Source organism: Clupea harengus, chromosome 1 (genome assembly GCF_900700415.2).
Source record: "Clupea harengus chromosome 1, Ch_v2.0.2, whole genome shotgun sequence".
NCBI classification, from domain to species: Eukaryota; Metazoa; Chordata; class Actinopteri; order Clupeiformes; family Clupeidae; genus Clupea; species Clupea harengus.
In genome coordinates this window covers 1,076,466-1,147,255 of record NC_045152.1, presented here as the reverse complement: position 1 = coordinate 1,147,255, position 70,790 = coordinate 1,076,466, and the positions used below count along the sequence as shown (strand labels likewise).

The following is a 70,790-nucleotide window of genomic DNA, read 5'->3' as shown; positions in this document are numbered from 1 at the left end:
CTTCTAACATCAACAAGTGGTCCCCGTGCTTCAGACATCACAGATATTGCCTCTTAAATGTAATTGTCTCATTGCATATTTACGGTGACGTAAAAAGTAACCATCACCAACAACAGAGGCTTATATAGGCTGGTTGAAGCCGTTTTAACCAAATTGAAAAATCTCCAATCAGGTGTGGAAAAGTATCATGATAAAAGAGCATTAACAGGCTTGATTGTTAAGTTATCGGTCCTTAACATACTTGTTTTATCATTTTAGATCATCATTGGCGTTTACTCAAAAGCTTTTAATGTATAATGTTCTAGCAAAAAACTCTGACCTCTTCAAATGTCCTCAGCTTATTCCTTTGGTGTGTAGCAAACAAGTCCAAAGAAAATGGTGTTTTTCAATCGAGTTATGGCACTTGACAAATCTATCCAATAAAGTGGTATCTCTTGAGTAGTACACTTAATCCCTTTGTAAGGCTGTGCTTGTATAGTGTTGACCATCAGGACAATATTACATGAGTGTGTGTGTGTGTGTTGCTCTCACACAAGAAATATGTGTGTGTGTGTGTGTGTGTGTGTGTGTGTGTGTGTGTGTGTGTGTGTGTGTGTGTGTGAGAGAGAGTATGTGTATTGGTGCATGTATGAGCAGCAGAGAGAGAGCGAGAGTGAAAGGAGGCAGGTGTAAATGTTCCAGGAGGTCAAACACAGACACGTCAGCACCCTGTTTGCACAGAGCAGTGTCTCGTACATCAGTAGACACCTGATCACTTGGGTCGGTCGTTCACACACACTCTCTCAGCTCAGCTCACTCTCTCTGACACACACACACACACACACACACACACACACACACACACACGCACACACACACACACACACGCACACACGCGCGCGCGCGCGTTACATGTACACTTAATTAATGCAATGACACAGAACACTTACGCTTCCCCACAGCTCGGTTGCAGATAAAATATCAATTATCAGCAACAGCTGTGCTGTCTGTGTGTGGGATCACACGCTGTTGATTTTATCTGGGTTGTCAATAGCCACAGAGGCTAGCCAAACACAGACCTTCTCCATCTCACTTAATTGTTTCCTGGTCTGACCCACGATGGCGGCCACACCATGTGGTCTGGTCTTTTCCATGAATTCTTCTTATCAGTTAATTGTGTTTTTTTTTGTTTGTTTCCCCAAACCACTTTGTCATGTGTACACTTCCCTTTGCCTTTGATCGCTATGCCATTTTAGCTGAGTTTTTTTCTCCCTGGACAATTTTACGTCTGCTGAAATTACACGCCCTGACCGCTTGCATTATCAGTGTTAACTGTGACGATAGCTTGTGGTCAGATTGAAAGCAAAACTAGGCCCAACAATTAAGTATGCTATTATGATATCAAGAAACCCCCTTGGGGTCCACTTTTCAATGTACTGTGAATCATATCCGATAGTATATAGCCCTCATTATTCTCCTAATTACACCCAGTGAAATTCACATATATACCTTGACCCTCTTCTTTTCCTACCCTCAGGACAAATGCTATAGCTCTAGGGTGGACAGAGGTCATCGCCCAAGGCTTCTAAGCAAGGCACCATGGAGTTTCCCTCCGCGTACCCTTTCGCAGCTGCCTACGCTCATGACAACAGGTCTGTCCTCGACCTTTACCCAGACCTGCCCATGTTCCAGGCCCTGTTCAATGACACCCTCAACGGCTCCTGCCTCTTCAACGACACCGGCTGCAACGGCACGACCCCGGCGAACCCCCAGGGGCCCATATCGGGGGTGCTCATTCCGCTAATCTACATCGTGGTGTGCATCATTGGCCTAGGGGGCAACACGCTGGTCATCCACATCGTGCTGCACTACTCCAAAACGGAGTCGGTCACCAACATCTACATCCTGAACCTGGCCATCGCCGACGAGCTCTTCATGCTGGGCCTGCCCTTCCTGGCCGTGCAGGGCGCAATGCACTCCTGGCCCTTCGGCTCGCTCATGTGCCGCCTGGTGATGACGGTGGACGCCATCAACCAGTTCACCAGCATCTTCTGCCTGACGGTGATGAGCGTCGACCGCTACCTGGCCGTGGTGCACCCCATCCGCTCGTCCAAGTGGCGCCGGCCGCAGGTGGCCAAGGTGGTCAACGCCACCGTGTGGCTGCTCTCCTTCACGGTGGTGCTGCCTGTGGTGGTGTTTGCCGGCGTGCACCACGGCCACTGCAACATCATCTGGCCGCAACCGGAGAGCGTGTGGCGGGCGGCCTTCATCATCTTCACCTCCATCGTGGGCTTCTTCCTCCCGCTGCTGGTCATCTGCCTGTGCTACCTGCTCATCGTCTTCAAGATCCGCAGCTCGGGCAAGAAGGTGCACGCCACGTCCACCAAGCGCCGCAAGTCCGAGCGCAAGGTGACGCGCATGGTGGTGATCGTGGTGGCCGTCTTCGTGCTCTGCTGGCTGCCCTTCTACGCGCTCAACATCCTCAACCTGATGGTGCAGCTGCCCGACGAGCCCAAGGGCCTCTACTACTTCGTGGTGGTGCTGCTGTACACCAACAGCTGCGCCAACCCCATCATCTACGGCTTCATGTCCGACAACTTCAAGAGGGGCTTCCGGAAGGCCCTGTGCCGATCATCGCGCCGCGTGGACAACCACGACACCACAGACCAGCACCGCCGCCAGCTGCAGGGGGAGCAGCAGCACCAGCAGCAGCAGCAGCAGCAGGAGCAGCAGGAGGAGCAGGAGGAGCTGCAGCGGCGGCGCCACATGCTCAAGCCACGGGAGAGCCTGCGGAGGGGTGTGAGGGGCCACCAGGAGGAGGAGGAGGAGGACGATGACGAAGATCAGGAGGAGGTGACGGAGATGACGGAGATCTGTAAGATCACCCAGAACGGAAACGGCAATGTCAGCCGACAGCAGGCCGAGACCTCTTGTGCCCTGCTCTCCGACAAGGTAGCAGCCACAGAGTTGTCGCACGAGTTTGTGTCTCCGGACGGGAGGGGGATGGCGGCAGGAGACGGCGGCCCGGGGAAAGCCCCAGGCTTTGGGCCTCCGGTGGCCATGCCGTCCTTACTTCATGGAGCTAAAAACGGAAGTGTCAAACCACTCCCAGAGGAGCCAGTAGAGAAGAACACGCTTCTGGAGATCAGCTACTTGTAGTGTGAAAACAGGCTACCGCCTTTCTTTCACTTGAAATAGATTTACAGTATTATTGATTTAACTCCTCCTCAGCAGACTTGCAGTCTTGAACTTCTGCCATTTTTTTTCTGTGATAGCAGAACAAAACAAAAAAAAAAAAACACATTCGGTTTAAAGGAGCTCAGTGTTCATGTCAAGATGTTTGTTGTGAAGCAGACTGATCTCTCTCTTGGAAGTAATTTCTCACTGCCTGACCTTTGAATATATAGCATACATCCAACTGTGACCATTTGTGACTTCACAAGATGAATGAACGGTCAACTACACACATGCGCACAGCACCAACGCACTGAGAGGACAAAACTCAACAGTATGTGCATAGCATATGCATGTGCCTTTACCTTGAGTCGTCATGGAGACCTTCAGCTGCTTCCCACTAGCCGACACTCCCGTAATTGAGCATTTCAGTGATCTCAGGTATGTCGATTTTTTGACGCCAGGGGAGTTCGTTATTTTCGATATCCCTGTGTAAATCCAAACTAAGTGCTCACAATCACTCTTACTACCCCTCATCACCATTTTCTCAACAAAAGATGAGTAGCCAACAAAACATGCAAATGGACAGTGCGAACCATTTTCTTAACAAGTTACCGACCAAAAAAAATCAAATACGTTTTAAAAGGTGGATCTACCGAATAGCGCAGAGCAGGTCTAAAAATCCCTCACAAAGAGACTCACAAATACATTTCTCATTCCCCCGCCCCCAGCCGTATCCAAAGTGGCGAGGGAGAGCTCTGCAATCACCCGCATTGCCTTCAATCAGCACAAATGAGGTGCAGCTGCACTTTGTTGATGTGCCGAGTGTTTAGCGGCCCCGGTGAGGCCACAGCCACTTAACGGCTGATATTGGGCCCTCGTTCAGTTTGTTATGCCTGTCGCGAACAGTGTGCGGCATACGGGCGGGCGGGCGGGCCGCGCAAAAGTGAAAGCACCTGTGCCAACGCTATCAAACCGCAGCAGCAGCAGCATCCGGCGGTGGATGTCTTACGGACGACTCCCGCACTCGTGAGTAACATCCATCAGTACTTCATTAGCCACGTTTAAAATGGTGTCACTTCTTACCGACAACAGATGCAGGCCTGGGTGACAGTGGACTGAACTGGCAAGCTATATTCTATGCTACATTTCTGGGATGATGACAGAAATGAACAGACAGTTAATTATCCTGTGAAGTTTTTACAAGCTTTAAAGGTGTTTTTTTTTTTTTGGTGTGGCAGAGCCTTTGGCATCTATACTTTGAAAATGTGAAAAGAGATTTTAAGCTTATTTTGTGATCTAATGTTGATGACTTATACCATGGATGGAAAAAAAAACAGCTCTTGTCAGCGGAACTATGACAAATGTAACAAAATGTTTCATAATTTAATTTACAATATATGTCTCAGTCAGTCACTGAATTTCCAGTAGAGGCAGAATAATGAAGTTCAGATAGACCGTTTTGAGTGCTTTTATGTAGCTTTTTCATGCACCTACCCACCTATCTCCTGTACGTAGACATAGTCTTACATGTAGAGAGGCTCCCATAAATATCCCCTGATGCAGAGACAGTCTTTCAGGAGTAAAGACGGTGGGGACAGCACATGGCAAAGAGCTTATGACAAAAACAGAAACCCTGCTGGTTGGATATAAAAGCCTCAGTAGAGAATATGTATCTCAGAAGTGCCTCACTGGTCAGCAATTACACACACACATACACACACACACACATACACACACACACACACACACCCTCACTCCCAGACTTGTGCCTGTCAGTGTCAGTGAGTTAAGAGCTAAATATGTGAGAATAAAGTTGTTTTTTTTATGAGCCCCATAAGTAAGACACTCGGTACAAAAAGCAAGGACATGAATCCACCTCCAGGATTCATGTCCTTCTATCCTTTTCCACCCACGCTGTCTCTCTTATTTCTCTTTCTCCTCTCTCTCGCTTCTCCTCTCCCTGTTGTTTTTTTATCAGTATACACTCATGCACATGTACACACACGTTGGGATTAAAGAGGTAGTGTAGACTTAAATGTGCTTTTGTTCGGCTGTAAACTAAATTATATTATTGTACTGTGATGAAACACATCAATGCTGTTATGTGTTAATATTGACAAAATGACCATTTTTATAAAAATCAGCATTTCATGAAAATGGCTCAATACTTCATCTACTGTTCAAAATCATCCAAGGCGAATGCTGACGTAGATTTGAGTGTTTGGTACATCATGATATACATTTGAATGGAGTACACTCTCAGAAGCCAGCCCCCCCCCCCCACCCCCTTGCCCGCCTCTTTAGCATTTTTCAAAATAATGCAGTTAAGCTCAATGCTAGGGGTGAAGTCATACTTCTTTAAAAGATGATTTAAAAAATGGAGTAGAGTATTCTTCATTTTGCTGACGCGCCCCTCTCCAGAGACTTCCGATGTCATAAACAATGAGACGCCATGTTGTGAGAAGTGTTTCTGCGTCTGTGAAGTGTTGCGTTGCTGTTGTTATCCTGTTGCTCTGAGAAGCAAAACGTTAACTGTGATGTATTCGCTATTTGTTCTTTTGCTTTCTGACCATTCCTCCCCGTGTTAGGGTTGTTGTATTTGCCAGGGGCTAACCATTGCAGAAGATATGCCATCACACATGACGGACCCGGGGGGGGGGGGGGGGGGTTGTTGGGTAGGGTGCTCTCTGATGGCCGTATCATTAAACAGTTTTTCCATATCATCTTGAAATCTCTATGAATCATTTGCCACTTGACTCCCGTGGCGGCACCACCCACGCACGGTAGCGTAGGGACACACAAAGGGGCCAGAGCTGTGCCATGCCGCCATCGCCGGAGGCTTCGGGAACACTGAGATATTATTCTCCCTCCCTGGCAGAGGCTTCTGTGGAACTCCCGAGCAAACAAAGACATTCGCTGCAGGGATTGAAACGCACCCTCAGCCCACACCCCCCCCCCTCGCGTGCATCACAGAACACAGGGTAGTTATTTCATTTTTAGGCTCGCTTGTTTTCTTCCCTTCCAGTTTTCTCCCACCTCAGACAGTTGTGTTTAATGTGATGACCGCACCACCAGAACTGCTCAGCACCATAACAATGGACTTGTTTTCTGTCGACTGAACACGCTTCTCAAAGTCAAAGTTTTAAAGTTTATCGCCTAAGAATCTTTTCTGTTTTGTAAGTGAACATGCTATTTTCTCATGTTCAAGACAGAGCAATGAAGAATATCCAGTTGAATTCATGCATTGCTGTTTCATTTTTTTTTTTTCATACATCTTAGCTTTTGTTGTTGGAGAGTGGTATAGCTTGTGTTTAATCTGGTGGCCGTTTTAAGCTTGCACCTGTCGCAGTCTTTGTGTGTGCCTCAGCCGCAAACCAAATACTACATTTCTATTTCATGAAAAGGAATCAATAAATATTTTGTCTCTGTGAAGTAAGCTCTGTACATCTTTCTTTCTGTTATTTTCTCTGAAATGGGGTTTCATTTTAGAATCAATGACTGTTTGACTGAAAATAGTGTAATTTTTGTAATGTAGAACATTATTTGTGAAGCCTTGCTGTGACTCTTTTTCTTCACTTCTTAATTAAAGAAACGGATATGAAACACAAATAAGTCTATTGTGTTCAGCGTAGATCTACACAGGTCAAGACTGGTAAAGACCTTGTGTTTCTGACCGTCTTCGTGGAGGGTGATCAAGTCTGTCTTTCAAGAATGTCTCACTTAAATTATTTAGGTTTCTTTTCTGCTAATTGACATGGACAGTATGAACAACAAAACCAGAGATTTCATCTTTCATTCAAGCTACAGTTCTACTGTGTGAACTACACCACTTTTTACTTCTGTTACTATATATATAACACATATAACAGAGTATATATATAACATGTATTCTTAATTATGTGCATCAGTCATGATGCAAGACAAGGTGTCTTAAAGTGGCCTGCCCATATGAAGCCTGCCTTTAGGTTGTGGCTTAAAGGGAACTTTGGGGGATTTTTCAATCTGGGCCCTATTTTTTTTATCTTTTTGGGTCCAAACTTTAACTGAGGACAATATTAGTGATCAAAATCGGTCCAGAGTTATAACGTTAAAACCGGCAAACACAAAATGGCAGGTAAACATGAGGCAAGTCAGTGGCAAACATAAGCGGTTGACTTTACTTAGCTTGCTTGAAAGGATTCCATTGTATAGCCGTTATGCAGTTGCCAGTTTTAGTGTTCTAGCTCACAATATTGGACTATTACAATACTACAATTACAACTACAATACATGTAATTGTCCTTGGTAAACGTTTGGACCCAAAAAGATCTAAACATGGGGCCCCAGTTGAAAAATGACAAAGTATCCCGTTAAGCCGCTATGTACCGGCTATTAGCACACGACAAAGGGCAGTGTGTGAGTGTGCATTCTGATCCTCTTTAAACACAGCCAGGTCATGGCCCCTTGTTTGCTTTGTTTGAGGAGCAGAGAGAGTAATTACGAAGGATAGAGGCTCCAGCACAGAGGAGTTTCAGAGCTCCTAGATGTTAGTCATTGCAATGGGACGGATCACTATTTTTGATCTCATCCTCAGCACTGACTTCCATCTGATTTGCAGGTACAGATTGTAACCGACACAGCTGGTTTGAATTGTTCAAGTACACTGTAAAATGAGGGTATCACCATGGAGATTGCCCCTGTGTTAGCCTCACCATTCCTACAGTAACAGTTTCCCACAGAGGGGCTTTCATACTTCTTTAGCCTCCTTGGAGGAGAAACAGGTCAGTCCATAAAAAAAAAACATGTCCCTGTAGCCATAGATACAAGTCTTTTATTAAGTCGTGGACCAGTTGCTATATCAACTGTAATTGCAACTTTAACTGTAATGAGATAATTGATGGTTCTTAGTTGACTGCATTAAGCGACATTTAGCTGATTTCTTAAGTTGTGACTGTGAGCATAGAAAATGTACACGTTCAGCAAGTTACAAGAGGAACACATACAGACCTGAGACGCTGAGCACAGCATGGAAAAGGTTGAACCAATAAAATAGAGAAGAATAAAACACAGCTTTTCTCTCTCTCTCTCTCTCTCTCTCTCTCTCTCTCTCTCTCTCTCTCTCTCTCTCTCTCTCTCTCTCTCTCTCTCTTTGCATTGTTTCTTTAACTAGTTTATGAGGCGTGGATGCTTTCTCTCCCACCAGCACACCGGATGGGGAAACAGAGGTATACAGACCTATGCTGTGCGAAGAGCAGGTCATGCGACTCAGAAACATAGCCTAAAGTGACAGAGACGCACGGGTGTGCAATGGCTCCGCACCTGTCAGTGATGCATTCTGTATTCTGGCAAGCAACGAGAATCCATTCCATTCCTCTCTTGACTTCAAAAGCATGCGCGTTTGCCTCTGAGGCAGATGTGCAGGTGGGCCCCTGCCATTCGTCTCCACCGGGACAAGATAATTACCATTCACACCGCCTCCATTGGCACAGTGATGGGCACAGTTGGTCGATGAATGAGGAAAGTAGTGTTAAGTACTCCAGGTCCCGGGTTTCCCATCACATCACATTAGGAATTCTTGTTCTCCAGGTTTTCCATGCCTTGTGTGACATCGGGCCTCATGCAGAAAGTGCTATACAAACAAATGTCCTCTTATTTTTGTATCGTATCCATGATTTCTTCTTATTCAGTTAGCACCTATTGATTTCTGGGGTTCACCAATGTTTTCTCTAGGGTTAGAGAAAATGGCAGTGGTCAAGGGCACTCTGCAAGATAAGAAAAAAAAAACATCTCACCCACACAATCACAGTCCACAAATTCTTTGTCCAATGCATAAACACATACATTTTAAATTTGAGGAACATAGCAAAAATTAAGTTAAGTAGGCTTGTATGCTTTAGAGTAATTGTTTTAATTTAAGTTAATGATTGGATTATTAAATGTGTGGGCTGAAGGAATACTACTGGTTCATTGAATCCACTTACGTAAGACTCTAAAAACCCTTGGACGATATTGCATGTGTTCAGCTTCTGAATGGCCTACATATTGTTCTTAGATGCTTTGGCCATGCAGGCTTTACACAGATAACGTGTTTTTACAGATCACATGTGGGCATGTGCCAGAGTATTTGCACACGGCACAACACCTGCCCTTTTATAGTATTAAGAATAGAATAGAATAGACTTTATTTGTCATTGTGCATTGGATACACAACGAAATTTGTTTGTGCAACCACTAAAAAAAAGTGCAGTTGTGCTGGGTGGAGGGTATGAGGGTTGTGTGATTGTTTAGTTCTGTGATGGCCCTGGGGATGAAGCTGTTCTGCAGTCTGGATTTACTGATTAAGGGGGCATTACCTAGGCTAACAACAAACCATCAGCATCCAATGTATGATCAATTGGGATTTATCATTCAAGACTCCAGGGTAAGAGCAGATTTGGATGATTAAGAATGTTTGGTGCATCTCTTAGTCTCTTAGTTTTTCCTCTTAACAGGGGCGGCAGTGGTACAGGAGGTAGAGCAGTCGTTTAGTAATCAGAAGGTTGCTAGTTCGATTCCCTGTCGAAGTGTCCTTGAGCAAGGCACTGAACCCCATAATTGCTCCTGATGTGCAGTGTGCCATCAGTGTAAATGTAAAATGTGTATACATTGTAAGTCGCACATATGTAAGTCGCTTTGGATAAAAGCGTCTGCTAAATGACTAAATGTAAAATGTAAATAAGAAAAAATAAGGGAAATGTAGGAGAAATGTGGCTGCATGATGCCCATGTTCTGTGTCGGCGTATGGTAAATACAAATACAAATACAAATACATACAAATATACATAAAGGTGCATACATAGTATGTGCAGGTGTACATAGAGAATACAGTGCATACAGGTGCATACATACAGTACTAGGGATCGACCAATGTGCATTTTTAGAGCTGATGCCAATATCAATATCTAATGGCTTTGGTTGGCCAATAGCTGATATTTTGAGGCAAAATGAATTTGTCCAATTTGGCTGTTTTCAAAATCACAAAAAGGAATTATGATGCGTTAATTTACAAATACCTTCTATGAGAAACAGGCGATGTACAGATCTTACACTACCAGGAAGTGATCCTCCTGTTACAAGAAAAAACTTTCCATAAAATGACAAAACACTGTTAAACTAATAAACTACATTTCTATGGATAGTACTGGGGGGGGGGGTTGATAAAGCCTTTGCTAATGCAGAGATTGACCAGTCAACAACCAAAAACAAACTACTATGAATTACTCACTGCTGTTAACCTTCACCAATCACCTATTTTTTGGGTTACAATAATGGCAGAAAATCTGTACTATGCATTGCTTTCGATAAAAGTGAATGTTAAATGAGTAAATACTGTACATGTGTTTTGCTTTCTCTTTACCCTGAGGCGTTGGTTTAAAAACATGCGCAGTAAACCTGCACAGGTCCGTTCTGAAAGGCAAATGATCGGCATCATCTATGGCATTGACTAGTGCAACAAAGATACATCTTTCTTTACATCTTTACGTTTTACAAGTAACCTTATATTTATAATATTGGCTTCATTCTTAATATATATGCAATCTGACTGAACTGTCATAGAGTTAATTTGCTAGAATACTGTGTGTAATAAGATAACTTCTTCACCAGGATATCTACATAATAACCTATCCAACCAGTCCCAGTAAAAGAGCAGTGAGTGTTACTCCATGGTGTGGCCAATATATCAGAAAAAACAATATATTGGTCGAACCCTAGTCTGTGCAAACACACATTTTGACTTTCCTTTGTCCTCATCTGGCTCTTGACTGGCAGGATTATCATGTCTGTGTAAATGGCATTGGATAAGCCTACCCTTCATTTATGAGAGAGCACAAGCCCACTTAATTTGTGTGGCCAAACCTCAGATCAAAAAAGCCTCCTAACCCACTCCACTCCCAAACCATTCAGATGTCCTCAGCTTTCAAGCGGTTGGGAACACACAATCGCTGCTGTGGAGAAAAACAAGCTTTTTATTTTGAGCCTCAAAGGTACATTTGTTTTCAATTGTTTTGTGGAGAAGACTGCCACAGATGGTGAAATGTTTGTGGAATATGTTTAGGAAAAGCCTTGTAATCCAAACAGATTACAGATAGTTTTCTATTTATTTGAAGATTTAAATCTCAAGAAACCTGTTTACTTAGCTACGGGGTCCAAACCTTTTCAAGGCAGTGGGAGGCATGCTACTCCTGGCAAAATGACAAGAATGAGACGTGAGCACACTGCCGACAAAGCCTAGACCAAACAAATCCTTCTGTTAATGTTTGTTTTTACTCTATGAAGACAGATATCCATCACAATGACAGCACTAAAGTTTGTTCATAGACCCCTATTACAGCGCGCAGTGTTTTGAGGGTTCTCCAAATGAATAGGGGCCCTCAAACACAACCCCAAAAGGGTGTTAGACTGTTTCGATGAATTCCTAAATCAATGTTAGTATATTTGAAGGTGTCCTCGGGGATGTTTTATCTCTGTTAGTGACCACACAGGGAAGATAGCTGTTCTGTTAAACAGACACACACACACAAACTGATGGAGATCATTTCCAAACACTGTTAATGACTTAAGAATATAATAATCAAGTGCCTTGTATTAATATATTCCTTATATGAATCATGTACTTATGTAAGCAGGAACATGGCTTTTCTGTGTTTCTGCGTGTGTGTAACTTAGAATATTAGGTGCCACTTAGTCTGCATATGTACAAGAGCATGTTTAGACCAGAAGTGATAAGAAGGGACAAACTGTGCTTCTTCCGACCTTGCAAAACTTCCATCCTTGCCTCGGACATCAGAAATCCACCACGTGGCTTTCCCTGCTGAACGCTCAACTTCTGTCTATATAAACCTTGTGCGATGTGTTTATCATTGCTTCACTTTCAGCCTTGTGCTGGGAGTGAGCCCGATTGCAATTGTTGTTTGTCTAATAAATATACTTATATGCAGCTCCGGAGTCCTGAGGTAACTAGGGTGAATTTTCACCTATCACAAACACACACACACACACACACACCCACACACACACACATACACATACACAGAGTACAGAGTACATATGCAGTCAGCACACAGTCCCCGGCCACAGAAAATCTCATCTGTCCCTGAGACACTGAGTCACGTTGCTAAGAAACCAAAAGCCGAGCAGAAGGACGAAGGGAGTGAGAGAAAGTATAAGTTGTGTGTGAGAGTGTGATGTCAGTGGAAGTGGAGAAATGCAGGTAAGTGGGTGGATGGCTCAGCAATGCGGAGAGAGAGAGAGAAAGAGAGAGAGAAAGAGAGAGAGAAAGCGGAGCAGAACAAAGCAGAGGCCGAACACTCATTGTCGCAATGAAAAGGCCAATAGAAAAAGCTCGTTTTTTTTCTCTGTCCTCACCAACTCTGCCAAACACTGCAAACTGCAAACTGTTCACATTACTTAATGGCAGTCAATAAATAAATGAATCTTTGGTGCAAATATATGCTGCTAACAGTTGGTGTTTGATTCAGATAGGTATTCATGCTCACTTTTTGTATGCCAAAAATTAAATTCCCACACTTCACTGTTGCTAAGCTGCCATGGCAGGGAGGTGGACTGACAGTGGACCTCTTGGATGGGGGATGGATTGGAAGGAGATACGTCTATTTAGATTCTACTGACAAAATAGTTGCTCCTACCTATATTGACAGAGTAGTTGAGAATGGCAACACCATCAGACTGACATAACCGTGTCATAAACATGTCATGATGATTAGATCATGTAAGACCATGCTAGATGGTAAGCTGTCAGGACAGAGAGTCTCCAAATTTAACAGCGTCATGTCTCGACTAATGGTAATTGTCATGAGTGCCCTCAAAATATTTGAATCTATGACAAAAAAAAAACAACTAGGGAAGCGGGTAAGAACTTAATCTTTAAAGGAATGATTCAATTTCAATTGAATTCAATCGGCCAATAGGACAGCGCGACCAAACCGGAGTTGACGGAGAGGAGGACAGAAACAGCAAACACGACAGCACCATGAGAGGAGCAAAGAGGTACTTTAGTTAAGTCTGTTTGAAGACAGACATAAACAAGCTATTACCATGAGTGACTGAATGACATAGATTAGAGTCTTCTTGGCGGAACTTACGCATTACTTATGATCACGGTTGAACATGGCGCTATTGACATGTCATATCATTCAGCTTAAAAAGCGTTGAGGAAAATACATACTAAATATGCATGAGTTTTATAACGGTGCATAGATAGGCTATATAATTGGCTCATGTTGAAAGACATTTTGTGTGAACAAAGAAATCTAGTTTTCAGTGACCGAAGGCACTTCTGTTTAGTGATGCCTCCTGTCATCAAGGGCTCATCTATCTGTAGGCTCACAAGCACATTACTGCAGAGGAACCGGTCTCTCAGGCTCAATATGTCACTGCAGAACAAGACCCAGCCTTGGAGAACAGCCATTCACAACTGTCATAAAGGTGGTCTTCAGCCACCAAGGCCTAGATCATCCAAATGTAAGCTTATTGGGATACTAACCCAGAAATGGGACTTAAACCTTAAAACCCTAAAACAAGAAGCAATATGTAATATGGAGAAGAACAACAACAAGAAGAAGAAACAGTAAGACAATGTAGTACCTCATTATGCAACTCTCTAACTATACAGTATACAATATACTGCTTTTACATCAAAATAAGAAAGAGATGCCACACCTTTCATTCTTGGAAGCTCATTTGAATTTGTATTTTAGAGATGAAGCAAGTGCAGGTCGGATTATTGCATTAGCAGGGCATTCAGCACTGGCTGTTTGTGGTCCTCGGTTAACCTTTCACCTTGATTTTTTAACTCCAAGCCATGCAAGGTGTTTCCCATTCCCATTAGGACCCCTGCTTGGTAATTGTCAGCGTAGCTCCTCCGGTTCAATGACGACTTGAGAATTATTTGTACTGGCAATTTATTGTATGTACAACTCACATTAAGTCTTGCTTTGCCGTGAGAACTAAAGAGACATAAAACATACGAATGTACACACTACACAAAGAAACATATAGCTAAACTTAATATAAACTTAAATGACATATACACATACCTCATTGGCCGCACAACCAAAGGGAGTAGGTGAAACTTGTTGTCAATTTCTTTCGTTTAACCTTAAACTTTAAGTTCTTAAACTTTCAATGAGCATGAATGATGCTGATGCTGCATGAGCATGCTTCACAGGAGTGCCGTGGCTGCCACCTGCTTGGTCAAGTGTGTGTCACCAATACGATTCCCCAGTGCAACACATACCAATTCCTACACTTGAATATCAGTACTAACGTAATGGCAGTAATAATGGGCAAATGTACATTACCTCAACAATAAGCATAGAATAAAATAATCAAGAAAACATGTTAATTAAAAATAATAAACACAAAAACTCTCTGGCAGTTACAGTCAGTCATTCACTTAAGACCAATTGCTGTCTTAAACACAGATCAAGAGTTTCATTTCTACAAAGGGAGGCACTGACCTGAAACAGTATGTATGGTACGGTACAGCATGTTATAGTATTCCAGTTACTTTCCACTTGCGGAGAGAATGTTGTCTGCAGTGTGTATTTTGTCATTGGCCTTGTCCACAGTTTAGTTTGACCTCATTGTTCATGATGACCTGTGTCAAATTAGCTCCGTGCTAAAATCAGAATCAGAATCAGAATCAGAATCAGGTTTTATTGGCCAAGTAAGTTTGCACAAACAAGGAATTTGACTTGGTAAAGTGACTCTCAGTGTGCTTACACAAAATATACAACACAATACAATACAATACAATACAAACAAACAAACAAACAGTGCAACAGTGCAATGGACTAAGGAGTTTAAAAAAGTATGTACAAGGCGGAATGGCTATATACAGTAGCTGTGAAATGTTGCACAACAGTAGTGCAAAGAAGAAGTGGAGAGTGCGAGAAGTGCAGGGATAAATATATAAATATAAATATATATGCTACAGTGGGTTAGTTGTTCAGTATTGAGACGGCGAGGGGGAAGAAACTGTTTTTGTGTCTGGAGGTTTTGGCGAACAGTGATCTGTAGCGTCTACCAGAGGGGAGGAGTTTGAATAATTTGTGTCCGGGGTGTGAGGGGTCTGCAGTGATTTTTCCTGCCCGTTTCCTGACTCTGGAGGTGTACAGGTCCTGGATGGTGGGCAGGTTGGCACCAATGATCTTTTCTGCAGACCTGACTGACCGTTGGAGTCTGTTCTTGTCCAATTTGGTGGCCGATCCAAACCAGACAGTGATTGAAGTGCACAGAACAGACTCTATGACTGCGGTGTAGAACATGCTCAGCAGATCCTGAGGCAGGTTGTACTTCCTAAGCTGGCGCAAGAAGTACATCCTCTGCTGGGCCTTCTTGATGATGGTGTTGATGTTGGGTTCCCACTTCAGATTCCGGGAGATTGTGGATCCCAGAAACCTGAAGGATTCCACAGCCAACACAGTACTGTTGTGTATGATGAGGGGGGGCAGTGCTGGGGGGCTCCTCCTGAAGTCCACTGTCATCTCCACGGTTTTAAGCGTGTTCAGCTCTAGGTTGTTGCGACCGCACCACAGGACCAGCTGTTCAACTTCCCGCCTATATGCAGACTCATCATCATCACGGATGAGGCCGATGACTGATGTGTCGTCTGCAAATTTTAGGAGTTTAACAGATGGGTCTCCTGAGGTGGGGAGAGTGGGGAGAGCACGCATCCCTGAGGTGCACCAGTGCTGACTGACCGGGTGCTGGATGTTGTTTCACCCAGCCTCACCTGCTGCTTCCTGTCAATCAGGAAGTTTGTGATCCACTGACAGGTGGAGGCAGGCACAGTGAGCTGGGTGAGTTTGGTGAGGAGGACTTCTGGAATGATGGTGTTGAACGCCGAGCTGAAGTCCACGAACAGCATCCTTGCATACGTCCCTGGGGAGTCGAGGTGTTGCAGGATGTAGTGCAGCCCCATGTTGACTGCATCATCCACTGACCTGTTTGCTCTGTAGGCAAACTGCAGAGGGTCCAGCAGGGGGCCTGTGATGCCCTTCAGATGGGTCAATACCAGTCTCTCAAAGGATTTCATGAACACAGACGTCAGGGCGACGGGCCTGTAGTCATTCAGCCCAGTGATTGAGGATTTCTTGGGAACCGGGATGATGGTGGAGCGTTTGAAGCAGGAGGGGACTTCACACAGCTCCAGAGATCTGTTGAAGATCCGTGTGAAGATGGGAGCCAGCTGATCAGCGCAGGCTTTCAGGCAGGAGGGTGACACACCGTCTGGGCCTGCTGCCTTCCTTGTCTTCTGTCTCTGAAAGAGCTGACACACATCCTCTTCACAGACCGTCAATGCCGGTGGGGAGTCAGGAGAGGTGATAACAGGGGGTGCAGATGATTGTGTGAAGTCTGAGTTGGAGCGGGTGAGGGGTGTGAATGTGGGGTGATCAAACCTGCAGTAAAACACATTCAGTTGTTGTTGTTGGCCTTGGATAGCACATACTCATCCAAATCAGAACTCAGAGATCTTATGTATGTCTGTAAATTGACATTGACGAAAACATTCAGTAGGGCTTTGAAGGGCTTTGAAGGCACACACTTCCACACACACTTATTCATTATTTCTGAATGCCTCATCACTGCCCTATCGGCACAGGAACAATTACGCCTTGATCTTAAAAATCCAATTTCCTCTGTTTGATCTGGATAATGATGTCTTTTATATGAGGCTCCTGCAGTGTCACTATTTAGAGCTGGAAAGGGACAAAGAAATCCAAAGGACCCCTGAATGGACCAACACACCACTTCAACCATTCTTCCATTTCCATGACACCCCTACACACACACACACACACACACACACACACACACACACACAACCTGTTCCATTAGCTAGGACCGAGAGAGAGACAGAGAGAGAGAGAGAGAGCAAGAGAAAGAGAAAGACAGAGGAAGCCAAACCCCTAACCTTCTGGTCAGGAAGGTTGCTGATTGTTTGCAAATTGTACCTGAGTGTTTTCTGCTGAGCCACTTCGCCTAGCCGAGGCAAAGACCCACCAGGGTCCACCTCACTCACGACACCGCCTGGCAGCCGAGTAAACCTCCCCATAGGCCAGGCCAGAGGTATTCTTCGGACCAGGCCCCAGCATGCCGCACATGGAGAGACGTCGTTCAACGTCTATCTACTTTTATAGAAGCTGTGGGAGAGCACAATATATCAAGGTTTGAAAAACATTTTTCTGCATAATGGGATGGGGTTGACCCCATAGGTGAACATGCTGAACATATTTGATGCACAGCCCCTCCAAGTCAGGCCCAGTAACTCGCCTGAACTGAACAGACACATGAGACTGAATCAGGTGTCCTACCCTCATGAGGAAGCCAGAAGAGCACAACTCACTTCCTCTAATGCTGGTGAGCTCGGAGCTGAGTGGCTGTTCACAGAAACACACACTGTTCAAGTCCTAATATCCTCACACAGAAAGCAAGAGAACTCCTGGAGATGCAACCTGTCTCATTATTTTTGGACTCTCATTACAGAAGCTGATCCCCCCCCCCCCCCCCCCGTCATTTTTCCCGTTTCCGTGTTAGCCTCCTGAAAATTCTCACCTCAGAAACTGATCATTAAGTTGAGCTTTAATGTTTTCTCTCCCACCAGGAAGTGATTTAATGAAGGTAGCATTCATTTCGTTCGGCTTTTCAATTCACACCACCGGTTTTAATGAACGCCCTCAAACATGTGTTTCAGGAAAACAAGGAGTCGTTATTACTCATCCAAAACCAATTATAGTACAGATTAAACCAAAAGAAGACACACACAACACAATACCCACTTTCTCCTCATATTCAGAAAATCTTGAAATATCAAGACACACAATAGACTGATAATCACCATAGTCACCATATAATTACTAATTAACGGGTCTATCAGGGCTTCTGTTTCCCCTGTGTGCCCTTGTAATGCGATAAATGTGTCTGATGCAGTCTCCTGCCAATTAAATGAACTTAAACAGCTTCAGAGTATTGTGAAAGCCTGTGAGTCAATGTGATGAACAGATTGCCAACATTTTGTAAATGTCTGAATACAGTTTTCGGGAACTGTGACAATCTACTGACTTCTTCCGAAATCTTTGAATGCTCAGCGAGTTTCTTCAGTTCATGCCGTTTAATACCACGTTTCAACACACCGAGACGGATTTGCCTTTACGAATCAAGATTGGAGTTCCTTTTTCAAGCATGCCGAGTAGGCTACAATTTGCTCACAAGGCCGCAAAATCAGTGTGTTGCATATGCTGCTCAACGGTCAGACCCCCATATGGTGCAGGGAAGTGTTCTGTCGTGTGTTTTAAACTACAAAACAGTAGTCAGCGAGTTAGCCCAGAGGAGTGGAGGCTGACACGAAGACCTTATGTTTAAAGGCGGGTCCCATGCCTTGTACATCATCCTGTGTCTCATCCGTGTTCCTTCCATACACCACACAAGTCAGACAGTGCCAAAGTCCACACACCAAGCTGGATAGAGAAGGCAGGTCTTATAGATGGACATGACTGACACACCAACCTGATAGCAAAAGGCCACTGGGGGGGAAAAAGCTGGCGGTCTGCTGGTGAATTACAGGCAAACAGCCCACTTAACTTTAATTCTTTAATTGACCAGGTCATTTTTTCCGGGTAATGGTGGACAGATGCGCTAACCAGCACAACAGGGCTAAACAGGCATCAAATAACAAACTGCCAGAAGATCTTAGATGTGCCCCAAATGGAGCAATTTTTTAAAAACATTTCTCTTTTCATGTGCTGTAAAAATTGCACACTATTCTACTGCACTTTACTTTTACTTTAATGATATTACTTACAGCGCACAGCATGAGAACAGTAATGCACACCCACATTAGACCCAAAGGGGAGCATTTCAGAGTATTAGGCACAGAATTAAACACAAGCACACACGCAAAGCATTATGCTGTGAACTATTACACACTAGGAAGCACGCTACACCCCCCCTGCATGCTACAAGATGTATATACGTTTAAGTATTAAAAAAGTTCATACAGCAGGCTCAAGAAAACAAAGTGAACTTAATTGAACGCAGAAACAAGTTAACACTGACTATCCATCTGTCGAGTGCATAGTTAGGGGACCGCTCACCATTATTTTTCTTATGTGCACCCAGCATCAATCAATAACCCAGATAGCAGGCATATATAGGCCCCCCGGTGGATTCTGGTCAGCACCCCACTTTATCCAAGCTTTCATGTGTGTCGAGAACACCACATGCTATTATATGAGATCCTTTTCTACAGCCCTCGAGGCCCTGTTACCATGCTAGTCTCACCATATACTCGCAGGGTTTGTCTTCCCCCGACCACCACTCCAGTAATGGAATGAGCGAAGCTGATCTCCTTAAAACGCACCTCATTTGGCAAAAAAAAAGCCAGAGGGAGGCTTAGAACCTTAGAAATAAGCAGCTATGAAGGGCCTCTGGACATTCATGTGGTAATTAGGCTATGTGCCTAACACTGCTGTGTGCCTTCAAGAAGGACAGGGGATTGATTAGAATGAATAGGCTACTACTACTACGGAGGTTCTCGAGATCAGTAATTCAAGCAAATCCATTTGTGTCCGTTAGGGGGCATGTTTTATGCCCAAAACTGATAAAAAGAGTGACCGGTTTCTGGGAACAGGGAAAAGGACCAGGTAGGGGTTTAAGATAGAAGAAATCGCACTGATCTATAATGTTCAAAACTTGACGTACGTGACATGTTAAGATATGTCTTGCCTACTTAACCGTGTCTGACAATTTGGCGGAGATTATGTGCAAAAAAAAATTGCAATGATTCATATCTCAGTTTGGCCTCACATCACTTCAACATCAACCAGCACTGGTGTGAGCATTTAATGAAATAAATTACTCTCCATCTCACCTCAAAGTAGCGGTGAATTATATGTCGGAGATTTTTTAATGATAGGCCAACGTTCTATCATTTCTTGAATGGTAATTCGTTTCTTCCACACCTGCGCTCTATTTTCCGGATTTGAACATCAATACACTTTTTTTCATAAGCACAAGCCAATATATAAGACATTACTTAGGCTAAGAGAAGCCTCGGTATGGAAATGTAGACGGCTTCATAATTAACGTGCTAGAACTCCCCAAAACACTTATTGCTACCACTGCGGTATTATCATCACTTAGCAGTGTACTTTTCACTGAGCAGATATAGAATAAAGGTGGCTTTTAGCACCTCTCCTGCAGTTCACATATTGGAAACTGTAATTCAGAAAGACACAAAATTTAAAATTACACTGCGAACAGGAATTCATAACAGCAAATGACTGGATAGAGTGCCACAATTTCTACACATTTGCTTTCCGGTATGGGTGGGAATTTTCAATGCGCCCCCTTTCCATTGACTTGGACGGCTAAGTACTGCCCCCTATTGGGTATTTATAAGAGATGCATATGCCAGCCGTGAAGCTCAACTAACGTTCGATCTCAACACTCCTTCACAGACACCCCAAATTCCATTCTCTCTGGCAGTACAAAGGCTCTTTGATTACTTAAACAACCGTCATCATAGCCTGGAGGTTAGTCAAAAGATTAAGTCAAAATTCCAAGACACCTATGATGTTTGTTTTGACCATTTTCCAAAGACTGTTCCCATGCTTTAGAACAACAGTTCAACCAGGGCCACTGAAAATACTAGGTGGTGTTGAGGACCTCTGCGGTTTTCATATTGATTTAATTCCAGATAATACCCAAATGCCACGGTGGTGATGGGATATGTGTGTTCACTACTGAGTATGCAAAGCAAAATACTGTAAACCAGTGACTTTTTTATTTCTCATCAAGCAGAGCTGATGCTGACCACGACCCCCGCTCCCGATTTCAGACACACAAACCGATGCCACTACGATCACCACATGCACTGGGCGTTTAAAGCCCCTATTCAGCGACAGCTCTCGCTCTAGATGTAGACTAATGTAGCTCCCTTTTATATCACTTTCGTAAATTCAAAACGCACTTTGGGACGACCTAATGGGCAGTGGTACACGTGTATTTGTTGACAAGCTGAAGGATATGGAACCGGCAAAGGCAGCGTAAGAACCCCAAAAGCATGTTGACTGACAGAAGGTAGAGTAATATTACAACATTTTAAACAAATATGACTGCATACTCTTATTTATTGTGATATCGGAGATGACCGCTAACATAACCAAAAGAATAACAAAAAAACAATGACACATTTTAGTTTTGCTGAAATACTGCTCAGCCCGTATTGTTTTCTATGCGTTTGAATGTGGAGTATGTGTAATCTAATACAATGTTTTTGGCGACATGATAAAGACACATATTGTGCATAATGTACATTGGACAGTATAATTACAAGCTAGCTGAGTTAGGTTTTCAAGGTTGCAAGCTTCCAAGGTTTATTTGGCGTGAAACTGACGTAGACTGAACAAACTTTTTTGGTGTGAGATGAATTTATTTGGATTCTAGCCTGAGACGGGACTGAGTGAGGTCAATAGTTTGGGCATCCGAAAAAAAAATACAAATGAGAAAGGGATGACACCGCTAAGGTTATAGGATACGTCTCATTGTTTCACAAATAGCATTGGCAAGGATGTGTATGATGAAAAACTAGCGAGTCCAGAAGTTTCCTAAAACAGCTTAACATGATGAAGCTAGCGCAAAACAAGACACAGCAAGACAGCTGCAGGCATGGGTCGAGGGGACTGACGAGTTTAAGACGCTCCTGGTGGGTGGGGGCTATGTGGCGTGTAGCGGGAGTGATATGTGAATGACTGACTTCGTTATTTGTCCTAGAAATAGAGCCCAGGTTAAAAAATACAAAAGTTTCCCTTTAACTCGGTTTGAACAACACCAGTGTCTGTACAACACCAGTCAGAAAGCATACGCTAACAAAGTCACAAAAACAAATGTAATTCGTCAGACTGTTGGCTAGTAAGTTAGTTGGTTAACCAGCTAGCTAATTGATATCTGGCTACAACGAGTGGTGTAACAAAAGCATTGTTATGGAAACATTGGTGCTGTTGAAAGACGTCCCCCTGGTTAGAACACTTTGTTGCAGCAAGCTGCTGGTTTAAAGTAGTTGCAGCTGGTCGCAAATCTTTGGTTTGAACTGGCCTTTACATGATGAAATATTGTTAACATTTTTCACTTCTGGAAAAGATCTGTCTCTCTTATTTTGGCTGCCCATTCATTTCCCAGATGAACTTCAGCGACAGATGGCCCATTCTCTCCTGGTAAATGCGGTCGAACATCTCGCTCTGAGCCACTGTGAAGGTGTTCTTCCAGTCACCGATGGTACCTGCCAAACCATAAAACAAAACAGAAGTTTGTATTGTCCCACAACAAAAAGGCTGTGGTGATTCTAGCTTGTTATAACCTTACTGTGAAAGGTTTTTTTTTACTTAAACAGATGCACTATTGGTGCACTTGAGGTCAGTGTCACGTTTCTTTTCCTGCATTTTATTCATTCCTCATTGTGACATTTCTCATTTATTAATTAATTTAGGCTATATGCATCTACTAGCAAGTATAGCAATGGGCTTCATCAGTTTAGACAATGTGCTATTGGGTTAGGCTATGTGCTGTGATTTAGTAAAGGCAAAAGACTGGGATATCTGTTTTCAGTGGCGTTTTTACATTAGGGGCACATGGGGCACTGCCCCACCAGATCCAGATGGTGTTGTGGTGCAGAAAGCTCAATACATCTGTGCTTTGTGGCAAAATATATCTTATTTTATCTAATATGCAAAGTAGCGATTCAATTGTAAATGTGTGTGTGAATAAAACTAGACTCACAAGCATTATAGTGCTGTTTTAGAGTCATTTGATTTGTGTGTCTTTCTGTGTTTGCGCTTGCTCTGTGAAATGCTGCCTGCTCTCCGCTGTCCCTCCCTGTATGACATGATGTCATACAAAATTGCCCCACCAGAAATGTCGGGCTAAAATCGCCACTGTCTGTTTTCATTGAATAGAACTCCAATTCCATTTTACCAATTTTACATTTGGAAAATTCCCTCATGGCACACGTTATCGTCTGCTCTGTGTCATTAAGCACTTTATAGTTTATCTGACTTTCTGCCTGGAATAGCCTTCAATTTTTTTTTTTACTGACTGTCTTGTTCCACTTTAATGGTTCATCCACTGGTATGATTCGTGTGTTCTGTACCTTTTTCTGTTTATCACTAACCAGGATGATAATACTATGAGTGTGACAAAGCCACCTGTGTGAAATTATTAAATCGCCTGATTCAAGTCCACGTACGGCTCATGCCAACAATGTATTTCTCTGGACATGTCTCTTTGTGTATGTATACCAGTATGCTCCAGCAACTGATATCAGCATCCACATGTAGGAAGTGGATGCATTAATGCTGTTTGCATATAAATTGTGTGAAATGACGTATCTGAACTAGTCCTATGTGCATTAGATCATTCCAATTGAAAAGCATCAATGATAGTTATCCCTCATTAACTTTTGAGTCTGGGTGTGTGCTGTAATTATAGCATGGCAAATCTGACCTTTACGCAGGAAGCCACCATTTTGCTTGTTGAGCAAGTCATCAGACAGGAATTCATAATTTGCCCTTGGGTCTTTCTTCATATTCTTGAATGTGGCCTTCTCAACAACCTTGGCAATAGCTGCTTCATCCAGGTCTTTCTCCAGGAAGTTGCTAATCTTCTGGATGGCAGACTTCAGGTCCTGAAAGAGACAGAAGTTAAGCATTACTTTTAGTGCACTGTCTGTCTGTCTGTCTGTCTGTCTGTCTGTCTGTCTGTCTGTCTGTCTGTCTGTCTGTCTGTCTGTCTGTAGACTGGAGCCATAAGGTATCCTAAGAATGTTGGACTACTTCTTTCACATGCATGCAGTCGTAAAAAATTGACATTGACATGATTGATCATTGACATTTTAATTTGTTACTCTTTCGCCAACCCCTTTCTCACACAATGTACATCCGTCTCAGGCTCAACCGCAGATGTGCAAGTCTAGTATTTCAGGTTGTGCCAGATGAGATGAGTACAGTCTACAGAATGCCCACAGAATAGAATGGAATATTTTGAAATAACCCTTACCATTTTCATTTCTTCATATGTGAGGAAAAGGATGTTGTATTGATCTCTCTGTGAGTACCACTCTCTCACATGATCAAACCAGGATGCACCTTCGACTGAAAAAAAAACACAAAAGATTTATCATACATGTACAAAGCATCATGTCCAAATTTTATCATACAAATACAAAGTGTCAAAATGTTAAGCCTCTCATTTGCCTGCCTGGATTTGCTTCGATGTGAGAATACTTACCATCACCAGCTAAATATTGCTGCAGGAACTCATCAAAACTCTTTGGGGTTTCCAATTTTTCCCAAACATGGCAGAAGTGATAATATGAAACCACATTGTCCTTTGGGTTTCGCATGATATAGACAATCTGCATAATAGACGTATAAAAAAAACATAATTTAAAAGTAAATATCTATTTTACACGTTGTAATAAAAAGGATGTTTGTCAGTAACGGAGCACATGGAACTTACTCCTGATTCAGCGGTGCTCAGATCTGAACAATAAGCATCTCAAACTCTAGCCATATATACTGTTTAAGACACTCCTAGGTTTTTAATGTAAATTCTAATGCAAACAGATCTTACGACCTTTGGTTGTTCTATATGATAATCAGGTTTCTCTGACCCACTGCCTGAGATGATTCTCACTGGACCACTTTGTGTGAGCCAGAAACCCAACCATTCCCTACCTTTGCCTTGCTGTTCTTCAGACCTGGTGGTATCAGAGCTGGTGTGAGGTGGGAAGTGAAGAGGCGTGGAGATGGTCGCAGAGCATGGTCTGGGCAGTACATCATGGCACAGTACTCTATCCATGGGATTTTCTCCATGTTGTTTGAACCAAGCCTAGTGTCCTGACAATCCGAATCGCAAATTGAAGCCAGGATCTGTTGAGTCCATACTGTGCCTGTGGCGGGTTTGAATGTGTATTAATGTGTATTAACGACTTTGAGTACTTAGAAAAGCGCTATATACGATAAATGAAATAATAAATAATGTGTGTGAGGTAAATTTGTATTTGTTCCCAACAGTAAATATTTGTCTGTGTATGTGAAACAAGTGTATGTACAACACTGTTTTTTAATTCAACTTATTTTAGATGCCTAACTAGTAGTTGAGGACTGGTTAAACTAAAGAGAGGTAAAAATAGTACATATTTGTGAGTCTATAGATTTTCTTTTCAGTGCATCATTGTTTAATCTGTGTTTCCATCATCTCAAATATATTTTAGATACTGCACTTTAATTTAATTATTTGTGAATCTCAATTAATATGTAGAGGAAGAGGGGGTAACAATATCACTGCTATTTCTAGTATCTCATTTATATTCTACAGCACAAAATAGGCTAATTAACATATTATTCTAATAGGCTACTTCATTCACTTGTGTTTACGGTAATAATGCTGTCGTATATTTCAACTCACCTGACTTGGGATAGGTTACAAGGAAGATGTCACTGTCCCGAATCTCAAAATGTTGCAGTGAATCAATGTAGTCAGCAGTTGTGATTCCAATTTCAAACACATAGTCTTTGTACCTGCAAAGACAGTCAGAAATCGGTTCCATTTCGGCTCCTTTTGTAGTAACAAATCCTATAGAATGGACCTCATGAGAAGGAACTGAACTAAAGGATGTCTAACGATTCACACACAGCCCAAAGCTTTAAATGGGGGTTTGGTTTCCCCATGGCTTTGTAGCCTACCACCTGTGCGTGGCTTCACACAGAGGCATGTGATAGGCTGAAAGATTTATCTAACGGCAGTCATAGTCTATATGTAACGATGGTCAAGCAACGGGGAGACGGAGGCGAATCTGTTGAACTTTCTTTTATTTTCCTTTAGAAAATAAATCAAAACATTGCCATCAGGCTTTGGTGTGAACGTACAGCATCCGATCAAAAGCATAGGCTTCTCTGCTGATTACTTCAGTAATAGAAAATATGTACAAAACTTTTAACTTCCCATACACAGTGGAATGGGCATAACTGTAGCCTAAGTGCACAGAGTTACAGCACTTCATTCAAACCTATTTACATTATGGAGCCACATACCTTTAGAAAATAAATCAAAACATTGCCATCAGGCTTTGGTGTGAACGTACAGCATCTGCACAAGCAAAATATAAAGCGTTACATATAGGCAACATCTACGTCAATATCCTATTGTACACTATCAGCGCTTGCTAGCCAGCAATGCGCCAGACAGAATGTCTGAACACATGGAACGATAGCTAATTAACGTTCGGTTAAACTAGCTAACATTCGCTGTCATAATAATAATAATACTTCATACTTAATACTTAATAATACTTTCAATGCATGTTTAACTAAACAGTTAAATCCCTGCATGTTATATTGAACAGTACATTTAAAGCATGGACGTGGCTAGCGGAGTTTACGGCTAGTCGGGAACATATCAGGTACAGTGCTTTGTACAGTCAACCTACCCGATCAAATGCATAGGCTTCTCTGATCGGTTAGGGAGACAGCACTGGACTACACGCATCAGATCTGCAGTACACCATATGGCCAAAGGTGGCTCCCATTCACACTTTTTAAACAAGGCAGTTTAATTTTGGCGAAAATCATATAAAACCATACACTACATTTTTAACTCTGTTACATATACATTATGGAAAATTTACTAAAAGTGAACCTGCCCATAAATTCTAGGGTGAAAGAAGACCAGGTTTTTTTTTTAATGTTATGTAAAGATGAGAGAGACTCGGGACGTAGGGCTTTTGTACTGTGGTGCAAGTCAAAGCTGTGGCAAACTGAACGAGGGGGCATAGTTGGGGATGTGACAGTAATGGATTTGAAGCAGTAGTGTAATGGGGTAACACCAGGGCATGGCAGGGTGGGTTGGCTTTGCAGTTATATATTGCTATGGTTAAATGTGTGGTGTTAATAAGATGTGTATTTTATACAGGTAGCCTATTGTGGTTTGGGCTTTAAGTGGACATATCTTAAAGTGATTTGTAAGTACTGATTTGTGTGACAGATGATTGTGGTTGATATTATTCCAGTTTGTGTGCCTCTGTGCATGTGTGTGTGTGTGTGTGTGTGTGTGTGTGTGTGTGTGTGTGTGTGTGTGTGTGTGTGTGTGTGTGTGTGTGTGTATAAGAGCGAGAGAGACATCCAGACAGAGAGAGAGAGCAGCATAATAAGATGTCACTGTGGCTGTCCATTCATTTCCCATATGAACTTCAGTGGCAGGTCCCCCATTCTCTCTCGGTAAATGGGTCGAACATCTCAGTCTGTTTCACTGTGAACGTGTTCTTCCAGTCACCGATGGTTCCTGGTTCCTTTTGCTCAGCTCAATAAGTAATTACAGTGCATGAAATGCCCTGTATTGTTATTCCTAGGCTTCTTATTACAGTGCATGAAATGCCCTGTATTATTATTCCTAGGCTTCTTATACTTCTTCTTATTACAGTGCATAAAATGCCCTGTATTGTTATTCCTAGGCTTCTTATACTTCTTATTATTCTTTTTACCGACTTCTGCGCTTATTTCAGCTCGAACCGCTTAACTTAGAAACTTCGTTCAAACTTTGGCGCTTAGGTCTTATAAAGGACACTTATGCTATGTATTTTTCACTTTTCTAAACTTTATACTGTTTAAGATATTAAAGAAAAACTAATACAAATGTTCCCATTGACTTACATTGGGCCATTATGACATCATAATAGGGTCATTAAACTGGCTTGCACCTGTGCTTCACTGACACCTGCGCCAAGGTTCCAAGGCTCCTCTTCTCTCTGTCCCTCTCCATTCAACTGTATAACTAGGAATATTAAGAGACACCTTCCATACTCTACTTTTTTCTCTCTCTATCTTTCTCTCTATCCCTCTCACTCTACTTTCTCTCACACTCCATCTCTCTGCTTCACTCCATTTTCTCTCCTTCTTTCATTATTTTCACTCTTCTTTCCTTCTTCCACTCTTCTTTCCTTCTTCCACTTCTCTCCTTTCTTCTTTCCTTCTTCCACTCTTCTTTCCTTTCTTCACTGTTCTTTACTTTTTTCTTTCCTTCTTCCACTCTTCTTTCTTTTCTTCTTTCCTTCTTCCACTCTTCTTTCCTTCTTTCACTCTTCTTTCCTTCTTTCACTTTTCTTTTTTTTCTTCTTTCCTTTCTTCACTTCTTTCTTTTCTTCCCTTCTTCTTTCCTTCTTCCACTCTTCTTTCACTTTCTTTTTTTCCTTCTTCCACTCTTCTTTCCTTTCTTCACTCTTCTTTCTTTTCTTCTTTCCTTCTTCCACTCTTTTTTCTTTTCTTCTTCTTTTCTTAACTTTTGCATTTCATGCACTGGTATTTCCTTCAGGAAATGCATTTTCTAGTTGATATCAATCTTTTGTCTTGAGCATAATAGAGAACGTTTATACCTGCACTCAATGATACTTTCAGTGTTACTGCATCTGAATCCAACAATGCTAATAATTGCTGTCTTAATAAATGAGTTACTGTTTCAGGCATTTCCTTTGCATGTGTTTGCATTACTCAGGACTATAAAACTGAGATACGTATTTCATGGGATAACAAAACAATATTAGCAAAGAAGTAACACATGGCAGATCATTGTATACTTCAGAAATCATTTGAAACCGAGAAATTGATTGCATAATGTGAAAAAAGCAACACTTCGCAATTTACTGATTTGTTCACAATAAATGGTTCAACCAATACTAGGATTGAGCATACTATTTATTTTCCTGTTACTTAATGAAGTGGAAATGGGCACAAAGGCACTTGAGTTGGTTTAATTCAAATCTCAGCTTGGTTCAACAGGTGGTGAATATGTTGTGAATGTCACTTAAGGGGATGGTGGGTGGGTGTGTGTGTGTGTGTGTGTGTGTGTGTGTGTTTCTTTGTGTGTCTCTGTGCATGTGTGTGTGTATAGGAGCGAGAGAGACATCCAGACAGAGAGCAACGTGCAGAGGTAAATGCAGTCGAAACCGATGGTTTCTGCTAAACAGGTTTCAATTTTTTTTTAAAACTAGGGCTGGTAAGAAATGGTTTGGATGCCTGGCTCTCTACCTTGCATGGACGGATTAAGAAACCACGGGCCCCTGGGCCTGGACATGTTAAAGGCCCCCCCCCCTTCGCGAAAAAAAAAAATGTGTGCACTCGCAAAACACGCACGCACACACAAACACCATTAGGCGAATATATATATTTTTTACCAACAATGTGTTGGATTTAACGGTCGAATTAGATACTTTGGCTATTGTATTGGGAAAGTAAACAGGTCAAAGTTTACTCCGTAACATCCACCTTCGGTGCACTGCCCTGCTATTGTTTCTGACATTACATGTGACAGGGCAACAGCCGAGTGATTATTTTCCAAATTGAAAACTGATTAAACCTACCTGAGCAGCAGGGGGCAAGGAGAGGCTGAATGGGCTGGCTATTCTGTCCATTGAAAGAGCAAATCATGCATCACCACTTCTATGTGTAGCCTGTGCACCAGGTAGGACTAGGTCCCTTAGTCTCTCTCTGCCCTGAGCGCCCTCTTCCTAGTGCCAATCACGTCACTAATTGGGGGGGGTGAGTGGGCATCTGGTAGGCCATCTAAATGCTTTGGAGGCAGGCGTAATATAGACACCTGGGGGTCCTTACACGGTATGTGTTCACTCTGCTGCCGGCACCGGTGTGAGGAAGCCATGCTGTGGGTGCGGTCTTGCTCGTGGTGTGCTGGGAGCAGACGCTGACCCAACCGTGTTTTACCAGTGTTTGCGGGACCATTTCCTTATACAAGCACCCGCTGGGTATTGTGGCTGCCGTGGGTACCTGCTACAAAACCCAGTTGTTCCTCACTGACTAACGTGAGCGGCAGACGTGTTTAACGGCAATGGGAATTGTTAGTTGCTGTTCTCTACACGTATGATTGTGGTGGTGATTAATTGCTTAATTAGATTTTGGTTTGTTTTTCCTCTAGCCTGTGATTGTAACGAGTATTGTAGTGAGAGTGCAGTTATGTACATCACAGGCTAGAGTGGTTTCTTTATTCCTTTGTTTTGTCCCCCCTCCCTCTCGTGTAGCCAGCCTCGGTGGTGGTGGAGCCAGGGTAACATACAGGGTCCTTTTGAGAAGACATTCTCCCTAGTTCCCCCTCTTGCACTTAATGTGTAGCTTAGACGTGTGTACAGGAAGTTGCTGTGAAGCATGAAGTCTTAAGTCCTTAAATAAAGTTTTATCAGAGTGACATTTAGTTGCAGTGTGTCTATAGACAGTGATCACGTGTGATTGGGACCCTAACCCTTCTAGTTGTGGTTCTCATTGTCTTCTCTGGCTCCTGTGCCGTTAGCTTGGCGATTCCCCACTGTATTCCCTTGTTATTTATTTTACTGTTGACCAACCAAACCAACACTTTAATACCATGTATTAATAAAAAAGACTATTTTTATACTTTTTCAAGAACCTGTGTCTGTACGGATTATTGAGACAGAGTTCCCCTTGCTCTGGCCTTAGCACAGACAAATTGAAATCAAGGGGTGGCGTAGTCAGCTGTACACTAGGGGGCGCTACATTTTGGCGTAGTCGGCAGGACGCTTTTGTTAGTCTTTGAAGTGTTGTTGGTTGGTCACAGTGAGCAGCACCGTGTGTTGTGTGTGTGTGTGTGTGGGTGTGTGTGTTTGAGTGTAGAGAACAGCAACTGGCAACATGAGTGACCTGGAGGACAACGATGGAGGTTCCGGGGCACAGCAGCTGCAGCAGCTACGGCAACGTGTGGCACAGCTACAAGCTGAAAACAATAGACTGTCAGGTGCACAAGGAGATGATGATGCTGGGGGGGGTGGTCCCTGCCAGTGCGAAGAGAACAGGCACTATATCTGCCAGAGAGAGACCAGTGCCCTAAGTTCTCTGGCTCCCGAACAGCTGGGACTCTCTCTATTGAGGAGTGGACAAGAAGCACAGAGCTGCATTAGGTCAAGGTACATGTCCGATCTGGAGAAGGCAATGTTTTTGTATGATCACAGAGGCGAAGCCCGAAACGAGGTCAAATATAGACCGTTACTGTTAGAGAAAACCCTATAGAATGACTTCAGTCTTAAAGAGGTGTATGGATGTTCTAAATCATATGTATATTGGCAGCAGCGCTTCTTTGACCGGGAGCAAAAAGAAACTGAGTCATTGTTTGAGTTTTCCCATGCATTAAATGGACCTTATGGCAAGGTTGAAACGGTCCAAACAGGATTCAATTGCTAATCCAGACATGTTGCTAAGAGATACATTTTTGTGAGCATGTGCGGGATCCGATGGTTAAGAAGGGAACTTAAAAGAATGGTACGGGCTAATGGGGGTTCTTCTCTGCTAGATGTAAGATGGGAAGCCACTAGGTGGGTGGAGAGGGACAGACAAGTCGTGACCGGACTCATAGCGCCCCGGGGCGTAGAAGTGAGGCACCTTGTATGTCTCAGTGTGAAGCCACCGCTGCTCAACCCTCCGAGACGGCAGAGTTAAAAGAAATTGTTTTGAAACAACAAGCCCAACTAGATATGCTGGTCCCAACATCTAGGGCAGCCCATTGGTAAATCTCGCGCCCCGCAGCCATATAGGGAGGGCCGCTTTAAGCGCGCCCCCGACGGTCAGCCTATCTGTATTCAATGTGAGCAACCTGGACATATAGCCCGGTACTGTCAGTCTGCCCCTCTTTCTAGGAACCGTAGACCAGCCCCTCGCCCATTTCCAGATTCCACAGAGCAGTCTGTGCCTCTTGGCCATAGTTCAAGCAGCCAGCCGGAGAACTTGAAAAACAGGTTGGCCTCAGTGACGGAAAGGTGTCAGGCCCTGGAGAAGCGTGTCCCCACAGCACAGGCCCCCCTGGTGATGTTGCCGTGATACAGGACCAGTTGAGGGATGCCTTGGACAAGAACCAGCACTGGATGCACTCGTCCTGGACTCCCCCCACATGCCATGGACCATGACATGCCATCCACCCAATAATAGAGCTTTTTAGTATATTTAGTATGACTTACATCCAAGAGTGTTTTTTTTATTTCTTGTAAATAACAAAAGGAGCCATTATATCAACCAACAGAGCTTTTGCTCAGCTAAATAAGTAATTAATGTCCATATTTAGTCTTGAGCATATTAGAGAACGTTTATACCTGCACTCAATGATACTTTCAGTGTTACTGCAAAAAAATTGGGGCGATTTTGATGCACAAAATTACGTTTCCGTCTGAAAGTTGCAATTCTGTTTCAAACGGTACATTCTGCGAATTCCGTCCGTTTTCTGTTATCGCGGAAATTTTCTCCCCGCGTACCCCCCTGAACCAGTTTGGGAACTGGGAATTGGGAACCCCAGTTTGGGAACCGATGGTCTAAATAAATGAGTTAGTGTTTCAAGCATCTCCGTTGCATGTGTTTGTATTACTCAGGACTATAAACTGAGATATTTCATGGGATAACAAAACAATATTAGCAAAGAAGTAACACATGGCAGATCTTTGTATACTTCAGAAATCATTTGAAATCGAGAAATTGATTGAATAAGGTGAAAAAAGCAACACTTCGCAATTTACTGATATGTTCACAATAAATGGTTCAACCAATACTAGGATTGAGCATACTATTTATTTTCCTGTTACTTAATGAAGTGGAAATGGGCACAAAGGCACTTGAGTTGGTTTAATTCAAATCTCAGCTTGGTTCCAACAGGTGGTGAATATGCTGTGAATGTCACTTAAGGGGATGGTGGGTTGTGTGTGTGTGTGTGTGTGCGTGTGTTTCTTTGTGTGTCTCTGTGCATGTGTGTATGTGTGTGTGTATAGGAGCGAGAGAGACATTCAGACAGAGAGAGAGAGAGCAGCTTGCAAGAGAGAGGGGGCAAATTCAATTACAGTTGTAGTCTTCGTACACCTTCATAATAAGATGTCACTGTGGCTGTCCATTCATTTCCCATATGAACTTCAGTGGCAGGTCCCCCATTCTCTCTCGGTAAATGCGGTCGAACATCTCAGTCTGTTTCACTGTGAACGTGTTTTTCCAGTCACCAATGGTTCCTGCCAAACAGGGTTACATTTAAAAAAAACTATGAATGGTAATAAATTCGTTGGGCGCTTACCAAGAAGACACTTCTGGGATCGTCAAGGATGATTTACTCCTGACCTTTACGCAGGAAGAGACTTTTATCTCTGTTAAGGAGCTCCTCAGGCAAGAACTCATAGTTAGCTTTTGGATCTGTCTTCATGTTCTTGAAGGTGGCTTTTTCCACTACTCTGTTAATGTCTGCCTCGTCAAGGTCTCGCCCCAGGAAGTGGGAAATCTGCTGCACAGCGGACCGAAGGTCCTGCGGAGGCAAATTCAGGGGGAAATATCTCATAATAAGCTCAACAATTAATAACTGTTGAGATGTGTGGGCACAAGGCTGGCATCATAATAAGTATACCATCCAGCATTACACTTGATGTGGCTTATGATGTGGCACTCTTGGGTATCAGGTCATGTGTTTGGGATCGTGTGAATTTGCTACATCGTCTACATTTACATTTAAAATCTTGTCGGCATTAACAGGCTGAAATGTATGTAAGGGCCATGTTTCATTTGGGCAGCTCAGCTATGTCTGATATGTCTGCCCCATTGTTGTGACAGGAGCAGATAGTTGTAATGACAGGAGTTATTGCCATGGTCCTGCCACTGGCACTTCGACTAGTAACTTGCAATTACAGCAGTTACATTTCTGCACTTCTTTCTTTCTTTTTTATTTCATTTTGTTATATTTCTTATGTAAAGTAGTATTTATTTATTGTTACACCAGGTTCTATTGCTCGTAGCTTGAATATTCTCTCCCTTGTACGTCGCTTTGGACAAAAGCGTCTGCTAAATGACTAAATGTAAATTGAGTACTGTGTGAAATGTCCTCTCTGCTTTGTATGTGTCCGCTTTTCATTGAGCCGGATCAACAGAGTAGTGTGTTTGTCTACCTACCATGATCATGTCTTCATATGTCAGAAACAATATATCGTACTGCTTTCGCTGAGAGTACCAGACACGCACGTGGTCGAACCAGGATGCAGCCCCAACTAGAGAAAGAATGAGATGATGCTGAGATTCGTAAGGGATTTCCTCATGTACCAATCTGTATCACATGCGTAAATCTTACTGTAATACAAACATAATCTACGATATGTTGGTAGGATTGTAGGAAACCCTGGTTGGGTTAGAGTAATCATTAAAACCATGGGGAATTAAAGCAATTAAGTCTGACATCTCTACTTTAGCAAGGTCTACACTCCATGCCTAATGGTGGTTTCTCTACCTTGCCCTACAAGGTACTGCTGCAGAAATTCATCAAAGCTGTTTGGGGTCTCCAAATACTTCCATGCATTGCAGAAATGATAATATGACACCACATTGTCCTTTGGGTTCCTCATGACATAAATGATCTGGAATACACAGAAAGACACACACCCAGACACATACACACACACACACACACACACACACACACACACACACACACACACACACACACACCCACATACACACACACACACACACACACACACACACCCAGACACATACACACACACACACACACACACACCCACACACCCACACACACACACACACACACACACACACACACACACACACACACACACACACACGGTGAGAGAGAGAGAAAGTACAACCGAAGTCAAAAATACATACTAGTTCTAAAAGTATATTTTACACCATAGTATAGAACAATAGCAAATAAGGTCTGCAACTAGTCTGCTCCTAAGGCAGAGAAAGAGGTCATTCCTAGTGATTGTCGTGTTTTGACAGTCGACTCTATTTTAGCTCTGAAGTTGATTGCAGGTGCAAGATTTTAGCAAAGGACTTGATGGAATTCCAGTCTGATGAGTAGAGTGTCGGTTTATTCTATGCAACAGATGCTGAAGCGCACAGGACTCTACAATGGAGAGAGAGAAGGAGGGATGATTAGGAAATATCATCCACAGTGTAGTGTAAGTCTCTTCTGTTCTGTGTTGCCCTTGCATTCCTTTGTCTTCCAAAGGTGGCGATGTTTTCTAGCATCACTCCTTGCGCCATTATCTCACCACCACACGTAGTCGGTGTCTCCACATGGTAGTCCCCCACAGCAAAATCCTAACTCTTCTTTACAGCATACAAGTCACCTTCAGTTGTAGGAAGGTAAAATACATAATGTAACATAATGGGTCTGTCTGGTGGTCTTGTTCAGGGTGAAAGGGGGGGGCAAATTAGGAGGGGGAGCAGTATGGGGTCTACCTAGGTGTGAAAGGTCTGAAGGTCTGCAAACCGAAAGGCCTGCTTGACTATTTGAATGTTAATGAATGTGGCACGTCAATGGCTTTGGTGCCAGATTACTTAATGTAAATATGATAAATTATTGTGGGGGAAAGATTTGCCGTAGGTTGAAACTATGTGAAAAAAACATACACAACATTCTTCACTACTATACACTTTCTGATGATGACAGCTTCACATTAATACATACGTACGTGCAACTCGACATTGTTTCCTTGGGCTCACCTTTGCCTTCTTGTCCCTCAATCCAGGGGGCATCAGGGCTGGGGTGAGGTGAGAGGCAAAGAGTCGCGGGGAGGGCCGCAGTGAGTAGTCCGGACGGCCCTCGAGGTATTCCAGCCATGGCATTCTCTCCAAGTTGTTGGGGTAGAGGGCAGAGTCCCTGAAGTCGGACTCGCAGATCAGCGCCACAATTTGTTGTGTCCACACTGTTCCTGTGAGTGTGTGAGAGAGAGAGAGAGAGACACACACAGATGGAAAGAGAGAGAGAGACACAGAGAGAGAGACCACTTTCACATTATGGGTATAGGAAAAGCCACAGCATAACAACACTCTTAAGATTTGATAAATGTAAAAATTGTGTGTGCCACCTTCTGTTGCTTACCTGACTTGGGATAGGTGACAAGGAACACATCAGTGTCCCGGATCTCAAAGTTTTGCAGCGAGTCTATGTACTCTGCTGTTGTGACTCCAACAGCAAAAATGTAGTCTTTGTATTTGCAAAGGTAGTCTGTGATCTTCTCCATGTTCAAAAAAACTGGCAGACTGTGTGGTATAGCAAACAGTGACAGAATAGCCTGCAGCCTGGAGAGAAGATAAAATTCAGACTTTGGACAGGGTCGGTCCTTTATCATGCCAAGTCATGGTGTTGCCATCTAGTGGGTGCGGGATATTGTTGCATTCAAAAGAACAAAGAAAACATTTAATGGGTTTTTTACTTCTGTGCAAGACCGGTTTGTCAACTACTTTTATTCCTTTTTCCTCTGTCCAAATCTATATATTCATGATGGCTTCCAGAACTCAGACAGCCAAACATATTATATCATGATCACAGCCAGTAACATTTGGCTAGAAAGGCCAGCTTGACGATGCCTTTAAAATATGGAATTTTAATGACTTTTACGCTGATCATTTCAGCAGATAACTCAGCTATTTACATGAATCCTTTTATACTCTGTGATCATATTGTATTGTGTTTCTATGGTATTTATCTCTGAGATTATCTCATGAACTTTGGATTCATTGGAGTGCACAGGATAATAAAGATCACCTGCTCAAGACAACAGGCGAAAATGAGCCTGACTGTGTAAGCCAGTATCGTTATACACACAAGGAAACTGGACAACATAAAAAAAAAAAGAGATGAAAGGGGGTGAACGTTACTGAACGCTGTAGGGAAGAGTTAAACTAAACCAGAGGATAAAATGATATACACAGACTTAAGAGTTTTGATGTGACAGATTAGCTTTGTGTTGTGCTACCTTTGACTCTATCGCAAAACTGTAGCCTCATCTGATTTGTTGGACACTGAAAGGAACCAAGCAAGCAAACAAAATGTCATTTTCCCAAGGTGAGAGTGGCTCTTTGCTGGTGTTTAACAGCGTGAATCATGTGAATAGCATTTTTGTTGATTGTGTTACTATTTTTCTTAATCAGTGTATTTTATTGTAGTCCATCAATCTCTCTCGCTCTCTCTTTCTCTCTCCCTGTACACAAAATTGCATTATGACAAGCAACTACAAAAAATCATTTGCGGTTTGCATTAATTATTTCTGGTTTGTTTTTTAAATATGTTCTGACCCTGGTGACAGAAGTGTTGTGCAGATAATACTGATCCAGAGGCTGACCTAGGATATTTCATGATATGGGCATCATTAAATGAATAAATGACAAATGAGCTCTATCGTGTAGACACAAATGTGTTCAGCAGTCCAGTATTAAATGTCATATCTTTCAAGACATGAACTACACGACTGAGGCCTAAGTTGAAATACATAAGTGAGGAATAACAGTCTTATGGCATGTGGAGGTTTGGCTTCAAGAGATATTTCAGTTCAGTATTCTTCACAATAAGAAGTTTTAAGTTTACCATGCAGGGGAACTGGATCCACACTGTGTCCAACTGTTGTGTCAAGAAAAAATCAGTTCTCCTTGTTCTATAATGCAGCTTAGGCGTCAGCGGCGGGTATTGCCTTTCCTGACAGTGGGTGCGAATGGCAAAGCTCAGTGGAACAGTGGGTGTTCTTTTTATACACATCATTTTCTGTCGCTAACAGTCTAAACACGGACATAGGCCATTTCTAGGCCGCAGCTGTCCTTATTAAGTCGACGTTTAGGCTAGACTTGTTTGATGGGAAATGAAATCCAGAGAAGTCAGAGAATGATATGAAATCAACATTTTTGTTTCACCATCTGTTAGTGTGTGTGTGTGTGTGTGTTTCTTTATTTTCTGCAAAAATAATGAACACATAGCCTACGCAACCGCACACCCACAATCATCAAATAGCTGCTGAACTGTAGACATAGGATGAAGGTAAAGGCACAACACAGATTTAATTTTCAACATATTCATTGTAGAAATGCATTGTAGCCTATGAAAAAACCTGCATTAAAATGACAATACATTATAGAATTAATAGTGGATTGGTAAAACGTATTGGTGGATACTAACATTCTGTATTTGATCTCACATTCGAAGAGACCGAAGTGACTCTAAGACAACATTAACCCATTAAATTAAATTTCATTCCTGCAAACTTGCTGACCACTGACCAGCAAATCGATGTTTGCAGCTCTCTCTCTCTTTCGATTAAAAGGTTGTAAGAGGAGCTCCTTGCCCTTGTAGGTTTTTAATAGTTTAAAGCAACAGAAGGAAATGTCTGCCTGTGCACTACCTACAGGAATTGTGTGATATATTTTGTAAAGGATGGCCAGATTCATGTCATTGGCTGAGAGGCTAAAATCCTGACCTAAAGGCTAGGACTAATATTATACTTAGAGCAGTGTTTTTTTCTCCTTCTGCAGGCCGCCATTAGTGCGTTGTGTGTTTTAAAAATCTTTTATTTGAAAACACCAGAACGGTGGTAAACATGTTTGATGAACACATCTTTCAAAGTGACCATACTAGCTAACACTGCTGACTCCAGAATTATTTTTTGCTAGTTGTGGGATTTGGCGCTGACCCAAGGGCACGATGAAGCTCCACTGGTGTTTGGCCTATAATCTAAGACTAAATCACTAGTGTTTGGCCTATAATCTTAGACTAAATCACTAGTGTTTGTCCTATAATCTAAGACTAAATCACTAGTGTTTGTCCTATAATCTAAGAATAAATCACTTGTTGTTCAGCACTTTAAGCACATGCATGTACCGGTACATCCTCTGGTTGTGTCTTCAGGATCAGCCATGTCTTTGTCGGACAGCCCCGAGCTGAGGCTCATCCTGATCGGGGAGAAAGAGGCCGGCAAGAGCGCGGCAGGGAATGCCATTCTGGGCAAGAAGGCCTTCGATGCGGTGGGCATGAGGACGCGGGCGAGCCTGCAGAACCAGGCGGTGGTGCGGGGTCAGCTCCTGACCCTGGTGGACACTCCTGGCTGGGAGTGGTTCTCTCTCCGCGGCACCCCGGCCTCCAGCAGCGCCGTCCGGAGGGAGATGGTGGCCGGCAGCGCCGAGCTGTGCCAGCCGGGCGCCCACGGGCTCCTGCTGGTGGTGCCGCTGGCGTATTCCTTCGGCGAGCGCGAGCGGCAGGCGGCCGAGGAGCACGTGGAGATGTTCGGGCAGCGGGCTTGGTGTCACACGTTGGTGCTGTTCACCATCTTCGACCGGCGGAGGCTCCGCGACTCCAGCCTGGAGGAGGAGGTAGAGGATAACGATGAGCTCCAGGCACTGGTGGATAAGTGTGGCGGTCGCTACCACGCCATGTACGGCAAGCCCCGGAGAGGGGAGGACCTGGTGGGCGAGCTACTGGGGAAGATCCAGGGCATGGTGGAGGGGAAACGGTGGAGCACTGCTCCCCAGTCAGGAGATCCTGCTGGAGGCCAGGAAGATGGAAGAGGAGGAGGAGCAGAGGGGAGAGGAGGAGAGGATGGAGAGAGAGAAGGAGCTGAGGAGGATGAGGGAGTCACTGAAGCAGCTAGAGGAGGAGGAAGATGCTGATGATGAAGATGACAAAAGGGCAGAGGAGATGCAAGTGGAAGAAGATAAGGAGTTTCCAACTCAAAGGAGATATAATGGTATTTAGAATTACACAAGACGTTATTGTAAGAGCTTTGGTAATACAATTCGTTAAAGTGTTCCTCCTTACCGAACAATCTCTCTGAAGAACATCATTTTTTACAGACATGATATATAAGCACCTGTATGATGATGAAATGTTGTACTGTATAATGATAGAGATACCTTAACAGTGTGTAATAGTGAAATGATTCGCTGGTAGGATACTTTTATATACCAACATGTAGTCTGTATATTACAAGCAACTGTTATAAATATAAAAACATTCTGTACTGATATTTAGGTTGTTGAGTACAGATGACAAAACAATAACAACATCATTATCAGTTATCCTCTCATTGTGTCTTACAGAAGGAGATGAAAACGGACACAAGAGTTCAGCAGTAAGCTTTGATTTCAACATGTCTGGACTCCGATCCAGCATGCGAAAAAGCTGCAAAACCCAATGACACAGACACACAGACAGATGAAGATGAAGATGAGGACGGAACAAAGGGGGTGCCCTGACAAGTGCAGTGCAATGCTGCAGTGCACACTGTAACTGCAATTTTGATTTGATTATGATTTAATACAGTTTTAAACTTTAATAATAGAATTGTTGGAATGAACAGCGCAATGCTATGTTGCTATAGTCACTTTTCTTTACTACTTAGAGACTTTTGGTTTGTGATGTTGAAGAGAGCATTTGGTGGAGATGAGAACGTTTTTAACAAGTGTATGATTTCTTCTGCCATGTTCCTGATTGTTTCCCCTTCTTCTCCCTCGCCTTATGCCATTTAAACAACATTGAATTGAATTGAATTGAATTGAATTGAATTGAATTGAATTGAAGTGAAGTGAAGTGAAGTGAAGTGAAGTGAATTGAATTGAATTGAAGTGAATTGAAGTGAAGTGTGACAGAGCTGTAAGCTGTAATTATTTTAGCATCTCCCATTAACTCATACATCTTGATATTACTCAGACAACCTACTACACCAGGTTTGTGATCCAGTCACTGTAACGTTTGTTAAACAACTTTTATAATAACATCCTCACCACATCCTGCTTATTTATTTTCAGTAAACAGGTGGACTGATATTGCAACCTCCAGTCTCTTATTTTAAATATAAAACAAAAGTCAAACCAGTTTGACAACACCAAATACTAAGTCAACACCTCTAGGTTATGTACACCAGGTCTATAACTTTCATATACTGTAACTACCAAGTCACAAAAATAAATAAAAGATTGAGGCTGGTAAGACAGTCTAAACACATGAATTGTTTGTCATATTGTCTGTTCTGGATCGACTGGACTGACACAGCTAGAGCTACCTTGGAGGTCAAATAAGTATGTATATACAGTATACTGTATTTGTATTATCTATATGTATATAAACACCTTGATATAACAATGATATCACATTTCTGGTCAGTACACTGTGGCGTACCATGTGTCACAGACCTGTTTTATAGACAGATTAATTCATGTTGACACCGTAATGCATTTTGTTCACACAAAAAAAACACAAATGAGTTAGCACTGTGTCCATGATATCTACTACATGAACAGAATTACTTTTGTCTTATTAGAAAGAGTTCCTGCAGAGGTGCATTCAGCATTTGTCCACAAAAAGAAGCACAACGTCAACATTTTAGAATATGACATAATTATTATAATCCATTTGGTTTTCTTTGCCGTAAGAATGTGTTCTCTTTAATATCTCTTTTAATAATTTAACCTTTTCCTCTTTTTTTTTTACAAACAAAATGCATTAAAGTGTTTTATACGTGTCATATATACTAATGCACTTTCAGAGTAAAACATTTATACTGTCTATGAAAAATGGTAAGAACACTTGTTGACCCATAGTACACATGCACTAACAGACACACATATGCCAATAACATATTATTCAGTTCTGTGGATTTTTTTGGGGGGGGGGTTTTTCCGGAAAGAACCTAGAGGAGATGTTGGGCCATACATACATCTTAGACACCTTTGTGTATACTTACACACAGAGCTAGTCCTGGGATATGGGAGATAGATGGTGGTGCTGTCATGGTAAAAAGTGACCGGGTGCCAAAAAGAGCCCGGGGTGATGTAATATTGGCTTTCGAACGACTCTTGAGTGACAGTTGCTATACCAACGTTAGCATTACGGACACTACGTAACCCGGGCACTTTTTGGTCAGTCTCAAGAGTCGTTCGAAAGCCATCAGCTACTTGTTAGTCACTTAATATTGTGCCTAAAACTATTAAGTATTCCGTTTTAGTGCCACCAGAGAGGGACAGAAGTGAGAAGAATGAAAGATGTCAAGGGCTCGATCTACCGATCAATCTCAAATCTACCGATCAATCTCAAAAAACGAATCCTTCCTCAAGGACCCCCCAGGAGCAGTGGGCGGCTTGTAGCGCCCGGGGACCAAGTGAAGTGAACTGTCCATCTTTGGTCAGGGATGGACATGTGTTCTGTTCTGATGGACATGTGTTCTGTTCTGAATGAATCGTTACCAAAATATCTGTTTAAATAGACATTACCATTTTACTCGTCAGTTTTTTGTGCAATTGTTTAGGATCTGTTCTAGTTGTCACTCTGTCTCCCTGAATCGACACCCATACTAATAATGACATACACTGTATTTCCAGACAGGTACTGAAAGAAACATTAGGCCAGTACATCTCTGATACCTTATCCAGTATTCACACCATTAATGACTTCTTTGAGAAGAAAGAGAAATGGTCTCTTCAGAGAGAGAGAGAGGTGGACATGATACGTGACATCAAGGACAGGGCAGACAAGATCAGTCTCACATTTGACCATGTCCAGACCTCAGAAGACAAGGCCAAAGCTTTCGGAGAGTTCCTGTGGAGCGGCCTGACTGCAGTGACTGCCGACAGCAGACGGCAGGAGCTGGAGAAGGAGCTGGGGGCTGTTCTGAAGGACACCCCTGGAAGGGCTTGAGAAGCTGCAGCGCTTCCTGGAAGCGGTGGAGAAGCTGTCCGTCACGACACTCTTCGTGTTCACAGAGAGCTATACCACCAACCCATGAGTTAGCTTTGTGGATGTCGGTTTGGTACTTCAGAATGTAGTGAATATCAGAATGCAGTGGCAGTAACTGCACTAATCAGAATGTTAAGGTAAGTAAGCTTTGATTTCAGCATCATTTATAAAAACTGAAATTGTATGATATGTGACATGATATCTTCAATCACAGTTCGCCAAAACCTCCAGACACAAAAACAGTTTCTTCCCCCTCGCCGTCTCACTACTGAACAACTAACCCACTGTAGCATATATATTTATATTTATATATTTATCCCTGCACTTCTCGCACTCTCCACTTCTTCTTTGCACTACTGTTGTGCAACATTTCACAGCTACTGTATATAGCCATTCCGCCTTGTACATACTTTCTTAAACTCCTTAGTCCATTGCACTGTTGCACTGTTTGTTTGTTTGTATTGTATTGTATTGTGTTGTATATTTTGTGTAAGCACACTGAGAGTCACTTTACCAAGTCAAATTCCTTGTTTGTGCAAACTTACTTGGCCAATAAAACCTGATTCTGATTCTGATTCAAGGTCAATTCAAAATGTTAAGGTAAGTAAGCTATGATTTCAGCATCATTCATACAAACTGAAATTGTATGATATGTGACATGATATCTTCAAGGTCAATTCAAAAGTATGAGCCACTAACACAATATGTCACACCCCACTTCCCCTTCACAGCTCAAAGTGTATTACACACTGCTGCTTGGGTTTCCCTGATCAATTCTCACATCTCAAAGTGTATTACACACTGCTGCTTGGGTTTCCCTGATCAATTCTCACATCTCAAAGTGTATTACACACTGCTGCTTGGGTTTCCCTGATCAATTCTCACATCTCAAAGTGTATTACACACTGCTGCTTGGGTTTCCCTGATCAATTCTGACATTCTTACTTCTTGCAAGAGACTTCTTATTTGAGATGTAATTTATTTTAGCACAGTTCCAATTAACTCCAATTAACACAGTTCCAAAAATACATCACTCTATATCTTTGTTCGTGTGAGTCACTGTAAACTTTGTTCCACATACCGTGGCTGCTTAATAACTCTGGACCCATCTGTCCAACATATTTTAGTTCAGTGCATAAGTTCAGCTGTGCTGCCAACTCCCTAGTCTTTTTATCTGCAGAATAGTGGTCAAACCAGTTTGGCAGAACCAAACACTTAGGTCAACACCTCGTGGTTATGTCATCCTGACACCTTAGCTCACATTCAACATCAATCCACAAAAACAAAAATGAAGGAAAGAGCGTGGTAAGAGAGAAACCAAGCTAACACCATTCAGCTCAAATCTAAGGGGATCTCATCAACACAAGTGACTCAGCTGGAGTTCCCTGAGGGCAGAGCTGAGATCTTAAAGGAGATATGGAAGGCAAACAAAGAGTCCGGTGAGACTACACTAAAAACCTTTGGTTTTGGGTCTATACTGTACAATGGTGTATGATAAACTCATATTTTTGTTCACACTTCAAGCGAAAATAACAGCTGAACTCAACAGATACAGTGTGATTGTAATGTGATATAACAATATTGCATTAAGATTATGTCAGATAGAACTTCGTCGTTCATTTAAGGTGTCACACAGTATTCATGGAAGCCATTTTCTATTATTATAGTAGATACGCGTGTAAGTATTCTAATGCTGTAAGAGATTCACCATAACCAACACCAAACATTTATGATAACTGCCAGGAAACTGAGAAGGAAAGATAAAATATACTATAAAGTTTATCCTTGTCACAAATGTAGACTACCAGACTTACATTTCAGACTAGTTTGTATGGTGATTGTATTAGTGTAACAGTTTGTGATTTCAAACAAAACCATGGGGAAAAGGTCAGCTGTGTCAAAGTCTGTAACAGTACTCCAGCTATTTTTATTTTGTTAGTTGGTCAGAAAACAAACAGGATGGTTTGGTTGCTGAGAGAGGAGCTGTTTATCAGTAGGCATGACGTGAAGTTTTATGAGTTTAATGTGATGAACCGAATGTTTGGTTACTGATTTATCTAGTGAGCACTCATATGCGGAGATCCCGGGAGGGACAGGGGGAACGTGTCCCCCCCCCATACCATAAAGTTGTCCCCCCCAACAATCATTGTAAACACAAATAAATAATTTTGAATAATATAGTAATATTAAATAAAAGCAGGACAACACAAGCAGTGCTTATTATAAACGTAAAACAATGTGTTTTTTAAGTGTTGAAAAATCATGATCCCCCTATTTCTCAAAGTGGTTTGGTTCACATGCTGTTTCCAATGGGCGGGGATACCGGCAGCTACGTGTTTCAGTCAGATTGTGAGGAAACCAACCACACCAGTAAAACGTGTACAAGTAAATGCCAGTAAGTCATTTATCACACCACTTGTTCAACAAGCACAAGCTTGTAACATGAAAAGTGACATTTCTCCTGCTTTGTCCAAAAGCTCAAACTTGAGCTTGTTAACAGTCATTAGCTAGTAGCTTAACCAGCGTGCTGATTAAAAAGAGGCTGATTTTGGACAAAGCACACACATGCTCCTCTATTTCCTCCTCTCTCCCCTGTCACTGTCACTATGCTACAGGATATGTAAAGAGGTTGACAGACATTGGACCTCATTCTCGAACTCAGTTAAGAACATGTTAAGAAGAACTAGCCTACTGAGAGAGAAAGAAAGTGTTTTTTCATAGGCAATATCCTGAAATCAAAAGCACTACACAAACAGTACAAATGGCATTGAAAAAATAAATAAGCACTAAACTCAATCGCGTGGACTAGAATGGACACATCATTCTGCAACAGTACCTCCACCTCTGCACCGGTGAGGTTAGGTTACATGTTGAAAGTCGCTCCAGTAAAGTTCGAGCAAAACCCACGCTGACCGTGTGAGAGTAGTATTTTAAAATGCACTACAGGGCAGAACAGACCGGTGTTCGCTTCCCGCTTTCACATGATGTGAGGCAAGTTGCAAAGGAGCATAAGGGAGAGAGAGAGGGAGATAGGGCCAGACAGCAATTTGTTCATGCCCCCCCCCCCCCGCCAATTACTGTCTGAAATTGTACAGTTTATTGTCCCCCCTGACAATGAAATGGGGTCTCCGCCCCTGTGAGCACTGAATGGCAGCACCATGTGGATTGTTTCTAAAATAATAAATCAGTAATAGCATTTTACACACAGAGAAGAGAGAAAAACACAGATTGAACAGCACCCACGTTCACCAACAACATAAAGATGCATGGTTTGGATTTTTCTTTTTCTTTTCAGAAAAGACTTTGAGGAGACATTGGGTCACTACATCTCAGACACCTTCGTTTACATTTACACACTGAGGCAGTTCTGTGACGCGGCCGAAAAATGGAGCCTCCAGAGAGAGACAGAGGTGGGGGCCTTGAGAGACATCAAGGACAGGGCAGATAAAATTGATGCCAAGTTTGAAGATGTAAAAAAATCAAAAGAAAAAGCCAAAGCTTTCAGAGAGTATTTGTGGAGCGGCCTGACTGCAGTGACTGCCGACAGCAGACGGCAGGAGCTGGAGAAGGAGCTGGGGGCTGTTCTGCAGGACACCCTGGAAGGGCTTGAGAAGCTGCAGCGCTTCCTGGAAGCGGTGGAGAAGCTGTCCGTCACGTCGATCTTTGTGTTCACAGATGGCTGCTACCTGCCTAGAGGGTTAAGCGCTGCGGATGTCCGTTCGGTCATCTTTGCTGCAAGGATGGCTGCCCCTCTCCTTGTCCACTTTAAGAGGGACGACGCTGCTTTCTTCCTGCCCAGCCTGAGTAACGTGGAAGTGCTGGCCTTCTACCTGGAAAAATACAAAGACATCTCAGAGCAGCTCTGTGAACAGATTGGGGAAAGGTTAACAATGACTCATAACCAAGAAAGCTTCTTAGAGCAAAGATCTATTTATGTGACTTGTGTATTTATTAATGTAACATATGACTATAGTATATAGTGTAGTATAGTATGACTAAAGTATACATATGACTTATATGTAGCTGATAATAACTTCCATCCCTCAGATTGAAGAACATATCCTGCACAAGAGAAGGCAATAGGTTGGGACCGATGATTATTTCACATACTATTTCACACGGTTTTACATGTTGTACAAATGCAATAGTGACTGAAATCTTTTTCAGGAAGATGAACGGTGAAGTTTCCCACTTTCTTGTGGACATGAGTGAGGTGTCTATCCATTCGATGCTTAATCATGTGGACCAGTTAAACCACATCAGGCAAGTGGGCCGCATTTCATGAAAGTATTTCAGTTCTCTGCTGAATGTTTTTCCCTGAATTTATGGATGGTCCTTTTTCGATATTACTAATCATGATTTACTCATGAAAACAAGCAGCCCACGATGACCAGCCTGCACAGGCCCTGTGCTCCAAGCCCCCGGAGAGCCCGCTCTGTGGGCTTTTATAAGCGTGTTTCACCTTAACTAACAATTGTGTCGCTAATCTCCGTTCCTCCAGGAGAAACCAGGACATCAGGCTGATGTTCCTCTTCCGGGAAGCTGCTCTGTTCTTCATTGGCCTGTTCAGCCAACGCCACGCCAGTATGCGCCGGTTCCTCTCTGACCTAGAGAAGAACGCAGATCAGCTGGACAGGATGAAAACGGGCTCCAGTATCTCCAGCGTAGTGGGGAGCTCAGTGGGGGTGACAGGTGGCGCCCTCTCCATAGCAGGCCTGGCTTTGGCTCCTCTGACCGCGGGTGTGTCTCTCATCCTCACCATGACTGGGGTCGGTCTCGGGGTGGCCAGCGGTGTCAACAGCCTGGCCACTGGCATTACCGGGATGGTCATCAACAGCAAAAACAGCAGACAAGCCAACAGCATCTTTCAGAGTTTCATGCGAGATGTGCAAAGCATTCTTGATTGTCTGGAGCACGTGGCCAACAACACGGGGGGACCCATTGTTGAACCAGGGAAAGTGGAGGTCTTGCTGGGGACTGGTCGGGTTGTGGCTAAGGTTTGTGGGTTGGGGAAGGGCATTGACAGCCTGGTGGATGGGGCCTCTGCCTTGAAGGTGATTGGCAGTAAGGAGGTAGCCACGGGGGCCACCAGGGTGGGGCTACAGGAGGTGAAGTCGGCCAAGAATCTCCCCAGCCTAGCGGCGGATGTGCCCGACATCGGGCAGCTGGCCAAAGGCACGCCGCTGGCCCTCTCCAGCTCAGCCCGCTCCGGGTTTATGGCTCTCAACTCGCTGTTCATCGGCTTGGACATCTTCTTCATCTGCAAAGACGGCACTAGTCTGGCCAGGGGCAGCAGGAGCAAAGTGGCCCAGCTCATCCGCTCCAGGACGGCTCTGTGGCGCTCAGAGCTGGACTCCTGGGAGAGGATCAACGACTCGCTTTGCAGGGGGATCTGGAGGTTCAGGAGGAGCCAGAGAATCCTGGAGAAGCCATTTTACCCCGAACAGGTGATCTGAAGAGAGGAAAGGAAAAGAGAGAGGGAGGGGGAAAATAAAACAAACTAAACGTTTTTTTATTGATGATCATTACATCATCATCACATCATCATTTAGCTCACATTTCCTGTTTGCATCACTTCCCTGGGAGTGCGCGGCAGCAGCTGTCACCACCAGGGGGGGAAATCCTCCTCATGGAGTTTTCTAGAAGGGGCCACACCTCTCACCGCTTCCACTGATCATGTGAGACGTAAGCAGAGACGGTTTACAGGCACTTGCCAAGTCCTGGCCCTGTCCTTTCTTTCAGTGAACGTGTAACTTGTGTGAGAACTACGTTTCGTCTGTTCCCACTCTGGTTAGATTCCAGAGCTTTAGACTATGTATTGCTCCAAAGACTGTTGAGACTTTTTGCCTGCCATGTTGTGTTTGACGACCACTCTTAAACATCACTTACTGCTTATCTGCGTGGACTTTAGACAGCACTGATTAGTTCATTGCTCACACCTGGGATAGGGAGGGCTTATATAAGGCCAAGTGCAGACGGACTCTAGTTTGTCTGAACCCGGTGAACCCCGACTCCGGATAGCCCTATCGTGCAGACGAACGCACTGTATCCGCACACTGTATCCGCACTCCCTCGAATCGGGGGTCCAAAGTGAGTAACCTCGAAATCCGATTGCTGTTGGTGTTCGTCTGCACGCTATCCGCATACCTAATCGGATTGCCCCACGTGATCGCATCATTAGACCAGCCAGAACAACGGACACAACCGGCATTATTTAATAACTGAATAGTTTGCCATGGCGCAGTGAGTTTGGCAGCCAGTTATAACAGCTCTCCAGTTTAAAAAAAAATATTCTTCCTATTACCTTGCTCCTTTTCCACGTGAATTTCCCTAACGGGATTAATACAAATGTATCTATCTATCTGTTGTTAGGAAAGGGATGACATTAACAAGCCACACTTTAATCTATCACTGTTTAATCTATTTGCATCAGACCATTTTTCAAAAAACTGTTTTTAAAAGTGTCAGCAATAGCCTATATGAGCAAATCTGACGTGAAAAGATTTTTTATTATAGACGGAAGTTTCAAAACAGATGAATGTTACGTTAGCTTTAGTCCTGTCAGACAACGATAGCGATAGCTACTAGCTAGCGTTAACGTTACTTCAGAGTAGTGATGGCAGCCTGACACTGAAGCGCCGGAACGTGCTTCATACCTTAACCATACCACACCAACCATAAAACCACTGCTTCGAAGGTTGCTTTGGTACGGAAAAATCACGTGACATATTACGTGCGAAACAGCAACTGCTTCTTTCTCCGAATGAACCAGCTGAGTGGTTCACAGCGCCACGCACGAAACAGTCAGTTGCCTCGTTTTGAGTCTGAATTGTAGCGCCTTCAAAGCATAAAAACTTCCGCGCACAACATTGCGTTTGGTTCGTAGTAGCCTATCTCATTCTGTGACAGTCATTACGTTCGTATTGATTTATCATCATTATGAAAGCATCTAGGAAGAGAGGTGGTTCTGACATGTGGGAACACTTTATTCTGATCGCTCATGATAAGGTGCGCTGGCTGTTAAATATTTAGGCTATAGGAAAAGTAGACTATATCAACAGGCTCAGTCCAAAAAGTGTAGAACAAATAATGTTTTAAATCAAAATCTTTGACTGTTCCCTATCCAACATGGTTACACAAGTAGGCTACACCCAACTTGTGCCATATTTGTCCAGCACATCCTTTCCCCAAGCACTCTCTCTTCAATAACACAATATACAAAAAAGAATTAATCTTTATTTGTAAAAAAAAAATTATATCACAATCTTTGTATACGGGTGCATGTGTGTGTGTGAGTGTGTGTGTGTGTGGGGGGGGATTTGGTGCGTGCACACTAGATTGTCATTGTTTTAAAGATTCGTGCCACTGTCTAGCTGGGCTAATTTAGTTGCAGCCTTGGCACATCACCAGGAGAGGTCACTGTTACTGAAGCTTCAAGTAATGAACCGATTTTTGAAACAATGTGCCTAATGGTTCAATGCTTCACCAAAGCTTCATTTGCCCATCACTACTTCAGAGGTAGCCTACAGTACGTGAAGGACAAAGCCCTCAACAATAGCCTACATTTGTTGTTAGTAATAAAACCATGAAATTGGAAGCAATTGTAAACCATGAAACATTCAGGATCCACAGCACTTGCATTGTGGTCTCTCCTGCTCAAGCTCAGCATCTCCATAAAGCACAGGCATTTAAACAACTCAGACATGTCATGTTGCACATTGCTTTGTTGCACTGTTCTAAACTCTTTATTATCAATAACAAATATAATTATTTTTCGCTTAACCTACAGTCTGCTCTTACCACTGATTTTATAAACCACCATAATGTGTTACTGTGCAGATTAAATGTAGGCTATGCGGCTAAGCTAATGTAACGGAGTTGAAAAATCCGTTTAACAATATAATGTATATATAATGAGTTTCGCCATAATTCAGTTGTAAATAATGTTGGTGTTTTGGAGCCACCTCTGGAGCTGTGGTGTACTGCAGGTCTGCAGTTTATATGTGTGTACAGTTGCCGTTACTAGACAGAAAAAGTTTGCCTGTCAACGGTAGGTCCACTGTACAAAATGACCCTGATGATTTATAAACTTACAGATTGATGAATGCAATAAATGTCGACAACTTCGACATATTACATGTAGTTTATTTGATTAGTATGTATGTTGTTGTTTGTAAAGAAGTTTTACCAATGGGCAGAGAGTTTTATCATATTTGTATACCACGAGGTTCATCATGATACATACTGATTAGCTAGCTAGTTCGCTGGGAATTTCCCATTATCCACGTTCCGTAAGCTAGCTAACTACTGCCGTACTGAATGTATTTTGTCATTTGATTTTATTGGTGCAGATGCTGTGTACCAACTGTGATGTTTGTGCATGAACAGGTATGTTGCTGTTGCAATAGTGTGTTATATGTGTGAAATATGTGCATTGTTGTTTAAATTGGTTGTGCGCTGTTTTACTTGTGCGTGATTAATGTGTTGTTTAAATGGGACAGAAAAAGTTTGCCTGTCAACGATGCTGTGTACCAACTGTGATGTTTGTACATGAACAGGAATAAAAGAATCAGTTGCAGTTGCAGTATTCGTCAGTCCTAAGTTTGACCACCGTCACACTAAACGTTGCTAGTTGGAGCTCAACTACTGTAAAAGCACTGAATGCCTCTCGTTTAAAACTGCAATAAAACCATTGTTACGATGTTATCCTGTCCAGTAAAGTTAGTTTGTGATTGACCCTAATGAATGCCAGTAACCTGTGTTCTGGATGAAAGAGTTCAAGCTTATATCTTAATGAAGTTGCTGTTTCCAGGAAACACAGTCTAAAACACCATACACAATTTCAAAACATGAATTTATTCATTATTTTTCCATACTGTCGGATTTAGGTGTTTCTGTTACGTTGTGTTAAACTGACAATACTGAAAAAAGATGACTAATTCTCTAAACAGAACACTTCACTGCAGATTACTTTCATTGATATAAGGAAATGTATTGATTAAAATGAAACAGAGCTACAGAAAAACTGTGAAGGTTACTAAGTATGCTAGATGAGTTTTGAAGCCTTCTTGAATCATCAGGTGCACCTGCTGCCCCCCCTATAGTTCGACCCCTGAGGTGGGCCGGTATTGGACCAGCCCAACCCCGTCGGCCCACCGGGGATTTCCTCGGTATCCCCGATGGCCAGTACGCACCTGGGCTCTAGCCAGGCCTACAGGCGTCTATTGACCCTCAGAACCATATACCTCTAGGCCACTCTGACACACATGGCCATGTGCTGAGAAAATTGGTAATAGAAGCACTGTAAATCAGGTAAAACATCCCTACTTTGAGAGGTGATCGCACATTGAGGGATAGTAACATTTTCTCTGAAACCCTGGCATTCCATCTGGAGTTTCACTTGAACCCTTACATTAACAGATCAAAATCTATCAACACCATTCATGTTGGACATCAGGGAGAAATGTTTGATTTTAGGTTTCTACTTAAAAAACTAACTAATTTACTTTTTTTTTTAAAAACACTTTACATTGGATTTAACTGACAACAATAACGTCACTGATACTTTTCATAAACTTCATGCCCAAAGAATAAGACGACACATGCACAGAGACCACAGGCAACAAGTTGTGTTCTTGCACATAGTCAGACCATTGCAGGCCTGCAAGTGCATTGACTGTATTTCAGAGAGCTGAAACATGCTTCCGTTTTACACGGTAATTTGTCACGACATATTCAACATGGTTTCACTTGATCACTTTATTTCACCAATTTGAAACGTACATCATTCATCAGTATAGCGAATCACAATATATCTGCTTGAAGCATTCTGAGATTCCATATGATTTGGCCAAACAGTACATGGCTACAAGAGTTCTGTTTTGAGAGAGCCCCAGCACCAGATATTCAGGTGGTCAAAGGGATACTAGAAAAACAATCAAAGCTAACTGATCAGCTAGCTTTAACTGGTTTGCTCAGGGTAAAATGGCTGCTCTAGGATTCTCTGGCTCCTCCTGAACCTCCAGATCCCCCTGCAAAGCGAGTCGCGGATCTTCTCCCAGGAGTCCAGCTCTGAGCGCCACAGAGCATCCCTGGAGCGGATGAGCTGGGCCACCTCATTTTTGCTCCCTTTGGCCAGACTGACGCTGTCTTTGCAGATGAAGAAGACATCTAAACCAATGAAAAGTGCGTTGAGTGCGATGAAGCCAGACCGTGCCGACTTGGAGAGGGCCAGTGGTGTTCCTTTGGCCAGCTGCCCAATGTCAGGCAGGTCTGAAGCCAGTTTGGGGATATTTCTTCCTGACTTTGGCGCTTGAAACCCCAGCTTCACAGCAGATGCAACCACCTCCTCAGTCTGGAGGACTTTCACAGCTGAGGAAGCATCTACCAAAGCATCTACACTCTTAGCAATTCCACAAGTGCTAGCTAGTGCCTTCCCTGCCCCTACTGCTATATCCAGCACATCTAACCCAATAGTAGAACCTTCATTGCTGGCTACCAGCTCCAAATGGTCTACAAACTGCTTAACATCTTCCATGAAACTCTGGAAGATATTGCTAGCATTGGTCCCATGATGTTTGTTGACAGCCATCTCAGTGATGCCTGTGACCAGACTGTTGACACCACTGGTCACCCCTAGACCAACCCCTGTCAGAGTGAGAATCAAGGAGACACCTGCAGTCACAGGAGCCAGGGCCAGGCCAATGATGGACACGACCCCCCCTGCCACCCCCACTGAGCTGCCAGCTACATTGGAGATACTAGCGCCAAATTTCATATTATCCAGCTGTCTTGCGCGCTCCTCCAGATCAGAGAGGAACTGAAGCATCCTGGTGCTGCGCTGGCTGAACAGGCCAATGAAGGGCAGAGCATCTTCTTGGAAGAGGAAGGTCAGCCTCAGATCCTGATTCGTTCTGTAAAGTGTATCAAAGGTTTTGGGTCTTTAGGCCATACTTATTTAACTGCTGCAAGGATTTTAAAATGAGCTGTTCCTGGAATTACTGATAGGTCAAATACCCTTACCTGATGAGGTTCAACTGGTTCAAATGGTCCAGCATCTTCTGAATGGATTCCTCATTAGTATCCGCACTGAAGTTGATAGTTTGACCACAGTTTGGTCCTCTGAAAATATTTCAATCCTGTTTACAGTTCTGTGCATTCATTTATGAATAATAGAAATTTGCGTTATCTATACTGACCACATTTTATCCCTACTAGCCAAGAGTAAAAGTGAAAAAGCAGCAAGGACAGTATTACACAAACAAAGACATGTGGCTGATAAATTCTCACTCTGAGACAGTAAGTAAGTTTCAAGCTCTTACCTGTAACTGCTTCCCACAGTTGATATATTCTTGGCTCTGATGGAACAAATTATGTTGCAAATGTTAACATGTGAGCACTAAGGCCATATCAATGAAATATAAAATGCATATTGTATATCGTTTCAAAATGTCTTGTTGTTTAATGTTGTGTCTTATTTGTGACCTGACCTTTTTTCCAGCTTTTCACAGAGCTGCTCTGAGATGTCTTTGTATTTTTCCAGGTAGAAGGCCAGCACTTCCACGTTACTCAGGCTGGGCAGGAAGAAAGCAGCGTCGTCCCTCTTAAAGTGGACAAGGAGAGGGGCAGCCACCCTTGCAGCAAAGATGACAGAACGGACATCCGCAGCGCTTAACCCTCTAGGCAGGTAGCAGCCATCTGTGAACACAAAGATCGACGTGACGGACAGCTTCTCCACAGCTTCCAGGAAGCGCTGCAGCTTCTCAAGCCCTTCCAGGGTGTCCTTCAGAACAGCCCCCAGCTCCTTCTCCAGCTCCTGCCGTCTGCTGTCGGCAGTCACTGCAGTCAGGCCGCTCCACAGGAACTCTCCGAAAGCTTTGGCCTTGTCTTCTGAGGTCTGGACATGGTCAAATGTGAGACTGATCTTGTCTGCCCTGTCCTTGATGTCACGTATCATGTCCACCTCTCTCTCTCTCTGAAGAGACCATTTCTCTTTCTTCTCAAAGAAGTCATTAATGGTGTGAATGCTGGATAAGGTATCAGAGATGTACTGGCCTAATGTTTCTTTCAGTACCTGTCTGGAAATACAGTGTATGTCATTATTAGTATGGGTGTCGATTCAGGGAGACAGAGTGACAACTAGAACAGATCCTAAACAATTGCACAAAAAACTGACGAGTAAAATGGTAAAGTCTATTTAAACAGATATTTTGGTAACGATTCATTCAGAACAGAACACATGTCCATCAGAACAGAACACATGTCCATCCCTGACCAAAGATGGACAGTTCACTTCACTTGGTCCCCGGGCGCTACAAGCCGCCCACTGCTCCTGGGGGGTCCTTGAGGAAGGACAGTCAAGGATGGGAAAAAGCAGAAAATAAATTCACCGCGACCTCAGGCTTACCTGCGTGTGTGTGTGTGTGTGTCCTGTGTCGCCTCTATATATGCACAAGTGTGTTCCAGTGTGTCGTGCGTGCCATTAAAAACCTGACAAAGGTCTTAATTATTATTATTCATGGGGATTATGAGGATGTGTACAGTTATGCCCAGAGAACCGATACGCTATAAAGTGCAATTTAAAACCAGGGGCATAATATCTTGCCTGTATCATGCATATCAGGTGAAAGTCTTGCCTGTTTGCATATGCATACCATCTGACCTTTATTGGTTGACAAGCTTACTGCATATTAACTTTATAACAGTATATGTCAAGAATAAATATCCAGTCTGATTTCAACCTTTGTCATGTACTCAGAACATCAATTGCAGGTCTGTATAAACAAAAGCAATTTGGCAATAGTGCCACGATGTAGCCACTGCCATAACCTCTCGTTTTCATACATTTCACAATTTGTCTACTTTAGAGGGTTGGCTACTACTTGTCAGCACCTGTCCATCTGCTGTGCCGTTGCTACATTACTGTGATTGCTCAAGAACACTATTCATGTTCTGAAGTTTTCTTTTTATTTGTTCTTACTCCACGAGCCACTTCTCCTCCCAGCCCTTCTGAGATATCGACACCGCACCGATTTTTAAGATATACGTGTCTTATGTTAAAAAGATAGCAATACGATATCCAATTGTATCGTCTGCAGTTTATACGTGTTTGCTTAAAGATTTAATTTAATTTTAAACCTTTTTCTCGACCTATGTAGGCGCACCACCACTCATTGTCATAATTCAACTTTCTTATTGAAAGATATGCTAAAGTACGGTCCATTCCATCTCTTAGTACTATCAAAAAGGACCTCTGATGCTTACTATCATAGTTGAACACAGAAGAATACTAAGATTTCCTCTTCAAGGCAAGTAGCCTAATCTAAGTATCACTGATATTCTTTAAATTTAAAGCATGGATAATTTGGTGACACTTTAGGACTTTAACTTAACAAATGGACAGATTACCATTGTTTTCCCCTTTTGATCGGGGAAGTTATGTAGCTTGTTGCACACAATAAATTAAGACTGTCAATTTATTTTTAATTCCCTGTTTTTTACTCATAACGTACTGTGTGCGGTATGCGCATACTTAAAAGAATCAGCGTTGGAGCTGCATACTCTGTCATTTGCTGGGCAAGGGTTTGTCACTGTTCATTTCGCATTTTCTTCCGGAAATCTCTAGTTAGGATTCTTCTTTTTGTTTTTAACACAGCAGATCAAACATGTCTCACCTTCTTCTCCCTGGTGTATCCATGGGGGTCCACGCCTGGCCACACGACGTTCGGGGAGAAATCTTTCAGCAAAACGGTAAAAACCACCACAAAACTAGTTTGTGGAGAGGCGGAAGAAACCAACACAAAATTAGTTTGTGGAGAAGCGGAAGAATCCAACTAGCCTGTGTGTGTATACCAAACAATTTCGGACTAAAGGGATATATTCGTCAAGCAACAACTTGGCTGTTTATATTAAAGAATACAGAAACCTATGTTGACTAGATGGTTTACCTCGAGGATTTTGTAAGAATGGTAATGATGCCGTAAACCTTGATAATAGCCTCCTCAAGTCTAACGTAGTGGTTGTTTACTTGGAAGTAAGTAAGTTCCTTAAGGTAGCCTGCTTTAAGTTTCGTTTTGTCTGAAAGAAGCTGGGAATGACAGGCGAGCGGAGCCGTCCATTTAGAACCTCCTAACCTAACCCTACTTTAAGTTTCGCCTTCCGCACCCTTTTAGAGGTCCCAACTCCGCCTATGAGGAAACTCAGGAAAATGCAACTCTGCGCCAACTACAATAAAGGGTCATCCTCAGGCATTTCACAATTGTGGAAATCTTTGCAAAACTGAGAAATTTGAGATTGATCGGTCGCCATCGGAAGACGCTGCAGATGCAGAAAGCTGTCCAAAAATGTAACTGCAAATGTACGTGAACACAGTGGTGTAAATTAAACGGATTGAACCATCTGTTACTGTGCTGTGTACTCAGTTGTTTATGGCTATTGCTGTGGTGGCTCTCTGAGCCAACATGTGTGAGACCAGAAGGGAGAAGCAGAAGCAGATTTTCCTCTAATATGTGGAACTCTTTGAGTTCTGTGGCCCATAAAACCCACGGCATTTGTTTAGAGCTGTAACATGTGACCAGAGTCGGAGAGGAGCAGCTTTTTTGTTGGTGCCTCACAGAATGCAAAGTCTCGGCGATATCAAAAGATTTACATATTCAGTTGCTGTAAAAAAAAGAATCCCCAGAAGTCAAATGAACAACTGCCTTGCTTATAACAGCAATGCATTGATGGCATTGTTGTTACCGCTTCACACCACATGGGGGCAAAATTGTATCAGTATGTACAGTATTGGAACTGGTATTTATTTATTGATTCTTAGCGTTTTTGTTTCATACTGTGTGTCTGTATTCGCGCCCGCGTGTGTGTGTGTGTGTGTGTTATTCAGAGAGAGAGAGAGAGAGAGAGAGAGAGCAGATCTCTCAGTTCATGTGATTTATGGTTGGTTAATGGATACTCAGCTAAGTAGGGCTATTAGAAGAGGAGAAGTAGTTAGTTACTGTGTTACAGTGTAATAAAGGGTGACCAGATGCAAATGTGGGACGAGGAGTACGTTTGTGTGGGACAAGGTGGGACATGTTACCAATGCTGAGAGGTAACTTCAAACTTAAATACTATATCTGATCTTACATTATACAGTATATCTATCTGAATCAGAAACATATGCATTCTGCCTTTCAGCTCATAAACACCCATACATTGTCCTCCAGTCAATTCCACAGCACACCAATTAGGCCATAAAAGATACAGCTCAAGTCTTAGTCTTTAGTCTTAAGTCAAGTTATACTCCTGAACAAATCCAGCTGCAACATAAATGGAACAAAATAAAATCTGATATCAAATGAAGCAATTTCAATGCAAATCTTTATATCAAACCAAAATCTCTATGGATGAATAACGTGGTTAGAAAGGATACGAATAAATAAATAAATAACTTTTTTCACCCATTCTTTACTAAAATAACTTTTTATTTTTCTTTGTGGTAGCTTTTATCTTAGTAAGTTATTAAAAGTTATTTTTTTGTGACGTGGCAAAGTTCAACGGCCTCACATCTGCACAGTTTGATTGACGGCCATCACAGCCTCTTGATGACCGCCTTCACTGCTCTCCTCTCAGCCACTGGATGAAAGCCAGGCTTTTAGAAAAGCTTGGCTATGTTGCATGTGTATAAGCCAGGTTGCTTTTGACATAGTGGTAGCACTATTAAATAGACTAGAAACTATGCCGCGACCGTTTAGGCCTACGTGGCTCATATGCGTGCATATAAGTGACCAATGAAAATGTAGGACGTTATCTCAACATGAGGGATGCGGGACAAAGGGTCAACACCTGGTCAACCTAGTGTAATAGCCTGGCTGTGTCCTGTTCATGGGTTAAGAGCAAGTGCCATTTTAAATCACACGTGTGGTGTTATTCGACATAACACACAACCTTTACTGTTCTATCTGGCTAGGAATATGTGATAGAACTGCTTAAAGTCTGAAGGAACTGGGAACAGAAAAAGGTATTATGAGGCTGCAAAATTAATTATTAATTTGGTTTAATCAGAAACCAGTATGTCATTTTCAATTGCCCATCAATAAACTAGCCTAGCAACCACTTGTGGGATAAGGTGTCGTGTTCACTATTCACAGCCACAGGTTAGAGAGCTGTAGGAAACATACGGTAGGACACATACTGCTCCTCTATGCATGCTCAGCATAGTACAAAACATACTGTAGGACACATACTGCCACATTGGTGTTTCTCCGCCATGTTTTTGGCTACACTATTTGGTGCAGCAGTGTCGCCCTTTCCCCTTTTTGTGTTCGAAATCACTCTTCCTTTCTCTGTTTTTGTCTTTATTCATCTCTCCTGGTCTCTGAGGCTTGGTTAGATCACAGGGCCTCTAATTAGAATGCGAGGAAGCAAGCTGCTGCTGCAAATTGAAAACATATTGATTCTCCCACAGCTCTGTTTTCAAGCGGGTGAGCACCCAGCACCTAAAGCAAAAGACAGAGGAAAAGGGGGTTGGGAGAGGGGGGGGCAGAAGGAGGAAATTAGGAGAGAGAGAAATTAAATGAGGAATTCCTAGACGACAGGGTGATCTGTAGACTATTTTCGATTAGATGGGTTTTTTTTTTTTACAATGTTTGAACAGATTTTCCCGAAGAAAACATGTAGAGCAAACAAGCAGTGAATCCATCTAATTAGCCAAAGAACAACAGTAAAAGAATGCTAGCTCCTGAGAGAGTGACAGACGTGTAGATGCCTGAGTGAGTGAGAGAGTGAGTGAGTGAGTGAGTGTGTGTGTGAGTGAGTGAGTGAGTGTGTGTGTGTGTGTGTGTGTGTGTGTGTGTGTGTGTGTGTGTGTGTGTGTGTGTGTGTGTGTGTGTGTGTGTGTGTGAGTGAGTGTTTATAGTAATACACCAAAGCGACTACAAAGGGGTGGTAAGAATCATCCATGCTCCCTGGATTATATAAAATGGCAAATGTATTTGACTGCTAGTCAAAGCTGCATCTGGGGCATAGACGGCATAAAAAGGGAGAAGAGTGAGACTCACTCAAAATGCACCCTTGGGGTCAGAAAAATATGACCAGGGGCGAGTGGGAATGTAGACAGCATAAAGCAGTATGAAGCAGGACGAAGGATAAGGTACAGTCAACACAGACTACAGCCAACAACAGGGAGACTCATGTAATAGCGGCGTGAATGTGGCTTTGCTTGACGTTTCCTCTCATGCTTCCTAGGGATATCTGCAGCATTACAGCGCAGTGTGGAGCGACGAGGCAATGTGCTGTTCTCTCTCTCTCCTCCTCGAAGTGAAGCAGAGAAACCTGATGCGCACTAGCCCCCTCTGGTGGCGGCACTACCTCGAAGCTGGCCAATGGGCCCTTGTCAGTCTGAGCTGCGCTATTCAACTCCCACCCCCCCACCCCCCCTCCCCAACTTGGATGGGGAAAAAATGCCTCATCCCCTGAGCTCTGCCAAGCAACAACAGACACGCAGCCTGCACATCAGGAAAGCGCTTGCCCTGGGTTTCTTCATTTGTGCTTGGCAGAACGTGTAGTGAATGCGGTTATGAGATGCGTCTGAGGAGGGTTCAGACACCAGGGTCGCTAACATTTCCTCAGTTGTCTCTGGCACTACTGTTTACTTTGTTGAACCAGGAACATGAATTACCTCAGCCAATCGTTGGAAAGCTTGAGCCTGTGATGTCACTCACACATGTGCGAGGACAGATGCATTCCAGTGAATTGGAATTTGAATGAATTTACTGAATTAAAATCCAGTTCTAACCAACGCAATATAGCAGAAAGTATAGTATAGTGCAATGGTTCTTGGCTAATGCTATGTAATGCTTTATTTGACAGGGACAACTGTTACCCGGGGAAATCAGAGTGACCAGAAACAGGCGTGTCTGGGTGGTGTTATTCAAACACTGGAACTGAATGGGTGACAGTGAGAAGGAAATACCCAAGAAATATCCTGGATGCCTTTTCATTTTAGTTTTTTAGAAACAAAAAAATTGCACACACTTTATGGGGTGCCGAAAATGACTTACAACAGCCATTTCCTGTCTTTTATGGATTTAAAGCTATTCTATTAAAACTAGGGAGGGGGATAACATTTAGACCAAAATGAAACCAGAAGTGAATTGTGTTCTCTAATAACTCTGCTAATCTGGAGCAGAGAGAAGGAGGGTGATGAGAGAGGTAGAAAGAACCATCAGTGGGCTTCTGGTGTGGGGATACTCTGCCATCCCTAGGGTCTTCACCAAAGACTTCTACCAAGAGACTCCCCGTAATCAGGTTCAATTAGAAGCACTAAAACACACTGGCAGAGGCATGCACACACACAGTTCAAAGAGCAGACATCTCTTTTGTGTGAAGTGTGCTTTTCCACTCACTCATTCTCCCTCCATCCCTCTCTCTCTCTCTCTCTCTCTCTCTCTCTCTCTCTCTCTCTCTTCTCCCTCTTCATTCCCTTTCTCCAGAGCACAATTTGCTCTGAGCATTCCTTAAGCCAATACACCAGAGGTACCTTCAAAAGCACTTGATTAGCGTCGATGTTCCTGCCCGCTAACGCTGAACTGACATTAAAGGTCCATCTGGGAGTGACGGCAGGAAGAGCTGGAGCTGAGGTTCTGCCGCTGCACCGTTTCGTTCGCGCTCCCCCCCCCTCCCTCGACACCAGGGATGATTGGGCTTGTGTTCGCTAGCTTGTCCCAAATCCAGGACGAGACCCGGAATCACAGAGATCTTTAGCCTGGGCTCAGAGACACACAACACGGGGGGTGGCACACACACACACACACACACACACTGGAGTGTACTAAATGGAGTTAATTCATCACTGCAGATGTGTGCTCTGGGGCATTTTGCCCTGCTGCTCCATGACCTGTCATGACCTGTCAGTCACACTCACACAATCAGGGTAAGGGCAGACAAGACACATAATGGAAAGTATGGGCTCCATGTCTTAATCAATCAATCAATCAATTCAATTTTATATAGCGCTTCTCTATATACCCGAAGTCGCTTTACAGAGTCCAGAGTCCAGTAGTCATACACACACAGTCATACCGGTGGTGGTAAGCTACCTCAGTAGCCACAGCTGCCCTGGGGCAGACTGACAGAAGCGTGGCTGCCAATCAGCGCCAACGGCCCCTCCGACCACCACCAACATTCATTCATATTCACACAATGCAATGCATGTCTTTATGATGGTGGGGGAAACCGGAGTACCCGGAGTAAACCCACGCAGGCACGGGGAGAACATGCAAACTTAGAACAGGACATGCACATAGGCAGATATTTACTGCAATAACTGGCTCCTTGAGTCATTACATTTGAATATGATTTATGCTGTAAGGATACAGCAATAAAAAAAACAATGGACAAATTGCGAAAATACAGTCAGTGAACTACACTGATTATACATTTCAGCACCGAAATGGAAAAAGCTTAACCACCCTGTGTGTGAAAAGGAAGACATTGTGTTGTTTAAGTCAAGAGTCTGTTCTGTCAACTTGTTTTTTGTTGGCAGAACATTTTAAACACTTTGAGATGTGATAAATGGAAGTAAATATTTCAGCTCAGTGTTTAACCAGTTGGCAGGTGCTTTATGGACAATGGAATCTCAGTTTCTGAGCTATAAAGTTGAACTGAGAATCAGCACACGATCCTATATTCAGCTGTCAGTTGGTGCGCTACGCAGAAGCTAGCTAAACAACGTAACTCGTACTCTAAATGTTGAGTGCAGTCATTTTTAAGGTGCACATCATGGAACACATGGGAGTTGTGAAAGTGGTTTACAATCAGATGTATCAACCTTCAACATGTTCCATGATGATATGCTTTACTGGATGCACACCTCCCATGTGAGTCAATTAACAAACACTCCTCACCGCCTCTGGCATGCCAGCACATCCCACTGGCCAAAGGAATGCCTCCATTCCTGACAGTCTGTATTCGCTCATTCATTCATTCATTCATTCATTCATTCATTCATTTTCTTTTGTTGTTGATTTACAAGGACCGCATGGACGCCCTGGCCAGAAGCACTGGGCTGCTGCTGCTGTTTGCTCACTGCTAAATCAGTCTGTCATGACATGCCTAATGGCCTCCAAATCTGTGCGCTGGAAGAGGCAAGGTAAATACAGGAGGCCCGATAATGAAGCCTGTGTCTGCCAGCAGCTCATACCAGTGGGAGCCTCCAGCACCTCAGCAGCAGCAGTAGAAGACTCCACACAGGATGAACTGCTTAGAGTTAAGATGGGTATAGTCACTCAGTATTGGGGCGCATTTGGATGGGAGAGAGTTAGCAATTGAGTATGTTGTATGTTGTTGTATCCAAGTGAATTTCAGAACACTGTTTAAAATGCTTAAATGCCACTGACGGGCTGTCAACACTGTGCAGTACAAAAGAGAGCCCATATATGCAGATTTTCTGCTGGATGTGCTTCCTGCCTTCCTGGTTGCCTTTTTCATAGTTAACACTTTCCCACCTCGTTCTCGTGTCTAGTGATCCCCTCAAACCCCTACAAGCCATCCCTTTGACTTTGTGCTTAATGTGTCTTGAAGCAGTTACTGGTGTCTGCTCCCTGAGTGATCCAAAGCAGATACTCACTGGAATTTTAAGTGTGTCCTTTGTCCAAGGAGTGTTGGGGGGGGGGGGGGGGGGGGGGGGGGCTAGGCAGAAAGTTTAAGAGAGAAAAAAAGTTCAAGAAAAAAAGGAAAAGGGATAGCTGCTCAACCAAATACTTTTCTTGACTGAATCTTCCAAGTTGCTTGAGTGATTGGACCCAAACGAGCCTCTTAAATATATATTAAGATGGGGGGGAAAACATACTACTGGTCTATTACTGGGGCATTAAAAAGAGTTCTGTGAGAACCATGGGTGTGAGGCAGCTTGCCTGCAAGTGCGGCTTTTTAAAGCGAGGGGGAGTCAAGTGCCCAGGTTACGCATGTTCCAGAGGAGCTGTCCCTTTCAGAACCACAATTAGAGCGCAAGGCAGCATCCCCGGCGCATTTCCCGGCTTTGCCCGAGCATCTAAACCTTGTTCACAGGAGAGTGAAGCAGATTTAGCTTTAATGTATTTCTATATTATTAATTTGCTCAAAAAAACAGTCCTTGCGGAAAAACGACCACTCTGAATGGGCGAGCAGCCTGAAAGCCTCAAAATGTATCTTTCATTGGTTCGGCCATACGTCTTGTAGTCTGAACGCGTAAAGCGCGTCAAGATTTGTAAACGGGTAGACATGTACTTGCTCTGTGGACATATAGGTTATGCAGCAGACAAACATCCATCATGTCACGGGTAAGTGAGCAAGAAGAGTCACGCAAAATAATTCACAGTCCAGTACATCATTTGGGGAGGCTTATTTTAGGACCGAATACAGGAGACGTTAGGGAACAAGGCGCTGCTGTCATATAAGCGCGGGGGCGAAGCGGAGCCCAATCAGCGTCAGTGTTCATCAAACAAAATGCATAAACAGGCCCACAGTATAAAATGAATGCTGCTGTTTTCCTTCAACCAATTCTAACAAACCACCACTTCCCCTGTTCTCACACGTAGGCTACACACAACGAGCTTGCCGACAACCCCTCATCGCCGCGCCGCGGCGCCACCACCCCCTCCCTCTTGAAAGGGAATTAAAATCTTTAATATCTTTCCGCCAACCGCTCGGTGAACGAGATCTTCGCTTGAGAACCAGTGCGCAGGACCTGACGCGAGAGGGGAAGAGAATCGTTTGAGCAGGAGAATTTGCATCCATGCGCCGTGGTTAGCTGTCCTCCGAGAAGAAGCGAGCTAAATCAAACGTGCAACACTGACACTGACGTTCAGAATAACACGGGCTCCAATCTGTGCCGTGCTCATCAGGCTCCAGACGTGCTAGTGTCGGGTTGGCGTGGCGTGCCGTGGATACCCTCTCCTGGTTGTATAATTCTCTCTCGCTCAGAAGCAGCACGTCCTAACAGCCCTCCTCTCCCTCCTCTCCACTTTCATCCAAGCAAAGAGAAACGAGGAAACGGGGTCCCTGCGTTTTTCTGCCTTTTCTAACTCACCCTGCTCCGCTCAGATTGATTTTCTTTTACATGGCGCAAGGGCTATGCAAGCGGGACGGTAGTGGTTCCGATTTTGGGTGTGATACAGCCACCGTGGATTTGGATATCCAAGCAACAGCAGCAGAGCACTTGGGGAGCAGTTCCGGCGCCCCCACCACCTTGTTCTCCTCTACCCGGCTCTATGTCGAGTAATGGTCGGCTCGTTCTGCTGGATGCTCCCCGCTTCACACGGATCGTCGACGGCATCTCCTCCGACAGCAAATTGCCATTTTCGACGGAAACCCTCAAAGAGCTAGGCGCTACATATGGAAACTGGGGACCAGAATTTTAGGAAAAAGGAAATCTAGCGGTTGTTTAATTTGTTCCATTTCCGTCTGATTTGTCCGTTTATTAATTAATTTGTCGTGCTTGATTTGTTTCATTCCATCGTTGGTTTGATTTGTCGATTTGATGTTCGCTCAATGATATTTCGACTCACAGTTTGACAGATATCCTCTATTTCCTTTTTTTTTTATTTCCACTGGACTTTCATCCACCCATTTACATTCTTCTCTCCCTTATTTGAACAGATATTTCCCTGTCCTTCATTTTCCTTGGCCCCCTCTCTCCCAGATTTTCCCAGTAGAGTCAGACGGACTGGGCTTGCATAGACATATTCAAAAACTGCATAGACGTTCCTACGCGGCATATTCTGTCACGTAGGCAAGCTTTATTAAAATTCATTTAATTCTTTCAAACATATTGAAGTGCTTTGCAGATACTGCTGCCTATACGAGTCTGCCATTACTCTAACGTCTCCCCACCCCCTTCTACGCTAACCATTTCATCTGAGTTTAGCGTTCCTCTCAGTGCAGTGTTCATCCTTTTATCCTAACACATCAGGATACCTTGCCTGTGATGTGCAAGTGTTGAACCATTCATTTAAGAAACACTGTCGGAGACCCAGTGGCGTTTTGCAACTAGTTGGTCTCGTATGCTCTCGTAATCGATAGAATATTTCGATTTACCTATTCATTTTTATGATACATCCTCTACATTATTTAAGGCCTAAGTAATTACACATTAAATACAAATAGTATAAATAATCTTATTACTGCTTTACAGCCCGAGCGTAGTTGTAAGTTGTAGCTGTAGGAAAAAGCAGCTGTAGATTTTTAGCCTTATTAGGCTATTGAAGTGGCTATACTTCTTCTTGGTAAGAATATAATTATATAAGACGAGCAGGCAGACGAAATAACGCCGCCTCGCTCCCCAACCTCCCTGAAACGTTGACCAATTTCTCTCTAGTTCGGTTCTCACCCAAACGCAACCATAAGGTTCCTACCGCATCCTCCCCCGTCCCCCTCCTTTCGATCAAATATATCCCATTTTTTTAGTTTGGTTTGGTCCCGTAAATTTTCAAATATTTACTTCCTATACATCAAGAGGAAAGGGGGTCCCCCTTTCATGGAATGCGGCAACATGGGCGTGTTTGACCGCGGAGTTCAGATGCTATTGACCACTGTCGGTGCATTCGCCGCCTTCAGTCTCATGACCATCGCAGTGGGCACGGACTACTGGCTGTACTCGCGCGGCGTTTGCAAAGTCAAATCGGTCAGCGAGAACGAGACCAGTAAGAAGAACGAGGAGGTGATGACCCACTCAGGCTTGTGGAGGACGTGTTGCCTGGAAGGTAAGAGTCACACTAGTTTGGTGTCCCCTTTACGGTGTCCTCTGGAAGGCCCACTCACGTTCTTCTTTCACTCAAGACTCAAGAGTTCCTCTCACATATGTTCAAGCGTTCATAGAACCAAATTCTTCCATTAGCTTCTTCCTCATGGCGTGCCATCTGCGAAGTGAGGTGAAAGTGTAAGGGCAGGGTACTAGTATCACCATGAAAACAGCAATAGCAGAGCAGAATCCAAACCTACCCAAAGCCTCTCATTCCCACACGTTTCCATCTGATCGGTGATCCACAGATTTCATGACACCCCTACAGCAGTCCTCCTGTTTCAGACAGTTTCAGTAATTGCTCTGTTATAGTAGCTCTGGTTTCTATCTGTATGTTGCCTCAGTTATCCACACTCCATGTGGGGTGTTACTGCTCAGAACTCAGAGATGTTTCTCTCTCAAAGAAAGAAACCCCACCACTGTTTTTTTGTTTTAGCATTTTGAGCAAGAGAGTGGCATCTTTTAAGGTCACACCAGTCAGACTTTTCAAGAACAGTTCATGACTTGGCCTGGAGTTTTGAGTCCCATTCCAAGACACTCTACCACCACCATCTTTCACACACATACTCACACACGGGCAGATATAGTGTATATGTTCAGTGACTCCAACAGATGATCTGACTCATCAAAGCCTATGGTTTGCTGTCATACTGAAGTGGAGAAGTTAGCTGCTGGACCGTGGCTCTTCCCATGACCTTGATAGGTCAAATAAACATCTCAGAGCTCCTTCTCCCTATGTCTCAAGGGATATATCCAAAAAAGCCTGAATTTTATGTACCACACGGCACCCACATATTGTCCTACTCGGAGGGGAAAACATTCTCTACCAAGTGTCTGACTTAGACCTTTAACGTTTATTTTGAAGTACTTTAAAACATTAAGCTGAATTAACGAGCTTCTGTGATAGCACAGTTGATAGCGCTCTGGATATCAGATTTTTACAGTTCTCAGAACTCGGCAATGATGCACAACATCTCTTCATTAGATGAATGGTGAAGATGTTCGAACACGTCTGACTTTAGCTTTGACATCGGTGAGATGAGAGCATCTGGCGAACCCAGTATTTATGCCTTGTGTGTGTGTGTGTGTGTGTGTGTGTGTGTTCATGTTCATGTTGGCTTGACCTTGTTGGCTCCTCCACAGAGGCCTGGGCTAAGAGGGTGGCTTGTGCCACATCTGTGAGGCTGGGCCGATGCCACATCTGCTCGAGGGTCGCCGAGGGTCGCGCTGTTCACCTGCCCGTGGCCTAACTGCGGGGCTTTGAAGTCCTTGCGCCGTTTGACACGGGCAGATGTTTACTTCAGCAGACTGCTCAAACCTGGACGAGAAAACTCCCCTAAAAGCACAGACACACCGAATGTTTCAGCAATCCAAAACAGTTTTCCGAATTATGATGATTTTTTTTTTTTGATCAAGTGTGTTTTAATCTTTCAGCTGTTGGAGCTTTCAGACGTCAAGGTGTCTTGTGCAGAGCTGTGATGTAAGAGAGGGAATAGAGAAGACTGAACAAGCAAGTTTTCAATTTTCACCGGAGTCAGACTCGGACAGAGTCCAAAACCACTTAACCCCAGCTGTGTTTCTTGACTAGTGGGTCATTTTGAATGATTGGATCTCAGTTGTGTCTGGTTTCCTGACTGGTATTATCTCGTTGACAGACACAACAGTATTGTGCCAATTAGAACACAGTGCCTTAAGTCAATATTAAACACACTTGCCATGTGTACGTTTGTCTGTATGTGTGTGTGTGTGTGTGTGTGTGTGTGTGTGTGTGTGTGTGTGCATGCATGTGAGTGTGTGGGTTTTTCCATTTAGGTAACTGGTAGCCAGTGTCTTGGAGTGAACAGAATGCAGTTTGAGTTAAGACAAGTGCCCGTTGCAAAGAGACCTGTGCTATTGCGCTTACACATTGGGGTCAAGCTCATTTGAATACCAGCTCAAACGACTTCCTGCTGTGGAAATTGGACTTTAAAAAAAATGCAAGAGCAGCTTATTAATTCGTGGATAATTAGCACAATTTATACAGGAATATTAAGTGTTGGAAAACTGGGGGTGGGGAACGGGAAGGGGAGGCAGGTTTCTGGACAGGATGTGGACTGTTGAAAGGGAGTGGATGGCACTTGAAATGGGGTAGTTAATTACCCGCGTAGAGGGGCAGGGCGGTTTTTGGATCCTGCAGGGAGACATCAAAGACACACTTGTGTATCTCACGCAGAACTGACAGACCCTTAGCTGTGCACAAGCAAAGCTTCAAACAGTCACGTCTGTACTAAACATGAAGACATAAAAGGTTACTTCAGTGAATGTTATTAAAGGTCAGAGAAGATTAGTCTTGCAACAGGTGTCCAGATTAGAGTGTAAATGCTAAAAAAAAAATACTATGGAAAAGTCACAACATTGCACTGACTTTTTGTATCAGAAGTACATTCTCACAAACAACATCATTGGTTAGTTTGTAAAGGCAGTTTTTTTTTCCAGTACGCTCTTGAGAAAAAGCTACTTTTCTCTTAACCTGAGCACAACAGACAGACAGACAGACACACACACACACACACACACACATAGATAGATGGGTGTAAGTATTTGAAGATGACAACACAGACATTTTGCTTTAAAAAAAAAGTGCCGGGGAACAAAAAAAAGAAAAACATAGTGGATTCAGGCTTCAAAACACCCTCTTGCATTTCTCGGTGGCAAAATGGAGAGTTGCACTCTGATGGCTCTGTAAAAATACTGAATGTATTGATTATGGAGATTTACACTTGTTTTGAGCACTTTGCAGCGTGCCATATTGTAAATATCATTCACAGCCTTTTCAAGGCTGCCACTCGGCCATGGCTATACAGCTGGCTCTGTGGAGCCGAGCCATAGCTCTGTTCGCTGCCTTAACTTTGACAGTTTAAACATTTACTCCAAAGGGAGGTGGGATGGAAGTCACACTTTGATGAAAGTGACATGCTTCCCCCATCTCTGAATTTGAGAATAAAATGGGACTTCGAATTGGGTTTACGTTGGGATTATTACTGAATTTATGTTGTTTATATTCTTCATGTTTATGATAACATTTATATAACTTCAACATTTGTTTTGTCGGCCTGATAAAAGCTAAGCTTGTCAAATATGAAGCATTTATTCATTCAATTAAAAGAAAACAATTAAAACAATAGAATAATGTTTCCATTAGAGTTCGGAGGCATGCCAGCACATCTGGATCCCAGACCTGAAGCAGAAGGAATGTGTTACACCCACATTCCCTGTGTGGTCTTTCTTCCAGGAGGAAAAGAACACAGTTGTGGCAGAGTGCTATGTGAGCACTGAGGACAGGGAAGTGTCAATCAAGCCGCTCCAGAAGCTCTCTGCCTCGGAGCGGAGCGGAGCGTCGCAGAGCCGCGCATGGGAACCCCACATGCGTGACGCAGGCCCATGTAGCCCTGCCACGCTTTAAATTACAGCTGGTGCAGTACAGCATGAGCAGCGGTTTTCTCTCTCTCTCGCTCTCTCTCTCTCTCTCTCTCTCTCTCTCTTTCTCTCTTTCCTCCTCTTAGGCTTTCTCCTCACTTACACACATAAAGACAAAACCACACACCCGAACCAATACACTTACACAAGCACACACACTTACATCTAGACACTCACACAATCTCATACACACCCTCACGCGAACACACACACACACACACACACACACACACACACGTCAGAGTGATGGATCAGGCCCCAAGGGCTGGTGGTCCACCCTGCCCGGGAAGCATTGCCATTGCCATAGCGACTAGCAGGCAGGTGTAGCGGCGGTGGCGTTGTGGTGGAATTCTCGGCTAATCTCCTCGATTAATCTCCATCAGTCGGAGGAGCCGGAGCTATGCGCCCGCTAACAGTAGGGAGAGGATCGGCTGCTTAGGATGGCAGACGGCGATGACAAAGGAGGGGTAGTTATGTTTGGGGGCGGGGGGGGGGGGGGGGGGGGGGGGGCTTTAGTGCTTTTTATGTTCTTAGTCTCAGAACTGTGTTGTTCTGCATCTGTGGGGGTTCTGACCATATCTACAGACGATCACACACACACACACACACACACACACACACACACACACACACACACACACACACACACATGGCTCATGGTCTTCATGTGTCTCCAAGGCTGAGCAGAGAGGGTGTGTAGAACAAAGACGATGTGTGAAACTGCACGGTGCTGACACAGAGCTGGCCTGTGTCTTTGACCCGTCAGTGAACCAAAGGAGGAGACCAGAGGAGAGACACAAAGAAGAAAGGGAAATAACGTTGAGCGAGAGACATTTGTTTCTATTCA

The 70,790-nt window shown here is 43.4% G+C and overlaps 7 protein-coding genes across 7 annotated transcripts in view; 4 read left to right on the top strand and 3 right to left on the bottom strand.

Annotated features, from left to right (window-relative positions):
* The first annotated feature begins 1,535 nt into the window (after positions 1-1,535).
* Positions 1,536-3,221, top strand: LOC105892191 (somatostatin receptor type 5-like). The gene has a single exon (XM_031573726.2). It carries the CDS (start codon positions 1,579-1,581, stop codon positions 3,136-3,138), a length of 1,560 nt encoding a protein of 519 aa, XP_031429586.1. The 5' UTR covers positions 1,536-1,578; the 3' UTR covers positions 3,139-3,221.
* Positions 3,222-21,290: 18,069 nt separating this feature from the next.
* LOC105893854 (amine sulfotransferase-like) lies at positions 21,291-25,908 on the bottom strand. Its single transcript, XM_031573634.2, has 6 exons — positions 25,663-25,908; positions 24,930-25,144; positions 24,481-24,607; positions 24,250-24,344; positions 23,698-23,878; positions 21,291-22,477 (listed from the first exon to the last, which is right to left on the bottom strand). Exons 1-6 carry the CDS (start codon positions 25,802-25,804, stop codon positions 22,350-22,352), a joined length of 888 nt encoding a protein of 295 aa, XP_031429494.1. The 5' UTR covers positions 25,805-25,908; the 3' UTR covers positions 21,291-22,349.
* Positions 25,909-32,797: 6,889 nt separating this feature from the next.
* sult3st1 (sulfotransferase family 3, cytosolic sulfotransferase 1) lies at positions 32,798-36,311 on the bottom strand. The gene is made up of 6 exons (XM_031560421.2): positions 36,121-36,311; positions 35,742-35,950; positions 34,501-34,627; positions 34,170-34,264; positions 33,351-33,531; positions 32,798-33,244 (listed from the first exon to the last, which is right to left on the bottom strand). Exons 1-6 carry the CDS (start codon positions 36,260-36,262, stop codon positions 33,117-33,119), a joined length of 882 nt encoding a protein of 293 aa, XP_031416281.1. The 5' UTR covers positions 36,263-36,311; the 3' UTR covers positions 32,798-33,116.
* Positions 36,312-36,697: 386 nt separating this feature from the next.
* LOC116218477 (GTPase IMAP family member 8) lies at positions 36,698-40,309 on the top strand. Its single transcript, XM_031560353.2, has 3 exons — positions 36,698-37,086; positions 38,914-39,748; positions 40,101-40,309. The coding sequence occupies exons 1-2, from the start codon at positions 37,071-37,073 to the stop codon at positions 39,669-39,671; spliced, it is 774 nt and encodes a 257-aa protein (XP_031416213.1). The 5' UTR covers positions 36,698-37,070; the 3' UTR covers positions 39,672-39,748; positions 40,101-40,309.
* A 5,680-nt stretch (positions 40,310-45,989) lies between these two features.
* Positions 45,990-48,696, top strand: LOC105891644. The gene is made up of 3 exons (XM_042709176.1): positions 45,990-46,651; positions 46,900-46,995; positions 47,234-48,696. Exons 1-3 carry the CDS (start codon positions 45,999-46,001, stop codon positions 48,186-48,188), a joined length of 1,704 nt encoding a protein of 567 aa, XP_042565110.1. The 5' UTR covers positions 45,990-45,998; the 3' UTR covers positions 48,189-48,696.
* A 3,663-nt stretch (positions 48,697-52,359) lies between these two features.
* On the bottom strand, positions 52,360-56,485 carry LOC116220745 (apolipoprotein L2-like). The gene is made up of 5 exons (XM_042709173.1): positions 56,406-56,485; positions 54,217-54,809; positions 54,054-54,087; positions 53,755-53,853; positions 52,360-53,645 (listed from the first exon to the last, which is right to left on the bottom strand). Exons 1-5 carry the CDS (start codon positions 56,426-56,428, stop codon positions 52,694-52,696), a joined length of 1,701 nt encoding a protein of 566 aa, XP_042565107.1. The 5' UTR covers positions 56,429-56,485; the 3' UTR covers positions 52,360-52,693.
* A 6,922-nt stretch (positions 56,486-63,407) lies between these two features.
* Positions 63,408-70,790, top strand: part of cacng2a (calcium channel, voltage-dependent, gamma subunit 2a) — a 58,299-nt gene continuing 50,916 nt past the window's right edge. Inside the window, exon 1 of the mRNA XM_031560278.2 lies at positions 63,408-66,449. Coding sequence (XP_031416138.1) covers positions 66,224-66,449 — 226 coding nt within the window. The 5' untranslated portion in view covers positions 63,408-66,223. The remainder of the gene's footprint in view (positions 66,450-70,790) is intronic.

Bases quoted from the DNA above. Each gene is read 5' to 3' on its own strand.
- LOC116220745 (XM_042709173.1), bottom strand. From the start codon at position 56,428: ATGGATACACCAGGGAGAAGAAG. The intron at 54,088-54,216 runs GTCACAAATAAG...GTTCCATCAGAG, and splicing joins AAAGCTGGAAAAAAGGTCAG to CCAAGAATATATCAACTGTG. The intron at 53,646-53,754 runs GTAAGGGTATTT...TACACTTTACAG, and splicing joins AACCAGTTGAACCTCATCAG to AACGAATCAGGATCTGAGGC.
- LOC105891644 (XM_042709176.1), top strand. From the start codon at position 45,999: ATGGTTTGGATTTTTCTTTTTCTTTTCAGAAAAGACTTTGAGGAGACA. The intron at 46,652-46,899 runs GCAAAGATCTAT...AATCTTTTTCAG, and splicing joins AACCAAGAAAGCTTCTTAGA to GAAGATGAACGGTGAAGTTT. The intron at 46,996-47,233 runs GCAAGTGGGCCG...CCGTTCCTCCAG, and splicing joins GACCAGTTAAACCACATCAG to GAGAAACCAGGACATCAGGC.
- LOC105893854 (XM_031573634.2), bottom strand. From the start codon at position 25,804: ATGGAACCGATTTCTGACTGTCTTTGCAGGTACAAAGACTATGTGTTT. The intron at 24,345-24,480 runs GTAAGTATTCTC...TTTTTTTTTCAG, and splicing joins GCAATATTTAGCTGGTGATG to TCGAAGGTGCATCCTGGTTT. The intron at 22,478-23,697 runs GTCAGATTTGCC...ATGGTTTGGCAG, and splicing joins TGGTGGCTTCCTGCGTAAAG to GTACCATCGGTGACTGGAAG.
- sult3st1 (XM_031560421.2), bottom strand. From the start codon at position 36,262: ATGGAGAAGATCACAGACTACCTTTGCAAATACAAAGACTACATTTTT. The intron at 35,951-36,120 runs GTAAGCAACAGA...ACACACTCACAG, and splicing joins TGTCACCTATCCCAAGTCAG to GAACAGTGTGGACACAACAA. The intron at 34,628-35,741 runs GTGAGCCCAAGG...TGTGTATTCCAG, and splicing joins TGAGGGACAAGAAGGCAAAG to ATCATTTATGTCATGAGGAA.
- LOC105892191 (XM_031573726.2), top strand. From the start codon at position 1,579: ATGGAGTTTCCCTCCGCGTACCCTTTCGCAGCTGCCTACGCTCATGAC.